Source organism: Macrotis lagotis, chromosome X (assembly GCF_037893015.1).
Source record: "Macrotis lagotis isolate mMagLag1 chromosome X, bilby.v1.9.chrom.fasta, whole genome shotgun sequence".
NCBI lineage: Eukaryota > Metazoa > Chordata > Mammalia > Peramelemorphia > Peramelidae > Macrotis > Macrotis lagotis.
The window spans coordinates 676,071,711-676,143,799 of NC_133666.1; the positions used below are offsets into that span (position 1 = coordinate 676,071,711).

At 41.9% G+C, this 72,089-nt stretch overlaps 1 long non-coding RNA gene across 1 annotated transcript; it reads left to right on the forward strand.

The window, feature by feature from the left end:
* Positions 1-8,363: 8,363 nt before the first annotated feature.
* On the forward strand, positions 8,364-57,850 carry LOC141497935 (uncharacterized). Its single transcript, XR_012471491.1, has 3 exons — positions 8,364-9,348; positions 11,485-11,587; positions 57,651-57,850. It is a non-coding gene; the product is annotated as an uncharacterized LOC141497935 (long non-coding RNA).
* Positions 57,851-72,089: the final 14,239 nt, after the last annotated feature.

Sequence of the window (72,089 nt, forward strand, 5' to 3'; positions counted from 1 at the left end):
TATCCATGTGGTCAAATAAGGGTCCCAAATCTTTGACACCTTCTGGTTGGTCTCTGGTTGTATCCAGAGTACTTGCCCTTCAGGTGGTCATAGGGATATAAATGGATAGGAAGGACCAAAGTGTCTTGGTAAGGTGGACAGCAAAAATTATTTGGGATGGTGAAATCATTTGAAATAACAGTTTGGTAATGATCTTGCCTTATAGATAGATCGTAGGTTCATGCATTTAATTCTTTAGAAGTCCCCTAGCCCAGGCCTCAAGGCAGGTTGGTGACATGTGGCTGAACCTGAAGCTTTGAAGACTCATTTTCCTGAGTTCAAACCTGACCTCAGACACTTTCTAGCTGTATGACCCTATATAAGTCACTCAACTATATTTGACTCAGTGCAAAATGAGTTGAAGAAGGAAATGGCAAATTATTCCAATATCTTTGCCAAGAAAACCCCAAATAGGATCATGAAGAAATCATGCTTCAGATTCCTCATCTGTAAAATGAGCTGAGAAGGAAATGGCAAATGATCCAATGTCTTTGCCAAGATAACTCTAAATGAGTTCATGAAGAAATCACTTTGCCCTGTGTGCCTCAGTTTCCTTATCTGTAAAATGATCTGAAGAAGGAAAACACAAACCACTCCAGTATCTCTGCCAAGAGAATTTCTAAAGAGGTCAAGGAGGAGTCAGACACGACTGAAAAAAATGACTCAACGAGTTTAATCCTTTCAATTTGAAGATGAGGAAATAGGTTCAGAGAGTTTAAGTGACTTGGCTAGGATCATACTATGTGTCTTGAGCAGATTTCCAACCCAGGTCTTCGGTGACTCCAGCTACTGCGTGCAGTCTCTGATAAAAATCCTATCTGATTTCTCTCTCATCACACTCAATTTGGATCAAGGTACTACATGGGAACAAAATAAAGACTGACAGATTGCTTTCCGTGGGGGTGGGGTGGGGGGAGGGAAGTAAGATTAGGGGGAAATTGTAAAAGTCAAATAATATCTTTAATAAAAAAAGAGTAATATAAAAGTTCTATCTTAGTGGTGGATGGAGTGGGAGGCAGAAGTTGCATAAATACACATTTTTAAATCTCCTTTTCAGGAGGCGGTGGCAGGAGTCTCAATATTCAACTTTATAAGGTAGAGTTCAGTAGGGAAAGTGACGACTTTGAATGTAAGCAACCTGTGTTAGAAACTTTGGCTGCAACACTTAAAGGCTACTAGAGAGATCACCTTTTTGGTCTTGGTTCTCTTATCTCTAAAAGGAGAGGTTTAGCTTAGACTACCACCCGGGTCCCTTCGCGTCTGGATCTATATTCTTACCTGTGCAGAACGATCATAGGATCTTTCTGGGGGGGGATGGGGCCTGTATGCCAGATTCTATCTGTCCCTCCCCCCTCCCAGCTTCTGTTCAGAAGCACTTCCACTGGGAATAAACCATGGCTCTTAATTAGATTGCTCTTTCCCCTCTCTTACCGCTGGATGGCGCTCGAGAGAGACTTCACCCCGAGGCTCTGAGCCGGGATCCGTCTTACCTGCGTCGCTTTGGGCACCGGCCGAAGGAGCCCGGGCTGCCCCGGCGGGCGCAGCTCTTCAGATTGAACAGGGATCGGGCGAGGCTGAGGCAGAGGCAGCGGGGAGATCGGGGAGGGAAGGCCCATCGGCAAGAAGGGGAAGAGGAGGAAAGGAAACAGCCAAGTTCCTCAGGCTGAGAGGGTTCGGGCTGTGGGTCGGGGAACCACAGGGGGTTAGGAGGAATGTTGGAAAAGCAGAACGAAGCAGAGAACCGGAACCCCAACTCTGGGTCAAGCTCGCCCGTAAGAGGAGCGTCTGGGTTGATCTAAAATGCCTCTGCCCAAGCAGAGCGGATAAAGCCCAGGCTGAATACTTCCATTCCCCTCTCTCCTGTTCCCCCTGGCCCCCAATACATAAAGGTTGGTGGGTCCAGGCTTAGCTGAACAATTCCGGGGGGGGGGGGGACCTGAAGCCTTGGCTTATGGGGAGGGGAGGTTTCCAAGAACTTTGGAGGGAAGACGCAAGGTTTGGGGAGAGGTCTCAGATTCTAGATGGGCCGGGGTCTCTGGGGACTGGGGGGGCCTTCCCTTTTCCCTCACCCAAGGGGTTGGCCAGGGGGACGGATTGAGCCTGAGACGTCCCTAAGGATGCTTTCTCTAGGAGGAGATCCTGACCAATCGCCACTTTGTCAAATGCTAAATAAACACAGGGAGTGGAACCTTGCCCTTTCCCTCTCTCACCCCCACCCCAAATACCCAAAGATGCTGTGCTATACAATAAAGGAAGAAAGGGGGGGGGTGTTGGAGCTTTTCCTGTGCCCTCAAGCTAAGGGGAGAAGAAAAGTAAAAACAACTGAGGGAATTGTCCCCCAAGGATCCTCTGCGCCCAAACCCGGTGCCAGATACCAGCGGTCAAAGGACACGGTTGGGATCTGGGCCAGAATTCAGTGTGCTTAGGATGCTCATCCTTCAGTCCAGACCCTGGCAGATCCTGGACCCTGGGGAAAGCCAACGCTTGGCAATCCCCCCCCCCCCAATAGGATCTCCAACTGCAACTCTCTGCAAGGAGAGACTCAAAGGGTGCCGGTTGAGGCGACCACTGAGAGCGCGGGACAGTGTCCTCAAGTCCTGGCGCAACTCTCGCAGAATCTCCTGCGAGGAGACCCGGGGCAGCGACTCTATTCCTGGAGCTGGGGTACGGATGAGTGGGGACAGAGGGAGAGCCCGTAAACTTCATTTTCCCAAATTTAGATTTGATGCCCTTGGATAAATCTGTTCCCTCGTCTTTTGGAAGCTTGACCTTTTCCTTGGGAAAACAAACAAACAAACAAAAAGAAACTCAGGGAAAGGCAGGGGAGAAGGAGGGTGTATGGTCTCCTCAGACAAGAGGGGAAATCGCTGTGGGTTTGTTAAATTATATTTAGCCCCATTGATTGGCTGCTTCTGATAGACCGTCCACCAGGAAGCTCAGATGATGGGTAACATGTCCAAGACTTCCTGAGCCCCTGCCCCCCGCCCCCCATCGCCCAGATTCCTGGTTTGGCTCTGATTCCTTGTTCTCGAGGAGGAGACTTTGGAAAATAATTTCCCCCAGCCCCATTCAGAACTCTGGCTTTTCTTTCCAGCAAGGCCACAACGGAACATCTTTGGAAAGGAATCTTGATTTCCCTCCTTTCTGCTCCTATTGCCTTTTCCCTTCTCTACACTTTATTTGATCGATGAAAGAGACAGTCTGGCCCATAATTAGGTCAATGAAATCGATGTTTATTCCTTGGATGGTTTGGGAACTAATAAATCTCCCTTTTATGTATGTGAGGCAGGGTTCAATCCGACTTGCTTTAGACTGCGATTCTCCACCTCCTTCTTCTTCAATGAATTTAGGGGAAAAAACACACAGCAGCAACCACAGCAAAAAACCCAGAGACTGGAGATGAAGTCCTCCTCCCTTCTCCCTGGAGAACAGCCTCTCCCTGGATCCCTCACCTCACACTCCCCCTTAGTTTCTTTTCCCTTTCCTCCTAGCTCTGGGCAGCCAATTTCTTACCATTTTTTTTCAGTCTACCAAATCATTTCCTTAATGAGACTATTCTCGCCCCACCCCTCCCCACCCCACTCCCCACACGCAGGCACATTCTCCTGAAGGACAACGGTCCTTGTAAATCCTATATTAGAGAGTTTCAGATCTGGAAGAGACCTCGAAATGCAGGCGAGCAGTGCTGCGAGATGGTCGGTTGTGAGATCGTAGGTTGGCAGAGTTTGGACCATGGAATGCCCGCGCTAATAGGAACCCTGCGAATAGAACGTAGAAACACCTTCAAGAAGGTTGCGGATTGGGAAAGGCCCCTTAGAACAGAGAGCGATGGGGGTGAGCAGGAGACAGAAAACTCCTCGAGGGCAGAGGATCTGCCTTTGTCTTGATATCTCAGCACCCAGGTTTTCCGTACAGCATCTAGAAGGAGCTTAAGAAAAACTCGTAGGATTGTATTGGACAGGAAGGAGGTAGTCCAACTCTTGGGGAAACTGAGGACCTAGAGAGGGGAAACGAATCACCCAAGATCACACAGTTTGTAACAGAAAAAATGGAACTTTTATTATGGACACCCCCAAAAAAAGTGGTGTGAGAGGAAGGAACGGTAAATACATTTGGGAAATTTTCTTTCAATTCTACAAATGTTAAACTCTACAATCCCATCTCTCTCTCTCTCTCTCTCTCTGTCTCTCTCTCTCTCTCTCTCTCTCTCTCTCTCTCTCTCCTCTGTGTGTGTCTCTCTGTCTCTCCCTGTTTTTCTCTTTTTCTGTTTATGTCTGTTTCTGTCTCTGTGTTTCTGATTGTTTCTCTGTTTTCCTCTTTTTCTGTTTCTTTATCTCCGTTTCTCTGTGTCTCTGATTCTGTCTGTTTTTCTCTTTTTGTTTCTTTATCTCTTTGTCTCTGATTCTGTCTTTCTTTTTTTCTCTTTTTTCTGTTTATTTCTGTGTCTCTGCTTCTGTCTCTGTTTTTCTCTGTTTCTGTGTGTGCGCGCGCGTGTGTGTGCTGGATGGGGGCAGGGAGATCCAAGGAGCCAAGTCCTAATAAGATCAATAGAAAGAAGACGGCGAATGAGGTCCACAAAGGTCCTGAGCCCCCTTTGACGTAAACAGGCCAAGTAATTGGACCGAGGGAAAAGCCGAGAGGTGGATTCCAGTTAATTAGTCCGAAACGAAGGGCACTAAGCCGTGCTCCGAATGGTCCCCGCGTCGCTGTTTGTTATCGGGGATTTGGCCATCAGCTTTTGTGCAGCCCAAATTGGATGTGAGCTGCGCAGGGGCCGCGCCGGGCCGGCGAGGTGAGCTCAGCGGCCCCTCGGCCGAGCCAGGCGGCCGAGGCGGGAGGCGAGGAGCCGGGCTGGGCCAGCCCGGCCTCATTAGCTCCTCCTGCGCTCCCATCACCCCTGCCTGGGACCTAATAGGCCATGGCACCCGGCGACCTCGGGGCGCCTGGCCTCTCCCAACTTGGGGGGGGATCCCCCCACCCAGGGGCGCCTCTTTCCTCGCCTCCCCAGGCGCTGGCTCCCTGGCGCCGCTGGCCCGTTTTGCGCGGCGCTGGGTTGGCTAGCCCAGCTGGGAGGAAGAGGAGTTGGGTAACAGCGCCCTGCACCCGCTTTCGAGGAGTCGAGAGCGGGGTCCCTGAGCTAGGCTTCTTCTTCCGACCCCTTCCCCAATCCCCGTCTCCCGAGGTGCAAAGCCATAGGGAAAGTAGCCAACCAGACTAGCGGTGGTGGTGGGACACTGAGGCACGAGGCCAAGGACCCGGTCTGCATCCCTCCCCCCCCCCCCAACCCCCGCTCTCCTAAGCCATTCCTAGACCTTCCTTCTCCACCTGCCAAGGTGGCTCCGGCTCCGGGGGCAGAGGCCTGCCTGGGTCCCACCGCTAATAAGATTCTACCGGGAGGGGAGAGAGCGCGGCAGAAGAAACCTCAGAGGCCGGCGAGTTCGACCTGTATCTGTACAGCCATCTCGGCTACACACGCTACAGCAGCCTGACACCGGGTCACCCAGCCTGGGCCGTTTCCCGGATCCCAGGCATTGTCTCGGATTCAGGTTCGGGGAAAAGTCGGAGTGAAAGTCAGCATCTTCCAGAAATCGCTCTCTCCCTCCCTCCACACCCACACCCACACCCACACCCACACACACACCCACACACACACACACACAAACACACATCCTTCTATCTATATACATACATACATCTTTCTCCATATTTATATATTATTTCTCCATATATATGCACACTCATCTCTCTCTCCATATATAATGCATATATCTTTCTCCATATATAATATCTATTTCTCCATATATATATATATAATACATCCATATCTCTAACTCCTGATATACACATCTCTCCATATAGACACACATCTCTCTCGATACACCTCTCTCCAAATATATACAGCTCCCCAGATATACACCTCTTTCTCCATATATACACACTCATCTCTCTTTCCATATATATGTATTCACACACACACAGCTCTCTCCCTTTTCATCTGCATGGAGAGAGAGAGAGAGAGAGAGAGAGAGAGAGAGAGAGAGAGAGAGAGAGAGAGAGAGATCTTCTAATTGGGGGCACAGTTTTGGAGGAAGCTTGAGGGGACCGTGAAAGTGACGGCAGCCCAAAGCCCTCCTTTCATAGATAAGGACACAGGGGCCTATTTCTGGGCTGGGGCCTGGACTCCAGCCCGGCAGATCTCGGGGCTGGCCCTGCTGTGCACCACCTCCTCGTTCTCGGCGTCTCTGGGGTTCGGCAGGGGTCTCGGTCTCTTCGGCTGTCCTCCTCTTTCTCCAGCATTTTCTTCATTTCTCTGATTCAAGCCCTCGACCAAGTCCACGAGCTCGCAAAGCCGGAGTCACTAGAATGCCAAGCCTTGAACCCCGAGAGGGCTCGTCCAGGGCCTTTGGTGGCGGGCCCAGGGCCCGGGCGCCGGGCGCGGTCTGGCGCTCGGGATCAGCACGTCGGAGAGAGCCCAGGCTGCGCTTGTGAGCTCCTTGGGTGATCCGTGCCCACATGGTTCGAGTTGACCCAGTCGAATAGAAAGCTGCCTTCCTTCCCCCACCCCGCCGACGACCCCGGCTCGGCCTCGGTTTCTCGGGCAGGGGCAGAGGCCCCCCCTTGGCCCCGTGGGCCACGCTCTGGTGCCCCCGTGCTGGGTGTGCCAGGCCTCCCAGCCCTCCGGCCTGGCGACGCTGGCCCGGAAGCGGCCAATTGGTCTGCGGTCGGCCGCGAGGCCTCAGCTCCAGAGGCCAGCGGGCACGAGAGCCGGTTGGTGGGCAGGGGGACTTGTGGGCAGCCCGAGCCACTGCAAGCAGCCTTCCTCCTGCCCTTTGCCACTGTCCCGCCCGGCCACTGGCAGCGCTTCTGCCCCATCCTTCAGCTTCCTCCCTGCACCCTCATCTCTTGCACTTTTGAGCTGGGGTGGGTCGACCTCCCCTGTTCTGGGTCTCCCTCAGATCTCAGGATCAGAGAGTATCCCAGACTCAGAGTTGGACCGGATCTTAGCGGGCAGCTAGTTCTCTTGCCCTCTTTTCACAGAGGAGGAAACTGAGGCCGACAGAGAGGGAAAAGAACACCCAAAGATTGGGCATCTTCTACGTGGCAACATCTTTCCAGTGTGTTACCAAAGCTGCTTGACATTTCTGAACGGCCTCTGTACGCCCTACCCGTTTGGCTTTTCTGGTCATCTTTGCTTCCGCTGGATACCTGTGTCTCTGGCTAAGTGTCTCACCCTCTGCACCTTTTAGTCCTTCATCTGTAAAATGAGATCAGCCCAGTTCTAGTACAGAAATGCTAAATGATTAAGCTGTTGGACTACAGGACTGACTTCTTTCCGCATTCTTAACCTAGAAAGTTACTCGAGAGATCGTTGGTGAAAGCATAGGACCCAGGATTTCTTGTTAGCTAGAAGTGTGAGTGAGGAAATTACAGGTATGAGAGTGTTTTCCACTGCTCATAAACATTTTTTAGTCGACCCATTGAGCTCTCCGAGATCATTCTAGGGCAGGGAATCTGAGTTGGGGAAGTCAAGGACGAATCCCTTCCGGTTTTTCTGATACTTAACCCTTGTTTCCAAACAATCATTCAGCAAAAGGAGATGGACTGCGGATGGGGAGCAGGAATAGTTGTTAAGACGAATCCATTAGGGGCGGCTAGGTGGCACAGTGGATAGAGCACAGGCCCTGGAGTCAGGAGGACCTGAGTTCAAATGGGCCTCAGACACTTAATAATGACCTAGCTGTGTGGCCTTGGGCAAGCCACTGAACCCCATTTGCCTTGCAAAACCAAAACTGAAAGAGAAAGGAAATGTTGGTAAAGTCTTTGTGATCCTGCTGGGTGGTTATATCATACTCCCTCTCTACACTTTATACATTAGCCATTGCTGATGGGCAGGGTGGGGAAAGAAGTCCTATCATTCAGCCCAGGCTTTTTTTTTTATTATAGGTGTAATATAACACCCTTCTCAACTCGCACAGTCTGACTGGGAAGACTGAGCACCCTCAAATCAATCCTTCCCAGATCTCTGAATCATGATGCTTAGGCAGAGTTCCCAGCAGAGAGGCAATGTGCCCTGGGGTATGGAGTTTATGTAAGGTCCCTTGTAGTCTATTAGCCTATGTATTGAGTGCTAAACTTGTTTGTGACTATGTGCTCAACAGTGTGAAGATACTGGCATTGTTAACCTTAAAAATAGATAGACAACAGATATTGTGGGAAAGGGGCCAAACTTGGAATTACCTTTGACCTCCCAGACAAATAACCTTAGCCAAGTCATTTAACTCTTTGGGCCTCAGTTTCCCCATGTCCAAAAGGATATAGTTGGATTAGATGATGTTTATAATTCCTTTTATCCATAGATTCTGGAATCTTCTGGAATATCAGATGTCATCCTCTGTGTAAGATTTGCATCATTATTATAAATCAATAATCCATTTGAATAGCGTGGTCAACTCCCTACCTGACCCCCAAGTTCTGTGACGTATAGTTGAGGAATTTGAAGATATACAATAGCTACAGCATTGGGCCTAGATTTAGGAAGACCTGAGTTCAGATTCCACTCTAAGTATTTATTAGTTATCTACTCTCTGTGCCTCAGTTTCTTCATCTATAAAAAGAAGAGATTAAAGGTCAGCTAGGTGGCATAGTGGATAAAGCACCAGCCCTGGAGTCAGGAGTACCTGGGTTCAAATCCGGTCTCAGACAGTTAACAATTACCTAGCTGTATGACAAGCCACTTAACCCCGTTTGCCTTGCAAAAACCTAAAAAAGAAAGGGAGATTAGAATTGATAACTCCTGTTATATTTTTCCATCTCCCACAAATGGGTAAAATAGAGATGAAGAAATATGATGGAAAAAGAAATAGGAAGGAATGGAAAAAGATATTTTCTCCTTTCTCCAACCTTAGAGCAAAACAGGGAATGATAAGCCCTGTTGGACCCATTTGGCTAGATTTTTTCCCAGCCTTCCAACTCCTCTCATCATTTCCAAAACTCACTTTGAAAGAAGATAGGAATTTCATTATAAAAGGTCTTTTCTTTCTGGACCTTTTCTGGAGTCAAGTCTCAGTTCTTTACCTATTCCTTGGGGAATTTGGCAGTTGATGGAGTCAGAGCTTGAAATAAGAACAAAATGGTGGAAGGTTTGGGGTGTGTGTGTGTGTGTGGATGACATGCCTTCTAGGACTCTCCTGAATCTCCCTGTTATTACTCTTTCTAGTCTGATGACATCCATCATTGTCCTGCCTTTGGGAAAGTCAGATCACCACAGAAACCAGACGTGAGTCAAAGCTAGACAAGGCTAGAAAGGAGGTAAGACATCGGGTGTCTCTCCAGTTTTTTTTTTTTTTAGAGTGAATTCCAGATCAAGCAAACATACATAACAGCAAGAAATAGGCTGACACACTTTGGCAAAGTTGAAACTTGACTTCAAGGAGCCAGAGTTGATCAAAAGGTCTGCCTCTGACTCTGTTGGACTGGAGCTTTGAACTGGGAAAGTCTCTTCTTCCCTAAGGAAAAATCAAGTTATAAAGGACTGAAAGAATTCATTGATGAGCAAAAATACAATATGGAACTTGTAGTCTCTCTAGGATACTAGGAATCTATAGTTAAGCAAGTGAATTTTATGTAATCCCTTCAAGTCTCCTCTTAAAACCCAATGTCTTACCCTTGGGTCCCTCTCCCCCCACAGTTCATTCCAAAGGAAAAAAACAAATTCTAGTGTGTTCTCAGTCTTTTCTAGGCTGCTTACTCTACTACTTTGGATCTCATCCCCCCATTGTCTGTGGTTCAGTGCCAATAATACAAAGTATCATCAAGTTCTCTAAGCTTAATTTATGGAGCAGGAAAATTGAGGGAAAGAAAGAAACAAGAGGAGAAAGAGAGGAAGGAAAAGAGAGAAGAAAAAGAAAAAAGTGAGAAGAGGAAAATAAAAATAAGACAAGAAAAACAAGAAAAAAAGAAAAGGAAAGAGTTAAAAGGGGAGGGGGGAAATAAATAAGAAAGAAGGTCGACATGGGGACTGATAGTAAGTAGACAGCTGCTCAGTCACCTCTGGGTAAGTATCTCCCAAGTCTCATTACTTAACATGCCTCCAAAGTTATCTATCTATCTCCCTATTAATGTATCCATTAAATCATGCTCTAGTCTTTCCAAGTAACCAATTCCCAAAGTGCACTCCAATCTCCCCCCCCACCCCCAGGAATATGGTTTCACAATGATAGCAATTGTCTAATACCAACAACTTATGAGATAAGTTATCATTCATTAGGGCTTTCCAACAGGCATCTGTCTCCTTCCCCTCCCCTCATCCCTTATAGAACATTAGCCCAAGATGAAGTCTAGCGAAGAAAGACCTACCAATCTCCTTTGTAAAGGATTTCCACCCCTCCAGCCTCCAAGCAGCTCCCCTCCCCTTCCCCTTCTCTAACAATCATCCTCTTCTCATCACCATCCCTCTAATAATAATGGAGCCAATCAGTAGTCAGGGGAAGGAGCCAGAAAGAAAAGATTTTCTCCTGAGGGTCTTGTTCCCTTCCTTTCTGGTCAGTTGGACATATGTCTGGCAATTTCCTAGATCCTCTTGGAGGTGGGGGAATAGAGAGGGACTTAAGATCAAGATGGAAGGAATTTTCCTGAGGGAAAGATCTATGTTTCTGATTTGTTTTCATCTTAGGAGACATATCCAAAATGAGGAAGGAGTTAGAGAAATGAGAAGGTAACTTGTAAGGAGTAAGAATTAGTTAAGATCCAGTCACTTAACCCATTAATTACTCTTAGTAAAACCAGGACTTCTCACCTGTTATCTCCTAAGAAGGATATTTTGAAAAGGAAGAGTTTTAATGATAGTGAGTAGATGATCTCTCACCCTGCTGCAAACTGGATTGACTCCTGTTTTTTTTTCTTTAATAAACAGCTGATGGAGCTTGTCTTAAGATACACACACACACACACCAAACAAACAAACAAGAACCCAATCCAAACTTCAAGAAAAGCACCATGGGGTCCAGACTGTGTTAAATCTGTATTTGCCCGGGGACTGTGTGTTTAAGTCTCTTAGACGCTTGAGTTGTTTGCAGGGCTGTGTAATATAAATGGGCCCAGCTTCAGGTGAGGAGAGCAGGGAAGGTGGGGACAGGAATGTTGGGACAGATTTACACCTGTCCATACAGCTTCCATCAGCAATCCTTACAGCCTACAGAAATGACCCCTGGTGCCGACCTGTCTGGGAAGCATCAGGTTCAGTTTTGCATCTCAAGCCCCAAGAGGGGGAGAGATTGATCGTTTTCCCCCTCCTCTTTCTCCCCCACCTCTCTCCTCCATCCCCACCCCCCCATCATTGCTGACCAGCCAGAAGTCTGGGCTTTGGCTCCCTCCCTCATTCTCTCTGTCAGACAAATATCATAATTGACCTTTTGCTTCCCTTTGGTCCTTGTGTCTGCCCTCCAGCTAATGAGGCCTTGTGCAAAGGAGCAAAGTTCATGACTGATGAGTATGGCAGGGTCCATCTCTCGAAATCGGTTCCTAGGCTTCAGACCTCGGCCCAAAGACAGTAAGTATTTAGAATTCTCTAAGGGGAGAGATCTTCCTTCCCCCCTTCCCCCACCCTAGTCCCCTAGACAGTTGAGTGACTGATATTATCCAGATGCCTTAGGAATCTGACTTCCAATCTTCCCTTTCCCAGCTGCCTGAATGTCTCTGCAGAAGGGTGGGAGGGGAGCGGGTGGGTTCCTTCTCTTCACAGAGGCCTGTTGCCACCTCTCAGGGCTTGCTGAAAGCCCCTCTCAGCCAGCTCTTCAGGATGGGGTGCTCTGGAGCCAGAAACACTCAAAAGGGGATGTTTAACACTCTCAACACCCAACTCTTTCTGTTACAAGTCATTTACTACAGGCAAGTTAGATGTGGTCCCAATTAGTGCTAAGTGTGGGTTGACTCAGGGGCAGGGTGGTCTGGATTTTTGTTAGGGTGGGCAAGAGACTGACTTGTCCAAATTTTTGTTGGAATTCTTCATCTTCAATTTCCTTGCTGTGTGACCTTAATGTAACTCCATATACTTCTGCATCTCAGTTTTCCCTATCTATAAAATGAGAGGGTTGGTACCACCAGATGAGCTCTGAGCTCCTTCCAGTTTGAGCTATGAGTCTAGGAAATTTCCATAACCATGATTTTTGTTATAGATTCCAAAGTTTAAACCTGGGCTCTGCCACTGACTCCCACTTTGACTTTGAACAAGTTCATTATCTTGGAAGAATTTCCCGAAAGACTTCATTCAGGAGGGAGCTGAGTAAACTCAGAGTCATCTTTGGTTATCGTGAGGGGTGAGGATGGATGGAGGGGTAGAGGGGTTGGAAATGGCCTAAAGAGTAGTAGTAGAGATTGAAATTCATCTTGGAGAATGCTTATCATGTACAATTCAATTTAATTTCCATTTATTAAGCTCCTACAGTGTACCAGTGGTACTAAAGTTGTGGGAATGGAAAGAAAAAAAAAAGATAGCTTTTGAGGTTTAGTTAAAGGATAGCTGGGAAGGACCTCCTTTTTTTTTCCTTCAATTCATTAAACATTTAAAAACATTTATTTCATTTTTAATTTATGGGAAAACATTTGCATAAAAAATACTACAAAAAAGATGATTGCACATAAAACTGCCAATCTGTTATGTACAACTTGCTATTCCTTTTGAACATGTAATAAGGTATCATGTAAATTTATTTTCTCATTTTCCTTTTTCTCCCCTTTTCTCCTCACTCTAGAGTGGCTCTATATATATTTACAAACTTTATTTCTCAGTGCTATTTTTGGATGCAATAAGCATTTATTGTCTACTATATGTCAGTCATGTCAGTTCTGGGTGTATAGAAAAAGTCAAAAAATAGTCCTTGACTTCAGGGAACTTACAGTCTAATATGGGAGGAAATACACAAAATACATAAAATGTAAACTATATACAGCTGTATAGGAAATAATTATCGGAGGTAGTCAGTGGGTTTAAGAGGGGTTGGGGAAGACTGCCTTCTTTACAAAGATGGTATACTATGAATATTAAACACTTTGATATTGGACTTGGTTGATTTTTTTGGTGTATTTTGCTAAAATTTACTTATTTACTTCTTTCTTGTAAGAGATATCCCTTGGGATAAACAGAATTATTGGGAAATATAAGTGACATAAAGCAAAGTTATCAAAAAAATAATGAAAAAATTAATGGAGATACAGGAATGAACTATATGGCCAGTTACTGGGTAGAGAAGAGATTAGAGTCAAGTACAGTGCCCAAAAGGGGAAGAGAACTCCTAATATACTGAATATTTAACATGGAAGATAGGAGAGGGAGACAAGAGGCTTGTATTTCTGGGAGAAGGGGACATGTATGTAAAGTTTTCTTTTTATATTATCTTTAATGTTTTCTAAGTCCATTTATAGAAATGATACCACTTGAATCTCACACCAACTCTCTGGAGTTGAGAGATTAGGAATCTCATTTTACATAGGAAAAAAAGGAGACTCCATTTATTTTTTTGGAAAGAGTTGGGGTTAAATGACAGAGCCATGTAGCTTGTAAGAGTTCTAGGTCAGATGTGAATCAAGGTTCTTTTGGCTTCAGACCTTACACTCTATTACACCACTTAGCTGTCCAGAGACCCCACTTTAACCCAACCAATCTACCATGAACCTTTATGATAATGACAATAACTAACAATTAAATAGTGTTTTAATATTTTCAAAGTGTTTTACAAATGTTATTACATCCAATCTTCATAATAACTCTGTATAAGGTAGGTGAAATTATTATCCCCCTTTTACAGATAAAAAAATTGTGAATAAGAAAGCTTAGAAGACTTGCTCAGCAACCAATAGCTAAAAAATTGGGTGATCAGTGCTGAGCAAAACTCCTGGTACCTAATTGGAGTGGAATAAATGCTTGTTGAATTAAATGGAACCAAATTATTTAGCAGGTAAGATGAAAAAACAGAAGTTCAACAGGGTAAGTGATTTGACCAAGTTTATACTGTTTTTAAGCAACCAATAAGAAAAATTCAAAAGGATTTGTTAAGTGTCTACTGAGTGTCAGAACTTAGACCAAATGTTAAGGAAGTAAGAAGAATAACTCTGTCCTCTTGGAAGTCCCATTTCACTAATAGTCTACCTGGAGCCAGATACCTGATACACAAATATAGCACAGTCCCTACTTTCAAGGAACTCATCATTCCATTTGTCTTCTCTGTATACCACTAGATGGACTTATTATATTTACATGTTCTTTCTTTCATTTGAATGTGAGGTCTCAAGGCCAGGAACTTTAATGTCTTTGTATCTTTAGCATTTAGCACAGTGCCTCAACTCAGAGTAATTGGTTGATTACTAAAGTAAATGAAGCAAGGTGCCAATTATACTGCAGAGACTTCATCTTTTTCTATATATTAAAGTTTTCAAATATTATTTTTAAAAACTTTTAAAGTTAATATTTAAACTCCTCCTTCCTAATTATGCATATAACTATAAATTACAGATTATTTAGAATTTGGTTTATTAAAAAAGAATGAAAATAGCTCCCTAAATATCTTTTTGGATCTTGGGCCTCCTTCTGACCTCTGTTTTCTGTTGGATATTTTTTCTGGATTGTTTGCTGTTGTGTTAAGATTTATGTAACTAGGGAGCTGTAGCCTTAACCTCTCTATCCATTGTTACTCTGAGTCTGCTTCCTTCGGTGGCCAAGAGACCTGAAGTTGCTTTCAGGGCTAGGGGTGGAGGGTTTGGGGGAGAAGTGTAGGAGTTGGAGGAGATCTCGTTCAGTGGAATGGCAAAGGCAAAATAAAGTCTAGGGAGATTAGAAAGATCTCCTTCTGGAGGGGGGTGTGTCTTTCTCCCTGTACAAAGATATTAATTATTAATTTTCTTCTGGAGAAAAAAAAATCTGGGCTGATTTCCTTTGGGTGAAGCCAGGAGACAGGGGCTGCAGGGCCCCGTTAGTTCACTTATTGCCTTTCTATTAGCATTTTCAAGAACTGTCTGTCTGTTAGGGAGAGAGCTAGGTAACACGGACATGGTATCTTAATGTCCCGAAGTGGAAGCCAAGAGAGGCAGGGAGCAAGGGGAAGGCAGGTGAGTGGGGCAAGGCTCGATGGGGTTAAAGTCAGCAAATGTGGGCGGGGCTGGTGAAAAGTTTGCTAGCCTCCAGAAGGTACATGCCTCTCTGCAAGTCTCAGCTAATCTTGGAGATGAAGAAGGCTGCCTCTAGCCAGTCTTGGTGGTAGGAAAAGAGTTCCCTACTGGCACTTGGAAACCCAGTTTAGTCAGGGTCTTAGCTGCACAACCTGGAGGAAACACTGCAAAGTGGCCAGAATAATGGTTGCCCTGACTGCCTCAGAGATAGACTCCTCCAGTGTGGATTATGATTTGGTTTTTTCTTCTATCTCCAGGGTCTAGGGCAGTGCTAGCCATAGTAAGTCCTTGTTGTTTGATTAAAAAAGAAAATGTAAGTATTAGCTAGTATAGTGAGAAGAACATCCAACCATGTATCCATCCATAGCCATATATATATATATATATGTATATATATATGTATGTATGTATATGGAGAGAGAGACAGACAGACAGAAAAAGAGAGAGAGAGAGAGAGAGAGAGAGAGAGAAGAGAAGAGAAGAGAAGAGAAGAGAAGAGAAGAGAAGAGAAGAGAAGAGAAGAGAAGAGGAGAGGAGAAAGAGATTGAGAAGAGAAAAAAGAGACCCAGAGAGGAAAAAAGAAGAGAAAGAAAGAGACAGAGAAAGACTGGGAGAGTCAGAGAACCTGAGTTTTAATCTACCGTGGGCGTGTGTGTGTGTGTGTGTGTGTGTGTGTGTGTGTGTGTGTGTGTGAAATATATAGTCTGTACCTGCTTGTTTGCATCTCTCTCCCATTAGAGACCAGAGATTTTTTATCTTTTTAAAATTCTTATCTATCCATCCACACATGCACATATGCAATATAACATGTAGGTAGACATATACAATGTACCAACACACCCATAACACATTTGCACACATGCATACACATGGTTATGTCTACTGACACTGGCACACATGTATGTGCATATTTACATATATCAATATTTCCGCACATATATATCTTATTTTGTTATCTCTATACATTAATCCAGGAATACAAAGAATGAAATCATCCCTCCTTGGGAAGATTCCAGATTCTTCCTGGGGAAAACAGCATGGACCCATATAAGTGGATACAAAATTTGTGCAGAGTGAATAAGGGATGTAAAAGGTGATCAGGTACCCCAAGTCCTCATTATTATAACTCACAAGGTACCTTGATACCTTCATGAAGGAAGATGCCTCTTGGGGACAAAGAATCAACTAATCAAAGGTATAAAAGAAGTATGAGCAATGCCTAGGTTCCTCAATTAAGCCATTCCTTTCTCAAAGATTTAAACTACATTGATAGACATTAGGTGCTGTTGACAGGTTAGAAAACCATTCCAGGGTCCCCTGTTAGGAGAATTAGGCAGCCTTTGAGACTGGATATTGGGAAGTGGCATGTAGAAAGGTTGTCTGGTACAGAGATTACTGGGGATGGGAGGAGAGGTGCTAGCAGCTGAGAGGGATTAGAAAAGGCTCTTCTAAAGGAGATGACGAGCTAAAATTTGAAGGTTAGGTGCTCTAAGCACAGGGGTGAGGAGGGAGTACATTCTAGGCATAGGCATAGGAAACGTATGATGGGAGGGAGGAAGAAAAATAAACATTAGTTTCCAGATACCCCACCAATCCCTTTGCAAATATCTCATTTGATCCTCTCAGCACCCCCTAGAAGTTTGTGTGATTATTCTCCTCCTTTCACTTCTAGCGGAGGTTAAGTGACTTGACCAGGGTCACCCAGCCTATAAGTATCTGAGGCTAGATTTGAACTCAGCCTGCCCTGACTCCAGGACTTTCAATCTCTCCACTATGCCACTTTAACTGCTCTGTGCTCTTTACCTAGCATGTTCATTCCTGTATTTCAGGAATATCACTTTGGCAACTATGTTGAGGATAGATTAGAGAGGGGAGAGTCTGGAGGCAGGAAAACCAATTAGGACATTGTGGCAATAATCCAAAAGAGAGGTGTTGACAGCCTGAACTAGGGTGGTGCTATGTGATTGGAGAAAAGGGAATGAAAGCAAGAAAATTGGTTGAATGTAGATCATTATCCATCCATTCCTTCTCACCCTGTGTGACACTAATCTATCCTCTCATCCATTTTCCAAAGGAAACCCACCCTACATTCTAGGGGCCTTCTTCTTTGTCTGCTAACATTGCTCAAATTCACATTGGACCATAGACCACATGGCCAATGGTTATCCTCTTCTCTAGCCACAGGTAAATGAGTCATTTGCTATCCTGCCCATATATTTCATTTATGGCTTCCTCTACTCAGATTCTCTTGTGCAGTTCTTGGTAACACGTTTGAGCTTGTTTCTGCTCACCATATTCCTATCCATTGTCCTCTGGGTGACCCTCAGTTTCAAGCCTTTGAAGACAGTAGACTTCCATGACTCATAGCTATATACCATTTACCGTATGAAAATTGTCAAAAAGAAAGATGTTTCAGAGAGAAGCGTTGGATCATTAAAAGAACTATGCAATTTTTCAAAGTCAGTCTAACCATCTCTTTTCTTGTTCCCCTCTGGATACAGCATATGTTCTATATGCAGTATTTGTTCTAGATATATGGTTTGATAGATGTGTTAAGGGTAATTGGTGGGTATATCAATCTGAACATAAAAAATTATTCATCCATCTGGTTTTTCATGTGTGGATAGTCAATAGCAAGTCAGTAAAGAAGTATTGACTGCTATGTGCCCAGCTACTATGGTAAATACAGAAAATTAGTAGAAAGAAAGACAATCCCTGATCTCAGAGATTACATTTTAATGGGGGAAGATACAGCATAAAAAGAAGTTGAAATGGGGTTGGGGAGGAGGAAATAGTAGAGGAAGTCTAAGTGCAGCTGGGGGAGTAACGAAACATGGCTGATCTGAGTATCCTCCTTTGATGGAGGAGAGTCAGAAAGGCCTAGGAGACATGGATCTCATTCAAGAGGCTCTGTGATATTCTGGGGCTTATGAAAACCAGTCATTTATTAAGCTCTTACATTTTGCTAGGAGTTGTTGCTTTGTCCTTCATTCTTAAAGACCACCATGACCTCAGGGGAGGCGACACCAACAACAACCACATGGATTGGATTTGAGTGAGGGGATTGGTTGCTGTGTTAAGGGACTGTGCTAAACACTGGGATACAGAGAAAGGCAAAGCTTCAGTAGCAAGATGGTGTGGTGGATGGATTGTTGGAATTGGAACCAGGATAACCTTTTTTTTTTGGTTTTTACAAGGAAATGGGGGTTAAGTGACTTGCCTAAGGTCACAGAGCTAGGTAAATATTTTATGTCAGAGGCTGGATTTAAATTCAGATCCTCCTGACTCCAGGGCAGTACTCTATCCATAGCCCCTATGACCCACAATAATCTAGAGTATAACTTCAACCCTGAGTTGAAGCTAGGCAGTAGCCTAGCTTTGTGAATCAGAACAAATTACTTAACTTCATTCAGCCTGTTTTCTCATTTGTAAAATGGGATCAATGGTAGACTCTGACTCACAGGATTGCTGTACTCATCAAAGGAGATAGTACACATATACCATTTTGAAAACCTAAACTTCTATACAAATATTAGTTACCGATATTAATAAAAAGCAATCCCTACCACTCAGGAAGCTCACATTCTAGAGGGAAATCAGTCTAAATGGATTGCCAGCAGGTGTGTTGTTAAGCTCAAATGAGAAAATTTTGTAAAGCATATTACAAACTTTAAAGGGTGAAATAAATGCCATTTGTTTATCATATATTAACACCATTGTTGCTATTGTGATTATTACTACCATACTGTTGTTTGTCCTTTATTGTCAAAGATGACTACCAGGGCGGTGATGCCTTGCCATGCACGTGAATTGGATTTGAGTGAGGTGGTGCTGTGCTAAGTCACCAACCTCACTTTCTCCTCTGGATCCAGTGGCCAGATGTGGATCAGGATGATTGTATATGACCCAGGTTTCCAGAGAAATATGATTAAGTAACTTGCCCAAAGTCACAGAGCTAGTGTCAAGTGTCCCAAGTCACATTTGAATTCAGGTCCTTCTGGCTCCAGGGCTGGTACCCTATCTACTGCACACTTGGAAAGAAGGAAAGAAAAAGGAAGGAAGAAAGAAAGAAAGAAAGAAAGAAAGAAAGAAAGAAAGAAAGAAAGAAGGAAGGAAGGAAGGAAGGAAGGAAGGAAGGAAGGAAGGAAGGAAGGAAGGAAGGAAGGAAGAAGAGAAAGAAAGAATGAGAAGGGTGTCTAGGTGCCGCAGTGGATAGAGCACCAGCCCTGGAGTCAGGAGTACCTGAGTTCAAATCTGACTGCAGACACTTAATAATTACCTAGCCGTGTGGCCTTGGGCAAGCCATTTAACCCCATTGCCTTGCAAAAACTAAAAATAATAATAATAAAAGAATGAGAAAACAAGAAAGAGAAATAAGAGAGAAAGAGGATGAGAGATAAAAAAAATTAAGAAAAAAGAAATAAGAAAGAGAGAAACCAAAAAAGAAGAGAACAAAGGCAGAAAGAAGGAAAGAAAGGAGAGAAACAAAGAAAGGAGGAGAAAAAAGGAAAGGAAGGAAGAAATCCATTCAATAAGTGAACAGATAGATAAGAAACATATTTTAAAGTTTAACCTGCATTATTAACACTTTCTTAAGCTTAGTGAGTTAACTGAAAAATAAAGCAAGTTCTGATTTCAGGTGATTACCGATTTCTGAAGTATTACACTGAAATTTTAATAAGTGGGCATCCTAGTCACTCAGAGCTGGCTCTAGCACACACTAATTGCTGCCCACAAATAGTAGTATACTGAGGACTTTATGCATTGCTTCTTTTTCATTTGGATTTGTCACTGTCTATCTTTCATCATTGTGGCAAGCCCCTTTGTTGAAAGGCAGTGTGGAACATTGGACATTGTAATGGATTTGGAGTCAAAGGGCCTGCTGATTATTGCCTGGGCAGCCTTGGTATAGCCTTTCTGCAGCTGTAAAATGAGCTGGAGAAGGAAATAGCAAAGTACTCCAATATCTTTGCCAAGAAAACCCCAAATGGGGTCACAAAGAGATAGACAGAATAGCTTTGGGAGAATTCCTTTCCCTCTCTGGGCCTCAGTTTCCCCATCTGCAAGATGAAGCATTTGGACCAAGAGACCCCTAAAGTCCCTTCAGATTCTAAATCTCTGATCATGATATAGCTCATTCTTCCATGCCTTACTTGATGTAAAAACCAAGAGACTGTCAAACAAAGTTGGCTCTGTGTTTACATCTTTCAAGGCATGCTGTATGATCTTGACAGAAACTAAGATAACACCTTGTTAGAGGAGAGGAGCATTCATTCAACTGAATCAAATCCTTTTTTTTTAAATAGTTGAGGAATAATAAGCCCTTGTATTCTTCATCCCTTTGGCTCATTTGTGGTACTTTAAAAATGTGGTCATTAGTACTATTCTCTCAGTCACCTTTTTTCAATGACAACGAAGCCAATTTTTTCTCCTGAAGACTTTGTTGTCCTGAATTTTTTTCCCCACATGATCTCTGAACATCTTTAATATTGTAACATGTCCGTTGTTTCAGGATACTTGGCCTTATGTTCTCTTTCTGTATTTTTTTTAAATAAATTTTAAATATTTAAATTTGACATAAGTTAATGAATTTTAGATAAATGCAATAAATTTAAATAAATTGGTTTCGCTTGTTCTTTTTCGTTATCTAGATCCTTCCTTGCAGAATCCATATTTTCTTTGGTGCTTTTGTAGTGTCTTCTATTTCTTTATGAAGCACATTGGTAACTCTGGTTAGATTCCAAATTCTATCCACTGCTATTATTGGAGAAAATTGTTCATATTAGAAATCTTGACATATCTTTTCTATTTTTCATCTGTATGTTGTTCTTATTTCATTTTTTTAATATTAGTAGGATAATTTTATGTAGTCTCTTGACAAGATCCTATAAACTTGTTTTCTATTCTTTTTTTCTTGTTGTTTTATGAGGCAACTCATAGCAAAGTAGATGGAGGAATAGGCCTGGAAGCACCCCAGTCTCACAAATTTAATAGCTGTCTGACTTTAGACAAGTCACTTAACCTCTTGTCTGCCTCATTTTCCTAAAATGTAAAATAGAAATGACAGTAACATCTACCTTTCCAAGGTTGTTGGAAGCATTAAATGAGAAAATACTTGTAGTGTTTTTATGTAGAAGTGATTATTAAATGCTTCAAAAAATAAAGGAAAGAAGGAAATAAACACTAATATAGTGCCTAGTGAAAGTCAGGCACTTTGCTGTGCTCTTTACAAATATCTCACTTGAACTTATTAACATCCTTGATTATAAGATTATAATGATTATAAGATTATAATGTTCCTTTATAAAACTTTTTTTTTTGGTTTTTGATTTTTGGAAGGTAATGGGGTTAAGTGACTTGTCCAAAGTCTGAGCCTGGATTGGCACTCAGGTCCTCCCGATTCCAGGACTGGTGCTGTATCTGCTGTGCCACTTAGCTACCCCAATCTATAAAATCTTTAAAAGTAATTTATTATTAATGCTTTTTTGTCACAGTAATTCATACCCTACTCCTTCAGATTGAACAATTAAGCAAAGACATCTGATAGAAACAGCTGATGGACAATATTTACAATATTCTCTTTTGCTAAGCCCTTATACTTCATTTTCTCATTACTGAAATGTCTTTTGGTTTTCCCATTTTCAAGAGTTCAACTTTTTTTTTTTAGGTTTTTGCAAGGCAACTGGGGTTAAGTGGCTTGCCCAAGGCCACACAGTTAGGTAATTATTAAGTGTCTGAGACCAGATTTGAACCCAGGTACTCCTGACTCCAGGGCTGGTGCTTTATCCACTATGCCACCTAGCTGCCCCAAGAGTTCAACTTTTTAAAAATAATCTTTAAAAAATATTTTTGTATTCATTGTGGATGATGTTCTCTTGGTTCTGCTTCTTTTAGATTGTGGCAATTCATAGAAATTTTCTCATGTTTTTTGTTCATATTTTAGGGACTGAGTTTGACCCAACCCTGCTTCCTTGTTGCTTCCTCATGGCAGTGGAAAGACAATTAGAATAGGAAAGAAATATTCATTCAGGATAAATAATTTATTAAATTAGTACTTCTTTAATGTAAATCAGTAATTCATCAAATTATCACTTTCCAAGACAGTTCTTGCTGTTGATATTGGTTATAAGTTAAAAAGAATTAATCTATCCTTTCATTGTCTGGCTGTCTTGTACCCATGTAATCAGGAAACTACATCAATGGACCTAGACTTAGTTACTTGAGCCAATTAATTATAAAGAAATATTCCAACACTTTCAAAAAAATTAGTCCAACTTCCATGGGAGTTTGGGACTCAAGATATTGCTTCTATTACACCATATAATTTTAAATTCTTTTTTTTTTGCAAAGCAAATGGGGTTAAGTGGCTCGCCCAAGGCCACACAGCTAGGTAATTATTAAGTGTCTGAGGCCAGATTTGAACTCGGGTACTCCTGATTCTAGGGCCGGTGCTTTATCCACTGTGCCACCTAACCACCTCTTACACCATATGATTTTAGAGATGAGTTTATGTCTTCAACCAGTATGCTGTTTTCTGAGTTTTTCTGTTTAGTAAGAAATTCAATAACTGGATAAAACAGTTTCTGAGATCTTTTGGTCTCCACATTTTGGTGATTGATTCATATTTTGTAGTTACTTAGGCATTGATTATTGTCTTGTTGGTGTTTGTTTCTGCATTTGTTACCCATTTTCCCAATATTACCAGATTGTCTAAATAAGTCAAATTAGAGTTACTTCTATGTTTTCATACCATTTTTTTCTTCTCCTTTCTCTTTTTCTGCCAGAGTTTGATCAAAAAAAGTATTTTCAACTTGGTGGGACCAACCAAGTTGTTCCCTCTCTGTTAAGGAAAATAATAGAAATAAATTTAAATAAAATTTTTGGATGAAAAAAGTCAACTTCATGCAAACTGAGGGAGACATAGCTAGATAGTAGATCACCTGGGAAAAACTGGAGCTTTTAGTGAATGGTTAATGAGGATGAATGATGTGACATGGTAACTAAAAATGCTAATGCAATTTGAGGTTGCAATAAGAAAGGACCCATATCCAGGTCTAAGGAGATCGTTGTCTCATTGTACTTCATTGTAGTCATGGGTCACTTTGAAGCACCACATTTTAGATAGGATTTTTTATAAATCGAGTCAATAACTATTTTGCAAGCATATGGGCTAGGCACAGAAGAAACAAAGAAATACCAAAAGTAATCCCTGATATCAAGGAGAACACAATCTAAGGAAAGACAATATGCAAGTAACAATATACAAGCAAAATATGTTCAGGTTCAAGGGGAAAAAATTCCAGACATTGAGATCAAGAAATTTAGAAAAGTGTTCCTATAGTAGATTTACTGAATTATGTAGGTGTCCAGGAAGGCCAAGAGACCAAGATGAGCAGGGAGAGAGTTGCAGGAATGGAGGACAACCTATAATAATGTCCAGAGTGGAAATATGGAGTGTTTTGCTTGAAGAGCAGCAAGGAGGACATTGTCATTAGATCGAAGAATACATAGTTGGAAGCGAGTGGGAGCAAGGTATAAATAAGAAGACTATAAGGAAGGAAGGGGTCAAGTTATAAAGGACCTTAAAAACCAAAGAGAGGATTGTATATTAGGTCCTGGAGGAAATAAGAAGCCATTAAGTTTGATATATACTTTTGGAGGATCAATTTGATGGTTAAGTGGAAGATGGATTGGCATGAGGAGAAACTTGAGACAAAGAGACCAAATAACTGGCAATTGCAAGTCTAGGCATGAGATCAGGAGGGACCATACAAGGGTGGTGGTAGTGTCAGAAGAGAGAGGGTGACAGGAGATGTTGAGAAGGTAGGGCTTAACTAATTGAGCATGGGAAGGATGAGAGACAATGAGACATCAAAGATAATACAGGTTGCAATCCTGGATGACCAGCATGATGGTGGTACCCCGGACAGTAAAAGAGAGGTGGGTTTGGGGACAGTATTCATGCTAGGACAGCAAGCATAAAAAAGAACTTTGTGTCTATGTCATTTGTGGATGTTTAGCCTAGAGAAGACTTGGGGCTGGGGGGATGATAATTATCTTCAAATACTTGAATAACTATTATATTGGTTTTAAAGTTGTGTTCAATATGAATTAAATTTGTTTGACTTCACTAAAGAGGGTAGAAGTTGGAGTAATAAATAGATGAAAGGCACAAGGAAGAAAATTTAGACTTGATATGACTTTTCAGTACTCAGAGGTGTCCAAAAGTGAGGAGATAAAGTCCCTTACTGGAGGTCTTTAAGCAAAGAAGCCTGAATAAGAGCTTACTAGACAGATTGCAGAGAGAATTTTCATTTTATGGTTTGTACTCGATGACCTCTCTGGTTGGCCCCATTCAACCCAGAATCTAAAATTCATAATTTATTCTCTTCTCACACCATCCTTTTAGATGATCCTGGTGATAAGATTTCTGAAGCCCCTTTGAGCACAAAACTCTTTAATTGTCATCCTTTAATCAAACACCCCCCAAACCAAAAGATCCCTATTGTATTTTCCCTGTCATTCAATTGAATGCATCTATAGTATGACTTAATTATGTCTACATCAGAGATGGTTCAATTGAGGGTACCTTTAATAGTGTTGGGTCTCAAAGGTGTTATGTGTCCCAGGTGTTGCTTTATGACTCTGTCCTAGGGGCAAAAATCATTGCCACTTATATGGATGCATTGGGTCCCCATGGACAGAGCATCTTAGGTCTCAATCAGACTGGACGTGACTAAATTACAGGAGATGAGTATATTACGTATTAATAACCTCCACTAGTGGCTAACTTTTCTTTAAGGTCATGAGAATAGTCAGTCAGGATCTGGTGACCGTGTTCCCTGGAGGGAAAGGCTACTTTCCAGGATCTGCCCTTTGCCAATACCTGAATATTGAAGGGGGAAAAAATGTCACATATCCAGATATTCAATCAACATGAAACCCACAATCTGCAGAAAAATAAAAGAATTCTGTGATGTGTCTGATGATCATTGGGCACAAGGTAGACCCACTTTATGTCCTGAAATGTTATCTTATCAATAGGATGTTCTTTTATTTCTAAATCAAGAAATGACTTTCCCTCCCTGAAGCTGGCTTTTGCCGATGTCAGTGCTGTTGGAGAGGGCAGCTAAAGAGTTTTAGATATTGAGCATAGTGCCTCTGGGAGCACTTTTATGTCATAGTTTTCAAAGATAGTGAGTGACTCTCAAGTATTAATGGGTCAGGAGGTATTTATGACCTGCTGAGTTGTAGAAGCTTTCTTGAATGTGTGGATGAAGTTATTAGGACCACATTCCCTCACATTTTGATAGCACTCCATAGTTTTAAAAATATTATCATTATTTCATTGACTTAAAAAGTAAGTATATTGATGCTTTTAATAACTCTTGGATCTTTCAAAACTCAGTTCAAAGCAATTTTGGGCTATCTGCAATGGAGAATGCCATCTGTATCCAGAGAAAGAATTGTGGACTTTGAACAAAGACCAAAGACTATTACCTTCAATTAAGGGGGAAAAAAATCTGTTATCTTATTATGCAATTGTGCTATCTCTTATACTTTATTTTTCTTCCTTAAGGATATGGTTTCTCTCTCATCACATTCAACTGAGATCAATGTATACCATGGAAACAATGTAAAGACTAATAGAATGCCTTCTGCGGGGGGGGGGAAGCAAGATTGGGGAAAATATTGTCAAACTCAAAATAAATAAAATCTTTCTTTAAAAAAATCAGTTCAAAGGCAGGATGTGAATAGAACACTGATGCTGAAGTTAGGAGATTCTGAGTTCAAATCTGACCTTCAACACTTGCTAACAGTGTGACCCTGAGTAAGTCACTTAAGTCTGATTGTCTCCAAAAAAAAAGACAACATAAATCCCATCTTCTGCAAGCCTTTCCCTCTCAAAATAACTTCCATATATACTATATATTTGTAAATTATTTATTTAGAATATAAACTTCTTGAGGGCAGGTACATTTTTTTCTTGTCTCGTGTGTGTGTATATGTGTGTGTGTGTGTGTGTGTGTGTCTATCTGTCTGTCCCCAGTGTTTAGCACAAGGTTTGGGAAATGGCAAGACATTAATAAATGCATATTCATCCATTCATTCATTCCTAAGAAAACTGAGACCGCAGAAAAGTTGTAACTTGCTTAAGGTCACAAATTGTGAGAAATCACTTCGTCTTCATTTACACAAAGTTATTTCAAATCATTATTGCTTCTAAGAATTTCTCACTAAAAACATTGAATATTTATTGTTCTAAGGTTAGCAAAATGTTCCTTGAACTTCATCAGGTTCAGCACAAATGGGATGATGATGTAAAGCAGTCTACTGATATCATAAAGCTATGGTTGGATATTATCATCCTCCAACAAATAGCCTCTTAGTTTCTTTCCAACCATAGCTTTATGATCTGAGATTTAAAGAATGTCTTCTTTGAGCTTCATCTTTTTAATCTGTAAATTGAGGATTCTGTATGAGAGAAATTTATTAGTTCAGGGAGGTTTTGGGGATGTCACAGAATTATCTGAAGTGCAGTTTAGCTTGAATTCATGGATAAGACCTGAAGAAATCAGAGGGAAAGACAAGGCAATAAATATTTAATAACTCTTTATTATGTGCAAAATGTTGAGAATATAAATATAAATAAACAAAAAAGCAGTGCCTTCTCTCAGGAAGCTTATATTCTAAAGACCACACAAAAAAGGGAGCTGGAAATGGAAGGGGAAGGGATTAAGGAGAAATTGTCAGGGCATAATGTTTAATTAAGTCTTAATGAAAAAGGCAGAGCCAAGAGGGGAATGAGAGTTGGCCAATTTTGAACCTTCCCCCAAATGGAGGATTTATAAGGAATTCATAATTGGATGCCCTAGAAGAAACTCACCCAAAAAAGAGCCTCCATGGTTTAGGTATGTTCCAAGGGGAGGAAGTTCCAGGGGAAGATGATTTCTCCAAGGAGAGAAGGACTCCAGGTAAAGGAGGTCAATCTTAAGATGGCAGCTCAGTCATACCCAATGTGGAATTCAGTATGGGATTATCAGCTAGCTAACTGTGGAAAGAAGAGGCCTCAGCAAGAGGTCTCAGAAACCATGTAGTCCAACACCATTTTACAAAGGGGGAAACTGAAGTTTGGAGTGACATTTGAATCCATTTGTTGAACTACAGATCCACTGTAGCATGATATATGTCCCAGTCATAGAAGGAAGATGAAGCCAAATAGGTTTGGGGACTGGAAGAAAGGATAAATAGTTTCTTGCCTTGGTCTCCATTGTTCAGGATAATGGAAAAATACCTATCCTGAGGTTATGGAATATGAGAGGGAGGAGGGTTGATGGCAAAGATAAAGTATCAAGAAAGAAAGTTAATGGAATAACAAGAGAACCATTAAAAGTCTATAAATCAGACAGGCTCAAAAGGTATTTACCTAGGAATTCCAAGGAGGAATCATTGAACCTAACCTATGTTGCTGAAAAAAACCCCACCACCTAAAGACTGTGGGGAGAGGCAAAAGGGGCCACCCAGAATTTCCAGAAGAGGAGCTCTGGTTCATACTGGGAAGGACAAGTGGGGAAGGGAGGGGATCCATTTCAAGACTCAGGGAAAGGATCTAGGAGGGAGAGCACTAAGGTTAAGGTGTGTATGAAAATCATTTCATCCCAGATTTTGGGCTGGAGATGTACTTCAAGGCCATCCAAACCAACCATTTCATTTCACAGAGAGGGAAATGACTTGCCCAACCTCCTACAGTTAGTGAGCAAAGGGAGTGAGATTCAAATCTAGGTATTCTCACTCCAAATTCTACATGCTTGAGGCAGGTGGGTGCCACAATAGATAGAGCACTATCCCTACAGTTAGGAAAGCCTGAGTTCAGATCTGATCTCAGATACTTATTAGCTATGTGACCTTGGGCAAATCACTTCACCTTTTTTGTCTCAATTTTCCCATCTGTAAAATGAGTTGGAGAAAGAAATGGCAAAAATCCCCAAAACAGACAAGAAAAAAATCTCCTACATGCTTTGCATTACAACATGCTATTCCTATCTCTGATTTTGGAAGGGCACACTGAGGGTCTCCAACTTGGAGGAAATGCCTAAAAAAGAGCTAAAGGGGAAAAGAGGACCATAGAATATAATTTACTTGACTTCTTGGCTGACCGCTAGAGGAAGCCGTACCCAGAAAATCCTTGATGATAACAGCTGTATAATTATACCTTATGTAAGGGTTTAAAGGCATTTCACACATGTTAATTCATTAACGTTCATAACACATCTTGAGTAAAAAAAAAAAGGTTTCCTCATTGGGCAGATAGAGAAATTAAGGCATGTCAGAGTGATCTGTTTGTAGCCCAAATGCTAAGAGTCTCTTACTGAAGCCCTCCTTTGAGGCCTTGTTGAGATGCGATAAACAGATAACTAGTGTTAGTTTATTATAGTTATTAACACTACATTCAGAAACATATGAAGAAATGTAGGTTCACTGATGTGATGTGCCCTGTGAGGCCTCACAGCTATTTGGTGTCAGATTGGAATTTGAACCCAGGTTTTGAGGATTCCAAGTCCGACATTCTGGTCACCAGTCTCGTTCTGGACATATAAACAAAAAATAAAAAGTAAAAACCTATCCAAAAAACTTACCTTGTCCAGCAAGAAACTTAGCCGGTTTGAAGAGGTCTATTGGCACAAGGCTATATACCAGGGAGTTTTTCAGCTATAGCCACTCATAAAAAAAAACAAAAAAAAACAAAAAAAAACCCTTATACTACAGTGTTGGACAGATTGCAAGGCCAATAAACAGAGGAGATAAATTCATCATCTGAAACTTTATAGCAATTTGAAACAAAGTTAAGATATTGGATGCTTGGCCTTTTTATGCCTCAGTTTCCTCTGTGGAAAATTAGATAGACTCAATGACCTTTAAGGTCCTTTCCAGCTCTAAATTTTTATTATTGTTATTGTTGATGAGCACTGGCCCTGGAATCAGGAGAATCTGAGTTCAAACCTGGCCTTAGACACTTAGCTATGAGACCTTGGGCAAGTCTTTTAACTCAGGTTGCTTACATCCAGGGCTATCTCCAGTTGTCCTGATTCATATCTAGTCACTGGACCCAGATAGTAAGTGACTTAGAATAGTATCTTCTCACTCAAAACCAATTCACTTTCTTGTCATGGAATCACCTCCCTTATATTATGGTCTTCTTTGAGAGCAAAGGACAAACACCATCAATCATCATCACCAATATCATTGAGTGGTGTCCAATTGTTCATGACCAGTCTCTTGGCAAAGGTATGGCAATGGCTTGCTATTTCCTTCTCCAAATGATTTTAGACAAATAAACGGAGGCAAATAAGTTAAGTAACTTGCCCAGATCCATACACCTAAAGTGTCAGAGGTCAGATCTGAGCTCATGAAAATGTCTTCCTCATTCTAGACTTGTGGTTCTAGCCACAGCACCACAAAACTGTCTTCTAAATCTATAAGGCAATTTAAAATGAAAAAGCAGCTGGGGGTGCAGGGGATAGAGTGTTGGGTATGAAGTCAAGGAGACTTGAGTTCAAATCAGACTTTGGTTACTGTGTGACCTTGGATAAGTCACTTAACCTTTTTGTCTGTTTCCTCAACTGTAAACGGGCATCTTTAAGACACCTCCCAGGGTTGTTGTGAGAATCAATTAAGATATTATTTGTAAAATACTTAGAATAATGGTTGGCACACAGTAGGTGTACTATCATCATCAGGAGTATACACATCATGGTTCACAATCAATGGATTGAGAACTGAGAAGTTCTGAGTTCTGGTACCCAATTTTTCCACTCTATGTCCTTTGTGGCTTTAGTTTCCTTATTTGTAGTATCAGAGAATAAGAGGAATATCAGAATTGAAAGGAATTTGAGTGACCATCTGCTTCATCTTATACTGAATGAGAATCATGCCCTTGATTTATTCAGTTCACAATCCTTCCTCTTAGACTTGGATTGCTCCAGTAGGGGTGGGGGAGTGGGGTGGGGAGCCAATACTTCCGGAGGCCGACCATTCCACTGTTGGACAACTCGCATTTTGAAGAATATTTTCTCCAACTTTAAACTGAAATTTTACCTTTCTGTAACATCCACCCATTTTTTCCCCCCCTTGTTCTGCCCTCCGGGGCCAAACAGAAACCAACCTAATCCCTCTTCCAGGTGACAGCCTTTCAAATACCTGAAGGCAGTTATCACATCCCACATGATTTTCTACAGAACAAACATCCTTAGTTCCTTTAACTGATACTCCCAGGCCATGCACTTGTAAACTCTATACTACTTCTGCTGCTTTTCTCTGGATACTCTTAGACTCATCAAAGGCCTTCCTAAAATGTTGCGGCTAAAAGGGGGCCCAATATTTCAGATGTGGATATCCTTGTTTCCTATCATTCAGTCTAAGGATATATTGACATTTTTCTTGGCTTGTTTTTTTTTCTTTTTCTTTTTTTGCAAGCCAATGGGGTTAAGTGGCTTGCCCAAGCCCACACAGCTAGGTAATTATTAAGTGTCTGAGACTGGATTTGAACCCAGGTACTCCTGACTCCAGAGCTGGTGCTTTATCCACTATGCCACCTAGCCACCCAAAATCGTAATGGAGCCAGCCAGGATTTAGTTTGTTTTTAATCATACTCTTGACTTCCATTTAGGTATTTGTTGTTTGGTCATTTTTCAGTCATGTCTGATTTTTCATGACCCTATATGGGGTTTTCTTGGCAAAGCTATTGGATCAGTTTGTCACCTCCTTCTCCAGTTCATTTTACAGATGAGGAAACTGAGACCAACAGGAAAAAGTGATTTGCCCTACACAGCTAATAAAGTGTCTGAGGTCAGATTTGAACTCCTGATTCTAGGTGTCACCCAGTGACTTTCTAAATCTATGAGGCAGCCAAGCTGGGTGCTACAACAGCTTGAACTTGGACCTGGAGTCAGGAAGACTGATGTTTTGAGTTCAAATCTAAACTTCAGACACTTACTAGCTGTGTGACCCTGGACTGCTGACCTCAGTTTCCTCATTTGTTAAAAGGAGTTGGAGAAGGAAATAATAAATCACTCCAGTACCTTTGCCAAAAAAATTCAAATGGCATCGTGAAGTGTCAGACACAAATGAAATTTCTCAACAAAGATAAAAATCTAAATATAAGATGAGGGCATGATGAAAGCAGGCCAAGAAAATCAATGTATTCTTTGACTGAATTATGAGAAACAGAGTTTTCATCATGAGAGAAGAGATTGTCCTGTTCTACAGAGTGAGTCTACATCTGGAATATTGTGTTCCCTTTTGGTCCTGGCAATTTAAGAAGGACATTGATAAGGCAAAGAGTGTTCAAAGAAAAGCAACAAAATTAATAAAGGCTTTTAAACTAAATGCTCTTTATATCTTTTATATATTTATATCTTTATATCTTTAATTCTTTTATTTCATTGTGCTGTACTATATCATATCATATGATATTATATTATATTTTTCTTTTTCCTTTGATCTCTTTGGGGAATAAGCCTAGGAATGATGTTTCTAGGACAAAGGACATGCACCATTAAATAATTTTTAGTAGTCTAATTTCAAATTGCTGAATCCAAATTCCAAATAGCCCTGAATGGCTGGTCCGATGTGGCAGGTCCTCTATCTTCAACAATTCTATTTGCAGTAGAAACTAAGGAGAGGGGGAAGAGTGGCTATCAATTGGGGAATGATTGAATAAATTATGATGTGTTTGCATAATGAAATATTGTTGTGCTTTAATCAATTAAGAAGTAAATGGTTTCAGAGAGACCTGAGAAGACTTGTTTGAACTGGGGCAGAATGGAGTAAACAGAACCAAGAAAATAAGTTGTACTATAAAGTCAATTTTATAAAATTAAATTATTCTGAAAGACTTAAAAAACCTCCTATCATTGAAGTAATCAACCATGTTTCCATAGAATTGGTGAAAAAGAACACTGCCCATGTCCTGACAGGGAGGGGATAGACTATTCTATGAGAAATGCATTGTTGAACATTGCTTATAGGATTTAGAAAAAAAGATTTTTTTTTAATTTCTCTTTTTTCCTCCAGCACAAAGGGGAGGAGTGGGAGAAAAAAAATTAAACATTAAAAAAATAAAATAAATTGTATTACTTTATATTGAAATACAGCTCTATATTTTTATTTCATGAATCCCAGAGAACAGCCATCTTGGAAGATTTAAAATTATAAGGAATCCAAAGCCAATGGAAAGATGCATGACTATATCAAAAGACATCAACATGTTACCAATGGTGATTTGCTCATGAGAAGGGTAATGAAATACATTCCTGAAGACAAGAGTGCCTGTAGAACTGGGTCAACTGTTCCTGTCATAAGAATGAAACAGATTGAATGACAAACTGGTACCTCCTAAGACACTGAAATAATCAAAAAGAACTTGATCCCAGTGGTTAGATCCTTTATGGAAGAATAATGGAAAGACATGGATAAAAATCACACTTATGATTAGTTACTAATAAAAACATATTTTTAAACTGCTTTTGTCCCACTGATCCTAGGAGACAAATAGTGTTATTCTCATTTAGTAGATGAAGATACAAATAATCTTCAGTTACTGGGGATGAGTGACTTGCCTAGGATCCCACAGCTAATTCAAGAATTTAGGTTAAAATCTTTGTCCAAATCCAGAACTCTATCATTTGCACAAAGAAGATACCGACAAGCAAGGAATGAAATGAAACCTTTTTACGAGTAACATCTTACCTTTGTGTACTTTTCAAAATATTTTTCAGATTTTCAAAATTTCAAATTTTCAAAATATTTTCAGGTTTTATCATTTTAACAAAAACAAAACAAATTCAAATATAGATTGAGTGTCTGTGTGTGTGTGTGTGTGTGTGTGTGTGTGAGAGAGAGAGAGAGAGAGAGAGAGTTTGCCTGCCCACTTCCTGTTTCAGTGTTCCCTCTGGGCTTAGTGTCAGGTTCTAAGGAACAGGACAGGAAAGACAGGAGGTTTCCATGGGCTCATTTCTCTGTTAGAAGCAAAGCAGAAGGACTTGAGAACACATTGAATATTTGACCACTTACTTGTAATTTCTCCTCATCATAAAATTAGTCTGTGGACAGAAAACTGGGACCTGGAGCTCACGCCTTCCCAAGTTGGCTTTGTCTCAGACAAATTGGGTGACCTGGAGCCCTCTATCCATGACCTCCTCAAGTCTCTACTTTAGGACAAGACTAATGACCTTGAGCCTCTTGTCTCAAAGAAAGGGGACATGCCAGTGAGCTCTTTGAGGTGCATTTAGAATTTCCTGGAATCTCAGGGTGCTGGCCTGGCCCCAGCCAGTGGCAGTCCCTGAAGCTGTCAGCAGTCTGATAGCCTAAGTGAGCTACCCTCACACTGGGAGAATTTCAAGCATGCATCTTCTATCCAATTTCTCCTCCTCCTCTTCTTCCTCCTCCTCCTCCTCTCATTTTTTATAAAGTCAAAGAAATTCAGATCTGGAAGAGCACTCATTAGTCAACCCATACAAATCATACCCAAGGAAGCTAGGTGGTACAGTGGATAAAGTACCAGCCCTGGACTCAAAAGGACCTGAGTTCAAATCTGACCTCATACACTTGAAATTTACTAGCTGTATGACCCTGGGCAAATCACTTAATCCTAATTGCTTCCCATCCAGGACCATCTCCAGTCATCCTGATTCTTATCTGGCCACCAGACCCAGAAGATTCTGGAGGAGAAAGTGAGAATGAGGGCTTAGTACAGTCCCCTCCTCACTCAAATTCAATTCACATGCTTGATATGGCATCACCTTCTGCTGTCATGGTCTTTGTGAATGAAGGACAAACATCATCATCACTTGCAGAAGAATCATCAGATATCTTCCAATGGTGATGGGGAAGTCACTCTCTCCAGAGGCAATCCATTCCATTTTGGGGATAGGAAGGGAACTCAGAAGGGGAATAGAATGCAATAGTGACTGGAGAACTGGGGAGGGGGGAAGGAGGTGCTGCATAAGCCTTTATGTAGGGCCTACTAGGTGCAACTAGGTAGTATGATGGATAAATATTGGGTCTGAAGTCAGGAAGACTCTTCTTCCACACATACTAGCTAGTATGGTCTTAGGTTTGTCATTTCACCCTGTTTGCCTCGTTTCCTTATTTGTAACATAAACTGGAGGAGGAGAAGGCAGAGCACTCCAGGATTTTTGCCAAGAAAACCACAAGATGAGGTCATGAAAAGTAGAGTACCATTGAAAAAATGACTGAACAACAGCTCAATTCTCCGCCTAGCATTCTATCTATTGCTCCAGTTAATGCTGCTTATGAAAACTCAAATGATAGCTTTTGAACAGCTCTCATGGTTAAGAAGTTGTTCATGATGTGGAGTCCCCAAAATTACAAGCTGGATCCCATTTTCAGATAACAGGTCTCCTAATACTCGAAGACATTTTTCATGTTCTACCCACCCCGCTACACCCCCTAAAATCTTTCCCTCTTCCAGACTAAACACCCTTAGTTCCTTCAAACAGATCTCCCTGTGATATATGATTCCAAGACTCCTCTTCATCCTGATGGCTCTTCACTGAACACTCTCCAATTTATTGCTGTGCTCCCAGTAAATAGACACTCAGAACTGAGCATATTTCAGATGTGGCCTAGTAGATCCTGCTGGAACGGTTAATCTCCTTTGTTCATGAAACCCAAGTTAGCTTTCTTGGCCAATAAATGTCACTGTTTATTAATTTAATGATTAATATTAATGAGATGGTGGCTAGCTTAGAAGAAGGCTGGGGACTAGCACAAAATTCCACCCCCACCCCCCATCCCAGACATTTCCTAAAATGGGCCAATGGTGAAGTAGCTCTAGGGAGATGAGGACATATTCATGTTTCTTTGTGAATATTCACAAAAGTGGGTTGAGACTAATATTTTCTAATGCAAGGAATACAAAGAAAAATAAAACAGGATTTCCAAGACTTCAAAAAGCTAATTTTCGAGGCAGATCATATGCCTACAAAGTTAACATATAGAATCAAAGAATTTGAGTGCTAGAAAGGACTTGAAATAAACACTGATAATGGAAATTTGGAAGAGTCCTTAGAACCTAGAATGTGGGGAACACTAAAGATAGAATTTGGAAGAATTCTTGGAACCTAGAATGTGGGGATTACTTAAGACATAGAAATGGTTGGAAGAATCCTGAGATTATAAAATTTGGAGACTGGCAAGAATCTTAGAACCCAGATGATGGAACTGGGAAGGAACTTGGAATATAATGCCAGAGTTGGATAGAACTTTGGGACATAGGTCTCAGAAACACAAAGAATTTCAGAGTGTTAGAGTTGGGAGGAGGCTTAGACTGTAGGAAGTCAGATCTGAGTTAGGTCTTAGGACATACAATGTCAACGCTGGAAGGAATCTAAGAGGAGAAAAATGTCAGAGCTCTATTTTATCTTGCTTGATGCTATCATCAGCTTGCATAGGGTTCACTTATCATCTCCACACATATGATTCCCAGATCTTTAAATCTAGTCTGCACTATTAGAGTCACATGTCTCCAAGTGCCTCTTGGAAATCTTAACCTGGGTAACTTGCAGAAACTTCAGATTCAGTGGGGCAAAAACCTGAACACCTCTCCCTCCTGCCCCATTTTGAACTTCCTTAGTATTAAGTCAGTTATTGTCTAATCTACACCTTGAAAGTGAGACTGGTCCAATTACACAGCCCTCCTTCACTTAAATACAATTCTCTTGCACCTCCTGAAGAACAAACAACCTTCTCCCTAGTCACTTGAAATCTAGGCTGCATTCTAGATTCCTGACTCTCATTCATTCCACATAGACAATTCTTGACCAAACTGTGTCATTTCTATCTCCACAGAAATCTCTTGAAGAGATCCTGGTGTCTCCACTCACTCTGCCTCTGGCCTGGATTATTTGCGTTACTCTTCCGAAATAATCTCCTTGCCTCAAGGCTGTCCTCACACCAATTCATTCAAGTCACCAAACAATTCTTTTGTTTTTCTAAAATATAAGTATGATCACATCAACTCCACCTTTCCCCCCAACTAATCCTCTGCCAATGGGCTCTTGTGACACCCTTTTAGTTCCAAGATTAAGAATAAAATCTTAGTTGTCATTTAAAGCTCTTCACAACTTGGCCCCAGCCACCTTTAGTCTTCTCACACTTTAGTTCAACCTCCCAGAATTCCTTACATCTCTCCCTGCTGTTCTCTTTTGCTTACAGTCTCCATGACTCAGAAGGGTCTGCCTTTACCTCCAATGGTCTCTCTTTTAGCATTCTTGGTTTTCTCCAAGACTCTTGATAAAAAAATGGCTACATTATTTAAGTCTTCATAGCACTACGCAAAAAGGCAGAACAGTGGAGAGATTGTTCGACCCTGCCTGATAAATTAAAGAGAGGGAGTGAAACACCCAAAGTCATACAACCAATGAATGGTAGAGAGGAGTCACTAACCCTGACTGCCTGGCATCCAGGTCTGTCTCCAGTAGTTCTGATCCACATCTAGTGACTGGACCTAGATGACTCTGGAGAAGAAAGGGAGGCTGGTAATTAAACACAGCACCCCACTCCCTCAAATCCAATTCATATATAAGTCATGGCATCACCTCCTTGATGTAATGTTCTTCTTTGGGAATAAAGGACAAACATTATCCTGATCAGAGATGAGACCACAACTTCTGATACTCTGGTCATAGGAGCTAGCAATTTAAGGTTTGAAAAGTACTTCACATAAATTATCTCATTTGATCCAGACAACAACTTTGTGAAGTGAGTGCTATTATCATTTTACAAATGAGGAAACTGAGGCAGAGAGAGGTTATGTGACTTGCCTATTAAGTATCTGATTCGAATTTCTACTAACTCCATGTCCAGTGCTCTAGTCATTGAGTTATGGTATGCAGGGTGATCTTTTCTAGTCCTGGGTTCCATAATGACTCAAATCTTCCCGTTGACCTGGTGTCATAGAAATGACTACATCTGACTTAGGATAGTTGTCTCCCACTTCCAGTTTCTTTTTCCTTCCAACTCTTCTCTAAGAGTGAAAACTCATGGGCCTGGCTGGAATCTGGAATTTTGGATCCTTACCCATCTTGAGTTAGACAAGGGGAAATAACCTGGGTTTGGTAACTCAGGTTAACTGATCTTGGAACAGTGTCACACAGTCAGGAAATGGCCATGCAGCCTTTGATTCCTGAAGAGTCCAAAGTTCTTTCTACTATGCCATGGGAAGATCTGCACAAAGATGGCAGCAGCAGGAAATAGAAAAGAAAAAAGGAGTTATCTGGAAAGGACATCACAGAGGACGATAATTTCCAGACTTGGTGACTAGATGTAGATAATTAAATTATGGAAATGTCTGAGGTATTTTGGAGCCTGGGGGTAATGGTATTCTCTATTCACAAAAACTAGAGAAGGGAGGAGGAGCTTGCATGATTGAGATGAGATGTAGAGAAGGTGAACCAAGGTCGTGCTTTGGGATCTTTCCTATTAGTTATGCATCTGTGGCAGCCACGTGAGCAAGCTCAGACAGTGAACCTGGAGGAAAAGTCTGACTTTAGATGCTCATTTGCCATATGACCCTGGACAAACTGCTTGATCTTTCTGTGCCTCAGTTTCCTCATCTGGAAAATATGCTCTAAATCTAGGTCTCTATGACTTAGGATCACCACATTTTCTATTGCCTGAGTCACTGTTCTTCCTTGACAGATGGCAGTCTTGATTCAACGTCAGGAAGACTTGCATATTGAGGAATTTTTTTCTAGCAGCATGAATTTTTTTTTTCATTGAACCATTCACACTCCTGACTACAGGCAGACATTTTCAAGGTAAAGACATTAATAATAACAACAATAACCATTTGTATAATAAATTGATGGAGAAAAACATAAAGCTATCTTTACTAAACTCTATCAAAGCAGGCCTGATGTACCAGCTATCTCATCATTCCCAATTAAAGAGAGACTGACAGTTCCTCTCCTCTTCAACTTTACTCCCCCTCCACCTTTCTCATGATTTTTGTACAATGAGAACTCAAAATAAAACAAAGTTTACAACCCACTTAAAAAAATTCTTTTAAGCTTTGCAAATTATTTTACAAATACTAACTCAATTTGATCCTCATAATAACCCTGGGACAATAGGCATCATTTTTATTATTATTATTATCATCCCTATTTTACAGATGGGGAAATTGAGGTAAATAATGTCTTGAGGTAGGATTTGAACTCAGATGTTTCTGACTCTAGTTCCAGAGTTCTATCCATTGTTGCAGTTGATTGCCTTAGGTGAATTTGGGAGTTCAGAGATAAACACTCTGGAATTAGTCAAGATGATGAATTGAATGGGAAGAGGACTTAAGCATGCCTTGCTCCTTAGCAGAGAGGTGGAAGGTGGTTCCCATTTTTTTGTTTGTTTTAATACTCACAATACTTTCTCTAAACAACTCTGTAAAAGCATTACAGGTATTCCCCAAACTACAGAGATAGGAAGAAGGAATCTTAGAATCTTTGGAACATATGTTAGAACAGAGAGATGCTTTTTTTTGTTGGCAAGGTAATGGGATTAAGTGACTTGCCCAAAGTCACACAGCTAAGTAAATATTTAATGTCTGAGGCCAGATTTGAATTTAGATCTTCCTGACTCCAGGGCCAGTGAACTATCCACTGTTTCACCTAGCTGCCCCCTTGCAGGGAGATTCTTAAACATAAAATGTCAGATAGAGAGGGACCTTAGAGCATAAATGTCACAATTTTTCTACCTTCATGCAACATTTTCCCTTGAGTTAAATCATCAACATCAAACTTATTCCAGATCAACCACCTGTATACCAAGAGCCAAGGGTCCATTTTTTTTTCTGTCTTGCCCCAATCACAGGAAGCCCTGATCCTTTGTTTTCTCTCTATCTCTCCATATCTTCTATCTCCCATCTCTCCTAAGGATTTATTCTATTTAGGGCATCAACTGAAGCTGCTTGACTCTTCTCATTTATATTGCCTGGAGTCAGAAAGGAACAATAGAAGAGGGTGAATTTTATTAATCATCTCCCTTTGGATACAGCTTGTCTTCAAGCCAGGTATGACTTATTCTATTTGAATAAGTCTATTTGACAATCCTGCTTTCTAGAAATTACTTCCGATTGGACATGGAACCTAGTAGTGGAAGTACCCTTTTGACATTAGGACAGGATTATATCTTGTTTGTACAGTTTTTTTTTTTTTTGCAAATTTGTCTCCCCTATTAGACAGTAAACTCCTTGAGGGCAGGGCTCTTCTGTTGCCTTTCTTTTTATGCCAAGCTCTTAGCAGAGTGTCTGCCACATAGTAGGTGCTTCATAAATGCTCATTGATTGGTTAATGATTGATTGATCTTGGTAGTGAGAATTTATCCAAAGCAAGTGAAACTCTGGATTAGGAGTCAAAAGATCTGAATGTTAATTCTAAGTAACTTCTGGCTATGGAATAGACCATATTTGGGCCAGAGTTTCTTCATTTACATAATGAAGAGTGGACATTAGGACTTTAAGGTTCCCCTAGCTTCTCACTCTCCTTTTCCTCACCATTGTAGATTGGGAGAAAGAAACACCTTGGACACCCTTCTAAGGGTTTGAATCCAGATTCCCCAACTCCAATTGAGAATTTTTTTTCCTCTCCTCACAGGGTATCTTCAACTCTGACATTCTATGTTCTAAGGTCCCTTCCATATTCTAAGGCTTCTCTCACCCCTCACATTTCTTTTTCTTTATTGTGTTTTGAATTTTACAATTTTCCCCCCAATCTCACTTCCCTCCCCCACAGAAGGCAGTCTGATAGTCTTTACATTGTTTTCATGCTATAAATTAATCAAAATTGAATGTGTTGAGAGAGAAATCATAACCTTAAGGAAAAAATAAAACATTCTTATGTTTTAGCAAAATTACATAATAAGATACTTTTTTTAAAATTAAAGGTAATAGTCTTTGGTCTTTGTTCAAACTCTAATACCCTCTTTGGATATAGATGGTATTCCCCATCACCTCTCACATTTCTTAAAGAATGTAAGCTCCCTTCTAGCTCTGACATTCTTTGTTCTAAGGCCTCTGAAATCCTTTCATTTTATTGCTCTATGATAAGCAGGCGGCTAGAGAAATCAGAGATGGATTGGAGCCAGTCATTACTTTCATTGCCAGAGGAGTTGATTCTTTGGGGAAAAAAAGGGAGTTGAAGAGTAGCCTCTTAATGGGAAGAGTCTGGATCAGAAAAATCAATAAAAGCACCAGTTCCTGAAAGGAAAGAGCTTGACTGAACATGCTAGAGGATGGATGACTGAGGTTTTTCTGCTTCCCACATCCCCCCAGGAGACATGATGAGTAAGAGGAGATAAAGGGGGAAGGCCTGAAATTCCTTAGTAGATTGCAAACTCCTTGAGGGTAGGGACTTGGATCTTTGAACAGTCTCTAGTACAATCAAACATTTATTAAGAATTTATTACATTCCAGGCTCTGTTAGATGACAGAGATACAAAATCAAAAGTGCCTATCTTAAATTGAAATGTAGAGATCACATGTTGATTTCTAGTAACATCCTTATATAGGGATTTACTTGGGCTATAATAAAACAGATATCTTCTGTATATAGGTATGTATCTTGGAAGGGAAAGTGAAGTAGCTGGGGGTAGGGGTGGGAGAGATCAGGAAAGAGCTCCTTCTGAAGGAGGCTTTGAGTCTAGAGAACAAACCAGGAATTTAAGAGTGGCAATGGGATGTTTAAATGTTCAAAGATCAGAAATGGAATGTATGACAAATTGATGTTTTTCAATTAATGAAGTTATAGGCAAATCTGAATAAATAAATTCCCACTAAAAAATAAAATACCCATAATTCTCTTAAAATCATGGGCAGTTCGTGCATGTGGACCAGGCAAGAAGCAAAATGCCTTGGCAGATACGATAGGTTGTTCAGATGTATTGCTAGATGAATGAAGAAGAGGGATTTTAGTCAGCCCTAGAAGATTGCTTTACATATGGAAAAAAATCATTTTCCAGATGGAGAATGGGAGACAGAGGGCCAGTCCCCAAGGCAAAGACCAATAGGAGGCTGCCTCAGCATTCTAGTCCCTGTTTGACTGGATTCTAGGTCTAGGTGGAGGGTTCAGAGGAGGCAAGATTGATTCCCTGGAGCCTGAGAGAGTTAGTGTAAAATTCTTTCCTTCTGGCTGTTTCTGAGCTGACTAGCTTGGAGTTGTGAGGAGGTGTGTTTGTATGTTTGTGTGTGAGTGTGCTGGGGAAGGGGGAAAGATGGGGAAGACCTTAACACAATTCACATGCATTTGCTCATGAAATAATACTAGTATTACTTAGCAACCTTCGTCTTCAAGGGGGATGAGCTGGCCCTGTCTCAGTGTGTATTTATGTGGCCTTGTGTTACGTGTGTGAATGAGTGCATGATGCGTGTGTCAAAGTGGGTGTGTGTCTCTTCCTTTATATCAGTATGTGGGTGCTTCATTGTCTGCCGGTGGGTTTGTTCAGGGAAAAATGAAGACATTAGCATTCACTGAGACTTAAGACAACCCCCACCCCAGATACACTCAGACAGATTCACAAACACCTATGCTTGGTAGCTAAAATAAAGAGTTGAAAAAATACCCACAAACTCTCCCATCCATACATATGCACATTCCACATACATACATGTAGCCTTGGGAATGCTTGCTGGGGGAAAGAGAGAGATGCCCGGGCATCCAGACTGTCCTCCCCCTGACAGCAAGCCTTGAGCGGCATATTTGCTAGAGGACAAGAGAAAGGAGGAAAAGCACCATCCACGCTTCCTGCCAGTGCCCTCCCTTATTATCCGGACACCCCACTCTGACACATAGCCACACATACCCTAGGGGAAGATGGGAGTGGAAAGGGAAAGGGGAGGGGGTCAAGCAAAGGCCTCCCTGTGGGCTGACAGAATGGCAGGGCGTCTCTGCCCGGGTTTCCACTCTCCCGAAAACCCGGGCACACGCATGTAGTCAAGGTGCCATTAAAGTTAATTGTTTTTACGGCTGCTTTAACAGGGTCTTGTAAACCATTTTATGGCGCAGCCCAAGAGCAGCGACCTGCCGGCTGCCGCAATAGCGCGAGGCGCAGGCCAGTCGCACTTTCCTCGAACTGGACATACAAGGGACGGGAGCGGTCGGGAGATACAGCCCCTCTCCCCATCCGGTGGGGAGGGGGCGGCGGAGAAGCTCCATCTCACAGCTCAGGAAGCGGCCCAAGAGAAAGCACTTCGCTCCAGAGGCTCGTGCGGGCCTAACTCAGGGGAGTGGGTCAGGACGCCAGGGGTCAGGGCACGGATTCCGCGGGAACCTGCGTTCGAATCCCCACCGTGACGCTTCCCAGCCGTGAGCCTCGCTTTGCGAGATCACTAGGAATCTTAAGGTGAATCTTGCTTGAATTGATTGATTGATGAAATCAGCAAGATTCCTGATTTTGAAAATGGGACTGCTAAAATTTCCAGCCCCATCTCCGGGGTAGAGGAAAGAGACCCCATTAGATACTATTTTTGAAACCCTTTGGGCCACTTATCAAGATGTTATGGAAATGGCTTCTTCATCACCATCCTCCTGGGAGCCTGCAGTATTCTATCCATTTGGGGGTACCCCTATAGAATCCCCAGTCATCACCGAAGATGGGCCAGCTAGGAATGTACAAAACTCATCCTGCTTCCTTATTTTATTTGAGCCCCCACATTCGGCAAGGGGGGGATTTTCAACCTCTTCTCCCCACCCCACTCCCCATGCCATTTTACAAAAGAAGGAACGGACTATGGGGGCGATTAGAGGGGTATGGGGGAACTCTCTTGACGAGTACAAACCTCCGCGCTTCTAAAGCCTTACATTTCTCTTGAATACTGGGGGGTCTCGTGACCTACCCAAAGTCATACAACTAGCAAGGCGTCAGATGCAAAGCTTCTGGCTCTGAGATCACATCAGAAAACACTCAGAAAAACTGCCCCTGCTTAGTAGTTGAACCACAGTAAGAACTTCCGACTCCCCATTACCCAGAATAGCTGCAATCGATTGCAGGGCTCTGGTTGACAGCCTGATAGAAAACAAAGGGCAACGTTTAAGTAACAGAATCAGACTGCACGGATCTCCTGAGGTCAGTTTAGGGGGCCTGGTAACTGAGAGCAAACCATTTTGCCTTGCTGAACCTCAATTTTCCTATCTGTGAAATGGGACGAATGACTCTCCTTATGAAAATATTATGCTTTTGTATGCCCGGGCACAGAAGAGGCGCCTCTAAATGCTTGCGGATTGGTAGATATTGTCTCCGACTGTATGCGACCCCAGGCAAGGAGTTTAACCTGTAAACAAGGTTTAAAAATAAGAATAGTAATAAATGGGGAACAAGAGTTACTGGATGGCATCGCCGCGAGCCAGATTCTTTGCAAACCTAGGGGCCTAGAATCATAGGTCTGGAGTGAGCCTTGGGGACCCCTCTTTGCAGGTGAGGAAACTGAGGCTCAGAGTTGAAATGACTTGCCCAGGGTCGTCCAGTGAGTAGCGGATGGAGACTCTGTGACTCAGTTGCCTTATCCCCGCCGCCCCTCCCAGGTCCTGGCTGCTGGGGGCTAGGCGGGAGGTGGGGGCGGGGCTCGGGGATGATGGATGCCCGGCGAGCGTGCGTGTGTGTACCCCAGTGCGCAGGCCTGTTTATATTTATTTCTGCCGGCGCTTTGATCTCTTCTTCTCCCCCCCCCCCCAGCACCAAAGCCTAATCCTCCGGCGGTGACCCGAGCCGAGGAGCAGATGGAGCTGGGGGGGTTGGAGCGGGCCCGGGTTAATGGCCCGGCCTAGTTTAAAAGCGTCGGGGGGATTAGCCACTGATTAAAAGGACCGTATTTAACATCGCCGCCCGCGGGGAGGGGCTGCGGGGGGGGTACCCCCGGGAAGGAAATGGGAGGGGTGGCCCTCTGATCTCCCCCCGCCGGGGTCTGGAAAAGGGAGGGGGGCGAAGATGCCTTGGCCTCCAGCCTCAAGAGAGGCTGGGGGAGCCGGGGACCGATGGTGCAGCCTGGGCTGGGGGAGCCCTGGGAAGGATGCAGGGAAACCCATTCGGGACCTTTAGGCAGTCGTTTCCCTAAGAGCTCCCTGCTCCGATCACAGGCCAGAAACCGAATTCGCTCTCCTTTCTGGGCAGCAGGGAGCCATGGGGGAGGCTGGTGTAGCGGGGACGAGGCAGGGCTAGACGTCCCCTAGCAGGCCCTGGCTTCCAATCTCTGATCGGATGTTCATTCGAGATTTTCTGCCAAGTGAAAGGCTTGGGCTGTATCACTCCCGGGCTCCTCTGGGGCTCCCAAAGGAGACTAGGGGAGGCCAGGGACCGGCCTGTATTTGTCTTGGTACGCCCGGCCCATCATCATGGACGCTTTGGGATTGGGTGAAAGACAATGAGAACAGCTGGGGTGAGAATCTGGACCTTTGATCTCACTTTCCGGGGTTTGTGAGGCTCAAAGCTCAGAACTCACCAGGTTTTGACACATATACATAGACATGTGTGTGTATGATAGAGATATGTCTTTCAAGGATATATGTCTGTGTGTATATATACTGGCTTCAAGTGTCAGTATAGAGACTGACTTCAAGTATACGTCTATGTATGTTCATATATATCTATTATATATATATATTGACTTCAAGTATGTCTGTGTGTTCATATATTATATATATATATATAAGCTGACTTCAAGTATCAGTATAGAGACTGACTTCAAGTATATGTCCATGTGTTCCTATATATTTCACATGTATATATGGACTTCAAGTATAAGTATGCATATACTGACTTCAGTTATAAGTATATACATACTGACTTCATTTATAAGTATACATATACTGACTTCAGTTATAAGTATGTATATACTGATTTCAAGTACATGTCTATATGTGTTTATGTATATATACTGGATTTCCTTTGTAACCCTAGAGTTGGATTCAGGTGTGTGAATATATGTTGTGTGTGTGTGTGTGTGTGTTTGTGTGTGTGTGTGTAATACACACACACACACATACATATAGCTATTTCCAAATAATTGTTTTTCTTCATAATCCTAGTGTGTTGGATTTGAAGTCACAAAGAATCATGTTTGTGAGGCAAAACTGGCCTCAGGCACTATATGACCCTGGGCAAGTCACTTCACTCCTAAAGTTTCCTCATCTGTCAAACTCCTTGAAGAAGGAAATGGCAAACTACTCTAATACCTTTATCACGAATACCCCAAATGGGGACATGACTGAACAACAAAGGGGAAAATATATATATTTTACTTCATACATTTAAAAACATGATTCCTATGAGGGGTTTAGGGCTTCAGCAGATGATGATAGAAAAGGGTGAAGAACCTTTGTTTCAGTCTGTTTCAGTCTGATTCTGTCCATTTAAGAGAAGAAACTGAAGGCCAGAGGGGCTACTTTGATAATCTGTCCGGTTCTTTTGTCTCCCCAGCTAGATTAGAAGCTCCTCCAAGGCAGGGACTGTTTCCACTTTTGTCTTGGGTTTCCCAGTGCCTAGCACACTTAATGTTTGATAGGATCCAGTCATTCTACCAATATCATGTTGCCTTTTAATGGTTCTATGGGACTTGTTTTGCTGTGGTTTTTGGCAAAATTTTGCTATTCAAACTCCTATTCATCATCATCATCATCATCATTATGATGATGATGATGATGATGATGATGATGATGATTACAGATCCTGGGATCAAGTGTAGCCTACTTCTCTGAATGTGTGAGCCACTTTTAAACCTGGATCCTGCCTTGGTGGATATAGAGCCAGGCTCTAACTCCACCCCCCCACTCCACCCCCATCCTATTGATTCTGAGTGCTCTGGGGTATGCACAACTCGAAGGCAAACAAAACCAAATTTAACTTTGGCCAAAGTTCCTCCTTTGAAATTTGCCGGACAGCTGTGGAGAGCCATCTGGGCCCCGGGCTTTGCCAAGGCATTGCCAGGCGGTTGCTGGCAAGAACTCTAGGAAGCTCGAGCTGGAAAGAGTCTAGGATGCTAGAGATGAGAGGCCCTTAGAACAGATATAGCAGTTCTGCAGGTTGCTTAGAACAAGAAGCGTCAGAGGTGGGAGGGACCCTTAGGACATGAAATGTTAAAGCTGAGAGAAGTTTTAGACTAGAGAATATCACAGCTGGGAGGGGCCTCAGAAGAAAGAATGCACCGACCTTGGAGTCTTGAGGATCTGTGTTCAAATCCGACCTCAGAAATTGAATAATTACCTAGTTGTGTGACCTTGGGCAAGTCACCTAACTCTCTATTGCCTTGCTTAAAAAAAATGAGACAAATGCATGGAGATGGGGGGTAGGGGTGGTAGTGTGTGTGTGTGGGGGGGGTTTGAAACTCAGAACATAGAAAACCAGACTTGGGAGGACTTCAGAATTCAGATAATCAGGATTTTAGTAGACAGAATGACACATCTCTTTTTAGCATCTCATTTTGAAAATGGGGGGTAGGGGGGCAGAAATGAGACCAGACAAGAGTTCTCATCAAGAAAGAAGGAATAGGGGGCAGCTAGGTGGTTCAGTGGATAGAGCACTGCTCCTGGAGTCAGGAGGACCTGAGTTCAAATCCAACCTCAGACACTTAATAATCACCTAGCTGTGTGGCCTTGGGCAAGCCACTTAACCCCGTTTGCCTTGCAAAAACCTAAAAAAAAATAAAATAAATAAAATATATAAAATAACCCCATTGCCTTGCAAAAAAAAAAAGAAAGAAAAAAGAAAAGAAAAAGAAAGAAGGGATAGATTTGAGGTCAAGGTTTGGATTTGAGGCCCAGCTCTGCCCCAGAATAACCTAGGGCAGATTCACATCTCCTGGGACCTCAGTTTCCTTATTTGTAAAATGATCTCTGAGCTCCCCTGGAGGGTTCCTGGTAGAATGATGCTCTCCCACTTGAGCTTTGTACTTAGAAGCCAGGCCAATTGCCTCTTAAATCATCTCTTCTAGAACATCCCATTTGCCCATCCTTGGCTTGGAGCCCAAATCTAACAGGAAGTCCTCCACTTCTCAGGTTTAACCTGCCTTCTCCAAACCAGGGACAAGGGCTGGCTTGTTAGGGGAGAAGTGGAAAGTGAAGATTCTTCCCCCCCACCCCCCACCCCCAGTGGGAGAAAAGCATTAACGAAATTCCTTCTGGAGCCTGAAACCTCCCATTGAAAGATGTTTGAAGAATTTTCTAGCCGGGGGAGAGCAATAGGAGCAACTGGGAACAGAGGCACGCCCTTTTTTGAGGTTACTCCTTGCTCCCACAGTTCTCAACAGCCACTTTCTTTCACCTAAGCCTCACCTTTGGCATCTCCCTCTGCCTTCCTCTCTCAGGGGAATTTTCCTCAGCAACCTTTTCCACTGGTTCTTGTCCCTCCCTCCCCTCCCCCCTTCAAGGAAGGAAGGACACCTGGAGAATTAAAATCCACTTACCCAGTTAATTCAAGGTCAACATTCACCCAAACTATCCAAGGAATTGAGGACAAAACAAGTTTTTATTTTTTATTTTAAATGGCAGGAGCAAAAATGAAGAATTCAAATTATGACCTTCATCTCCTGCCTGCCATAGGTCCTTGCCCGAGTTCAATATGGCTGGAGGGGCTGGGGCCCTGAAAAAATTCCCCTGTAATCAGAGTAGATGAACTTCTGGGCCTGGCCCTGACCAAAGCTAGGAAAGAAGGCAGATGGATCAAGTCAGTCCTTAAGAGAATTATGTTAGAGGAAATCCAAGGGCTTCATCTTAGGTTGGTTAGACCAGAGGGTCTTACCCTCTAACCCTCAGAGGGGACAGCAAATATAGGGAGAAGGGAATGGAAAGAGCTGTAGTTTTGAAGATTTGAAGACCTGGGTTCAAATTCTGACTTCTATTGCTTGGGTAAATCTTTCACTTTCCCCATGCCTCAGTTTCCTCAACTGTAATATGATGGGATTAATCTAGTTCCTCTTTAAAAATTTTTAATTGCGTTTTCTTCTTTTTTTAAATTCCTTCCCTCTTCCTAATTTAATCCTCCCCACTTTGGTCTTCTCTTCAGAAAGTTTAGGGACTCACATGCTACCTATGGGTCCAAACTCAGGAGTCCCTAGTTGGTTACTGAAATTCTTGATATCACTTATAAGATTTCACTGGGAGGTTGAGCTTGGGGCTCCATGGTCAGCTGTCTTGGAGGCTGTTAAAACAGGGCAGAGCTCTGTTGTCTATACCTGACTCAACTATACTGGGGAGTTTTATTAACCATGTTGTTTAAGTCACTCATTTACTACAAAAGAAACTTAGACTCAGTCAGAGAGGGTAAGGGACTTGCCCAGGGTCACACAATGAGTGGCAGGTCCCAGACATGATTCCAAGTCTTCTGTTTTGTTTGTTTGTTGGTGTTGGTGTTTTTTTTTCCTTCTTGAGAAGACAGTTGGAATGGCCCAGCATTCTCTGGATCTGTTGGCTAGGGGAGCTGCTTACCATTTAGTTCTTTGGTGTTTCTATCTGCCTTCCCCAAACCAGGGACAAGGACTGGTTTTTTAGGGAAGGAGTGGAGAAAGAAGCTCCTCAGGAAGACAGAAGATTTTACAAAATTCCTTTGAATCCTAAAATGCCATTTCTAATGAGGGGTTTGAGCTCAACTACCCAAAACAGGGGTAGGGGAATGCAGGATAGACTCACAGGGTAGAGATCACTTACTAACCATTCTTTAGAGCAGGGGTTGGGGGATGACTTTACATACTTGTTTCTATAGCAAACAGTCCCACTGGGAAGCATTTAAATTCAGATTTTCAGCAAACAATCACAAATGGTTATTTTTTTCCTTAAGACACTTTGAGTCCGATGGAAATGCCCTTGGGAACCATGGGACTCTCTCTTTGATGGGTGGCTAAAGGCCCTCAGGCAGGCAGATTTGGGAAGGGTATGGATTAGAGGAAACAAGCAAAAAAAAATCAGGGTAGTGGGAGGGAGGGGATAGAGAGAAATCTAAGAGAGAGGAGGAAAAAGGGAGGAAATTGGGGGGGTTAGACTGGGAGAGAGAAGAGGAAGATAGGTACAGAGAAAATATGGAAATTCAAGGCAAGGAGAAAGGGAATGTTGTCTGAATAGGGGAGAGATGGGAACTGGGAAGTGAGGATGAGCAAGCTGAGAAAGAGGGGAGAAGCAGAGATAAGAAAGAGACAGATGGGCAGAGGAAGATAGGGATGGGTAGAGTATAGGAAGACCAGAGAAAGCAGGAGACAAAAGGGGGACAAAGAGAGAAGGGAGATCAGGGAAAAGAATGGGAGACAGAAAAGGGTAAGGCAGGGAGCTAGAAAAGGAAGATAGGTGAAAAGAGAAAATGGGAAGATCCAAGGCAAGGAGATAGAGGAGAAATAAGAGGGAAGTGAGGATGGGGGGGAATAGAGAGAGGAAAGAGACAAATTGGAAAGGGGGGAGGGAGGGATAGAGTATAGGGAGATCAGAGAAAGTAGGAGACAAATAGGAAGCAAAGAGAGAAGGGAGATCAGGGAATAGACTGAGAGTCAGAGAGGGGAAAGTCAGGGAAATAGATCCTCAGGGAAAAAAGAGGCAGACAGAGATATGGAGGAGACAGGGAGGGAGGAAGGAGAAGGGTGGGGGGGGGAAGGCCTGGAGAGAAGGGAAGGGAAAAAGAGAGATGGGGAAGAGGCCTGGAAAAGGGGGGAGGAGGCCAGTCTGTCCCTATGAAGTGTTGGGAAGGCAAAACCAGGATCCATAACTTAGAAATTATAAAAGGAAGTAAATCCATCAAAGTGAATTCATTTGGGAACACAATTAGGAGAGGGGCTGAGCGAACAAAAGGAGCCCACATTGGACCCGGCTTTGCCGCTGAGTGACGATGTGCAGGCTAGGAAGGGAAGGAGGGAGGAGGGATGGGGAGAGAAGGGGGGAATTAAAAAAAAAAGTCGAACAAGGGCAGGGGAAAAAAAGACTCAGCCATTGGGATTTGTAGGAGATTCTGGACAGGAAACCAAATCGATGTACATTCATTTTGGCTCCCGGGAATCTGGAAGGCTTTTCATTTTCTATTCAGCAGTAGTTTTTGTCATTAAACTTAGGAGCCTTAGGAGCAAATATTTGTGGTCCTTTGCCTAAGAGGGTGTGTGTTCATGGGTAGATATTTGTGTGAGTCTCTGTATATATTTTAGGAGGAGAGATAAGAACTGAAACTTTAGAGGTTTTTCACAGAGAAGGAAACTGAGATCCTGAGGCCTTCAGATCCTCTCCTAATTGTATTTCCACATGGATTCACTTTGATGAATTTACTTCCTCTTAAAATTTCTAAGTTATGGATCTTGCTTTGACCTTCCTTTCATGGAAACAGATGCATCTGCTCTCCTCATCCTGCCCCCCCCACCCCACCCCCATCCTGCTTTCAGTAGATAGAAATGGAAGTAACTTTAGGTGTCATCTGGTCCATCACCTTCATTTTATAGAAAAGGAAATTGAGGTTCCCAGAGGGTAAGTGACTTCTCCAAGGGCACACAACCAAGAGGCTGTGTGCAAGTGTAGAATCTATGTCCTCTGGTCCCCTGATCCAGGGTTCTCAAGAAAAAAAAAATGTCTTCCTCCTTCCTTCCCCCCACATTCATTTGAATTCAATTTAGCAAAGGGAAATTGAGTCCTACAGATTACAACTTTCTAAACTTTCTAAACAAAAGCATCCCTGCCCTCAAGGAGGATGTAGTCTATAAAGATTACATATATGAATATGCATTTGAGATGACCTGTGATTTCCTTGATTTAGGAGAGGAGGGAGGAAGAATGGGGGAAAAGGGGGGGGAGATATGAAAAAGAAGTTGGTGGAGGCAGAAAACAAAAATAAAAAACCCACAGCAAATAGAATTTGAGGAGATTCTGGTGAAGAAACCAAATTGATTTACATTCATTTTGGCTTCTGAGAATTTGGAAGGTTTTTCATTTTATATTAAGCAATAGAGTTTTTGTCATTAAACATGGGAGTTTTGGGAGCAAATATTTGTGCCCCTGTGTCTATGAGGGTATGTTTCCAATGAGCTAATTCCCTCTATCTATTGGCTCTCCAATTTCTACTTGTAGAGCATTATCCAGGGACGCTCAGAGATGAAGTGACTTTGCCAAGGACATACCGCCAGTGTGTATCCAAGACAGGACTTGGAATTCAGGCTATCTTGAGTCTCAAGTCACCTTGATATTCACCGTGCCTCTATCATCTAACTTTATCTTGCTCCAACTGTTAGCATAGTGTTTTACTGATTGACTATCTTATTTATGTATAGATAAGTATGTCTGAAAGATGTGCCAATTGATTTGGAAGAGGGAATACTCCCTAACACCAACTGGGGAGGGGTAAGAGGAGTGGGAGAGACCTCCGTGAGGGAGGCTTTCTAACTGGAAGTAATCTCATTCTTTCAAAGAAAAAGGAAGTGTTGGTGAATTCCCTTCACTAGTTCTGCAGTGAGGATCCAAGCCCCTCAGCATATATCCCAAAGAGCCATTGCTCTTGTGGGAAGCTGAGGTCCAAGAAGCCAGGATCTCATTTGTTGTATGAAATTCCCAGACTTTGACCTTGGTCGAGTCATTTAAGCCCTGATGATCCTTTTAAGCCTCCAAATAGCAGAGCAAGTGGCTATCAATTGATTATCTTGATGGTGTTTCCTCCAAGACTGATCCCTACCCCTATGCATTCAGGTCCAGATAAAAAACAAAGAAAAAAAGATAGACTGGGGCTGTAGGGGACTGTAAGCAACTTGAGGGCAGGATCAAATTCATTCTTGCCTTTGGACTTATCAAGCTTCTGCACATATTAGGCCCTTAATAAATGTTTGCTGTTTGAGTTGATCTGGATACCATGCACAACCCTGGATGCAAAGGAACACATATGGAAGCATAGTGTGACCACACAAACATGGAGTCATATATACATGTTCACCCTCTGGTCAGGCTTTCCCCAAATTCACTCTTGGAGCACTAGCTGCACTGACCCTCCTCGTGTAAGTCTGTTATGGGCCAACCCTAAAGGCAGATTGATTGATTCTGTACTTTTAGATTTTAATTGGGGCTGAGATGGTAACCTGAGTGCTAACCTCACCCCAGCTTTAAATTCCTCAGCCCCCCCCCCCAGAAGAAAAGTTTTCCTGCTTCTATCTATGATCACTCCCAATCCCCAAGATATAGCCAAGAGCTCTTTTGGGGGGCGGTAAATGGAGCAATGGTCCAATGAGAATGTCAGTCCAGTCAGTAAAGATCCTTCTTGCAACTTTGATAGTGGATGGTTGGCCCATCAAAATCCAAGCTTCAGTTCCTGCTGAACAAGAAGCATTAGGTTGGGAAGGAAATGGGGTTCTCCCCAATTATCCAGGTCTCCCAGAGACCAGAGAGAAATGGTAGTTGACCCCTAGGCTTCTCCCCAGAGCAGTTTCACTTAGTAAACATCAGTTCCAACACCAGCACCCCCATCAGGACCTCCCTCAGCATTAACATCAACACCACCTTCACAAGGAGAGACTGATTGATTGACAAGAGTCAGACAGGCAGAGACATACAGAGTGATAGAAAAAAATGTGCTATCTGTGAACTTGTTTCTTTGAAAATATTTTGATGACTATCGATACTTTTTATTTCCTTGGTAATCCTATGCATGTTATTTTATGCATTTAAAAACAATCTGAGTAGGGATCCCTAGATTTTCCCAATCTGCCCAAGGAGTTCAGGTCACAAAATTCTCTGAGAAAGAAAAAAAGTGATAAGAAGGAAAATGAAGAGCAGAAGATGGAAGAGTAAAACAAAGAGAGGCAGACTGAGACACAAAAAAGAGAAAGAGTACCATACAGAAAAAGAGACAGAGACAAACAGAGATAAAGACAGAGCCACAGAGATGGAGACAGAAAAAGTTAAAAGGGAAGGGAATTAAGAGCCTTTGTTGTTGTTTGGTTGTTTTCAGTTGTGTCCAACATTTTGCAACCCCATTTGGGTTTTTCTTGGCATAGATACTAGAATGGTTTGTCATTTCTCTTTTCAACTCATTTTGCAGATGGGGAAACAGAGGCAAATAGGGTTAAGTGACTTGCCCAGGGTCACATAGCTAGCATGTGACTGAAGCAAGTTTTCAACTTTGGAAGATGAGGCTTTCTCCATTCTTTCCTTTTCACCTTATTGTTCCTATTGCCTACTTTGGCCAAATACAGTGACAAGCACTATACAAATACTGATCTTCACAATAGCCTAATGGTGATTATCATCCTGATTTTGCAATAGGAACTGGAGTAAAGCAGAGGTAAAATGATTTAATCAGCATCACACTATTAATCGTCTGAGATCCTTTATGAAGTTCCAATCTGTCTGAATCCAAGTCCTGCCTTGCATGTAATGGACCATCTAGCTGCCTTAAAGGGATAGTCAGAGACAGAGAGACTTGTAGGAAGGGGGAAGCCAGCCAGGACCAAAACTGGAGATAGAAACCTGAAAGAAAAGACAAGGTAGCAATCTCCTGAAGCCCAAGGTCTCCTCAAGGATTGCAAAATGAGCAGAACTTCTTAGATTCTGAGGGGATGGAAGAAAAGGGGCAGATGGGAAGCCCTGCAAAATGAAGCCTTTGCTAAGATGTGGTATTTAGGGTTTCAGGTACCTTCCTTTTCCCAAAGTTTTGCACAGCAGCCAGACCAATCTGGAATCTGCTGTGTATAATACAACAGTATAGCTTATATTAAATTGAGGAGTAGAAATAAAACTACTGAGGGTAACATTAGAACCAGTTGTGGAGTGAAGCCAGAGAGGAGATGATGGGGACAGATGGTTTCCCCAACCATACCCTGAGCTGGAAGGCAGCAAGGAATTCTGGGCTTGGGGCAGACCCTACTTCAAGGGGGGACTTGACTTACCTTAGCAACAATTCTGGGCAACATGGAAATATTATTCCTTGAGAAGGAGTGATGCAAGAGGAACAGACATAGACATAGTGTTTATATGAGTGAAGTTAGGTGTTGAAATGAATAGAGCACCAGACCCGGAGTCGGGAGTATTCATCTTCAGGGGTTCAAAACTGGCCTCAGGACTTTACTAGCTGTATCACCCTGGGCAAATCACTTCACCCTGTTTGCCTCAGTTTCCTCATTTGTAAAATGAGAAGAAAATGGTAAACCATACCAGTATCTTTGCCAAGACAACTCCAAATGGGATCACAAAATGTTGGATACAACTAAAAATGACTTTTAAAAAAAGGTGAAGGGCACTTTCCCTTTTCCAAGGTCATCAGACTCCAGCTAAGAGAGTTGAGGCACATAGGGATTAGGGAGGAGGGGACAGGAAGAAGAATGGGAGGAGGAGGGGGAGAGAAGAAATGGGGTGGAAGGTAGGGAAAGGGGAGGGAGAAGATGGGAAAGAGAAAGTAAAATAAAATGAAGCACTAGAAATTAAAATAGTTAAGGCAACTGATAAATTTTAATAATAATCACATTTATAAATGTGACAAAGCAGTACGTACGTCTTATTTTTTTCATTTTATGGATCAGGAAACAGGCCCAGAGAAGTAAGTGATTTGCATATGGTTACACAGCTATTGTTAGAACCACATTTTAAACTCAACATTGCTGTCTCCAAGTCCAGCAATATTTCTAGTACATTAGTCAGACACCATTCCACTTTGCCTCTACTTCTCTCTCCACATTTTCACATCCTATCTTTAGTATTATTTTCCTTTTCTCATCTGTAAAACGGGTACATAAGCACCTACCTCAAAGGGTTGTTGTGAGGACCAAATGAGATAATAGTTGCAAAACATACTTGGCACACAGTAGGTATTATATAAATACTAATTCCTTTCTTTCTACGCCCTTCCCCCCCTTTTCTAAGTAGTAAAAAAAAAAGGCGTGTAGGAATGTGTGTAGGAGGAACAGAAGGAAATGGTATCTAGGTGACCCCATTTCTAATGTTAGGTCTTTTCTGAGGAACCTTGGGGAAACTGGATCCAAGCTCCCTGAACACTGAAAATGGGCTTCGTCCTCTCCATCCCCGTTCTCAAACTGAGCAACCATTGAACAGAGAGGGCAAGAGGAAGAAACCGACATGGAGAGTCAGAGCCAGAGCCAGAGGAGAGGATAATCTGAGCTTCTACAATTCTTTTCCTTCCTTCCTTCCTTCCTTCCTTCCTTCCTTCCTTCCTTCCTTCCTTCCTTCCTTCCTTCCTTCCTTCCTTCCTTCCTTCCTCCCTCCCTCCCTCCCTCCCTCCCTCCCTCCCTCCCTCTCTCTCTCTCTCTCTCTCTCTCTCTCTCTCTCTCCCTCTTTGAGTCCTCAGTTTTCTTCCGCCTGTTCCTGCCAAGTTCCCGGACAGCTATGGCTGGCTGCAACTTGAAGAACTCTGAGATGGCCTGGGAGATTATTTTTACACCAAAAAAAAAAAAAAGCCCCACCAAAAAGCACCCCTGTGGGCTGGGAACGTGCTCAGGCCCCAGCTAGTGTGCTTTGGGGCCTGGGCCAGCTCTGACCAGGCCCCTCCTGGGGAGCATTCCTGCCCTCCCCCGCCCCCCATTCCCCAGTGAGCAGGCCGCAGGCTTGGTGGCCCAAAGAGCAGCTCAAGGTGGGGCCCCGCCCTCCCAGCTGGCCCCTCCAACTCTGGCCCCTTCGGCTGGGTCCCCTCTGAAAGTGATCTGGGGATCAGAGTTTGGATGTAATTCGGGTCTCTGTCCAACTTGCTTCTTCAGCCCAGGCTTGGAAATCTGGTGGTCACAGTTGACATCAATCATGTCTCTGTCTGGGGGGGCTGGGAGGGGAGGCTGAGGATAGGATATCAGAGAGGTGACCAAGCATACGCCACATGATTCAAATCATCTCAGCATTGATTAATTGGGTTCATTCTGAGTTTCTGAATCATCACAACTGTTGTTCCCCTCCACCTAACATCAACAGGCCTTTAAAGGGAAAGTATCCATTTACCCCCATGCATGTGATACATTAGAGACCATCAAGTCCGATTAGATGTTAAATGTTGGATGAGTTTTAGGCAAACTCGATTTATTCAAGATCCTTTTCAAAGGTTCAGCAATGATTAGACAATTCCCCCCACCCCCTTCCCCCTCCACTTCTTCCCCTATCCCCCGGCAGCTTTTACTCAAACGTGTTTTGGCTCCAGCCTCTGACATATGGGAAGAAGGAGTGTGCCCTAATAGAGGGGGTGCCTCAAGTGGAGAAGGGGCCCTATGGGCTACTTAAAAGAGAGACAGTTTCAAAAAAAAAAAAAAGAACAAGGCAGAAAACAACCCCAGATGCCAAACTTACCTTCTAGAAGGGAAATAGCAGGGGCATCTTCTGTCCTCATAGGAGAAAATATTTCTATCTTCTGCTCTAGAACAAATAAGCATATCCTTTCCTCCCTCTGTCCTCCTAAAAAATTTTTTTAAAATCCACCAAAACCCCAAAACCACTATTCATGTTCTTACCAGAGATTCCTATGTTTAATCAAAAAATATACTTTCACAATTCTTGCCATGGATAGATTGCTTAGGTTTTAATGTTCGGGACAAAGGAATGGAAGTATGGGGTCGGGACTGAGGAGAAGAGAAGGGGTAAAGAATTGTTTCCCTATTCTTGGATTCCTGGCTAATAGAGAACAATGACCTTCTTTGAATATATTTAACTCTAATTTCCCATATTTCCTATATAACAGTATTAAGGAGATAGGATGATGATTTGGGTTGTTCAACTGCTCCTATTATAGCTTTCACTCTTTGACTGACTTGTTACTCAGACATATTTTTTTCCAATATAAATACTCTTCCTCCACTTTGGGAAATTCTTTTCCTTTGTTTTGTTTTGTTTTTTTGTTTTCAAGGCTATGGGGTTAAGTGACTTGCCCAAGATCACACAGCTAAGTAATTATTAAGTGTCTGAGATGGGAGGAAAATTATTTTCAAGGACCTGTGAAGAGTCTCTGTATCTTTTGGGAAACTTCAAGCCCCCAGTCAGAGATTGGTGTTCTGGAGAAACATCTCAGGGTTATATCTATCTCTTCTTCTCTCTTGATCCCTTAGTTGCTTCCTCCCAATAATATTTCTGGGAGGTATAACTCTTGTCTAGCAATTACAAATGGGTGCTACTGTTCATAAAGACAAAATAAACTTTTATAACAAAGAAAGGTAAACACCTTCTCCCTACCCCCATGCAGAGAAAAAAAGACTTAAGGTTCTTGGTATGTTTGTGTGTGTGTGTGTGTGTGTGTGTGTGTATGTATGTGTGAATTTCAACAACCTAGCTTCTATGCCACCATATGATTTGATTGACCCAAGTAGCCTCAGTCCCAGAACCTGGACTCCTTTCTTTATGGTCATCACCTCTGCCCATACTTTCAATATCCTGACTCCATTTGACTTTTTTACATCTTCCCTGTTTTCCAACTCCATGTGGCCTCTACTCTTTGTCAGCAGCTGGCACTTCTTCTGACTTCTATTCTAGATCCAGTTAACCAGTAAAAGATGTTTCACCCAAAAGAGAACAGAGAAGAACTCTCTCCAGACCAACCCAGGGATGATAATTTTGATGGAGGAAACAGCTTCAAGGAATGGGACCCCTAGCAACAAAGAAGAGAGTTGGTTAAGAAACACAGCAGACTCTGGGAACCCAACTGAGGAACCTAACTCATCAGAGATGCTTCATCCAAAGTGAGTAGTGAGGGGACCTTGGAAAGAGAAAGGAATTCCATTTCTTGCTATAACTGGCATTGTGAGTTGTTTTTTAGGGTTTTTTTTTTTTGGCAAGGCAAATAGGGTTAAATGACTTACCCAAGGTCACACAGCTAGGTAATTATTAAGTGTCTGAGGCCACATTTGAACTCAGGTCCTCCTGATCCCAGGGCCCATGCTCTATCTACTGCTCTACCTAGCTGCCTCGTGAGATGTTTTTTAACCATATCAACATCCTACATCAGTGTCTCACTATCAGTCTTCTCAGAGTAGGGGCAGCTAGGTGGTACAGTGGCTAGAGCACTTATCTTAAGTCAGGAGAAGAGTTCAAATCCAGTCCCAGACACTGGGACTTTATGTGACTTTGGATTGTCTCACATCCAGGGCTACCTCCAGTTGTTCTGATTCATATTCAGCTACTGAACACAGATTGCTCTGGAAGAGAAAGTGAGGCTGGTGATGTAGTACAGTGCCCCCTCACTCAAAACCAATTCACATGCTTGTCATGGTATCACCCCCCCCCCCATGTCATGGATCTTCTTCAATTACAAAGGACAAATATCATCCGTTTTCTCAGATTTATTGGAAGAATTTTGTTTCTTTTTGGTAGCAATTATTTTAATTATATGTTAAGTGGTTAAAAATGCAAAACATTTGCTGAGAACTAATGGAATCTATTGACCTATTATCAATGAAAAGGCACTTGTAGAGGTTCATAAGTTATAGTCTCATAGGGTTACCCCTAGAACCCAAGGTAGAGTCACCTTCTGGGGACCAAACCCTTAAGTATTAATGAGAGTTAGGTAAGAAACCTAGAGAAGGTATAAAGTAGGAGGAACATCTTAAATGTCTAGTGTTTAGTAGGCACTTTATAAATACTTGTTAGATTAAAAGAGAGGTAATTTGGATTTGGATCCAGTGACTTGAGGTCCCTTGCGGCTGCTGCTAAAGAGTTTGACAGAATTTCAAGAAAGGAGCACATAGAACCAACCAGTCATTTCATCAACTGGACAAGAGACAGATGGGCAACACTTACCCCCACCACCCTCCCCTCCACACACACACAGAAACACCTAGGGACAGACAGATTGGGAGAAAGCTAGGCCAAGGTGAATAGAAAACATAAGACCTTAGCAACAATTTCCTGAACAGGAAGGTGTCCAGTTCTCAGGATATTGGCATTCCTTTCCTCCTCCCCACCCAGATCCCCTCCATTGTCACGAGCCTCCAAGTCACCAGTCGGGGCCAGAGGCTGGGGCGCCTCAAAGACATTTCTGGGCTATCACAAATTAGGCATCATGACCGCTGTGTAGGATTAAATCAGAAAGGAGATGATGGACTGGGAAAGAGGATCAAAGGCAGCCAGGGCCCAGGATTAATTGGCAGAACTCCCAATGAAGCACACTCAGGCATGGATGCCTGGCAGCAGGAAAAAACAGTAAAGCATTCCGATCAGCAGATAGGAAAATATGGCCTACAAGCTGTCTCCTTCTATCTCCCATCTCTCTCCCCATTTTTTTCTCTTTCCTTTTTTGTTCACCAAAATACACTTATTTATTAATTTCTTCTCATTATTTATTCATTCAGTATTTAAAAATATTAGGGTGGAGTGAGAGTACAAACAAAAACAAAAATCAAAAGGATAACGAATCAACTGGTGATTTCGTTGGCATGGAAAACTCCTAGATGAGGGAACTTCCTCCTCCAATGAAAGTTAGGGCCCTCTTTGTAGTTTACCATCCCATAGAATCACCCTGAAACCTGAATGACTCTCCCAATGTTACACAGACCCTGAAAAAATTGAAAGGGAATCTAAACTTAGTTCTTTCTGGCTCAAAATAATAATGATAATGAAAATTGAGGTTTGCAAAAGTATTTCACATACTATTTAATTTTACTTTCTCACAAGACTCTGAGAAGTAATTTCTATTATTATTATTTCCATTTTCCAGATGAGGAAACAGAAGGAGAAAACTTAGATGACTTGTTCAGTTTGTTGCACAAGCACTCAGGGTCTGAGGAAGTTTCTAAACTCAGGTCTCTTGACTCCATGGATCTCCTCCATCCTTACCATCTCGTCTCTCAAAAAATAACAGGAGGGGGCCTGCTAGTTGGCACAGTGGATAGAGTACCGGCCCTGGGGTTAGGAAGAACTGAGTTTGTTTGATCTCAGACACTTGATCCTTCCTAGCTGTGTGACCTTGGGCAAATCATTCAACCTCATTGTCCCCTTTTACAGAAAATAACAGGATTCCACATTTATCAATCAATTAATATTTATTTTATTATAATATTTTCAGTCATTTTTTTCAGGCCTGTTTGACTCTTTATGAACCTCTTTGGTGTTTTCTTGGCAGAGATACTTGGAATGATTTGCCATTTGCTTCTCCAGATCATTTTACATTAATGAGGTAACTAAAATTTGCAGACAGGGTGAAATGACTTGCCCAGGGACAAATAGCTAGTAAGTGTCTGAGGCTAGAAGAGAAACCTTCCTGATTCCAAGGGAAAGTGCTCTGCTCTGCTCCTTAATCCTTCATATATTATTTTGATACACTATCATATAGCATATTTTATTACATTGTATTTTACTAAATTATATTAAATTACACTATTTTGATGTAATGAATTTTTACTGTATTATATTATAGCATATATAAAAGAATGTTATCTCACAATTACATTATTATACTTTGTTAATATTGTATTACTATGCTTCAGGCATTGTACTAAATATTAGAACAACAAAGCAAAAAATAATAAATGAGTTATTTCTTTACCTGCTGTATGAATTGAATTCCTCTTCTTCCCTGTCCCCCAAGATGGCAGGGATTGTTTTCTTTTTGCCTTTGTAAACCTTGTGTAACATAGCACTTCCCTCATGTTTAGGTGCTAAATTCATGGTGGATTCAACTGAACTTACCAAGCCCTTGATCCTCTTAACTACTTTTAACCCCTTTTGAAAAATCAGAAAAAGTAAAACTCAAGTCAAATTATTTCCCCAAGATTTCTTGGAGGTAGCAAGAGTAGATGTGAGACTCCAGTCCAAGGTCTTCTCACAACATGTGTGGCTTTCTTTGTATTCCACCATCTTATCTCTCAAAAAATAGCATCACTCCACATTTATCAATTAACCACTAAGTATTATATCATCGATTATCACATAATATCAATATACTTATAGTTTGTTATTATATTGGACTAATCCACATGTATCAATTAACTAGTATATATATTATCACATAATATCAATACACTTATATTTTGTTACTCTCTTTGATACCATATTGCTGAGTCTAAAATAATTGTTTTATATAGGGAAGTGAGTTATATATTTGAATTCAGAGAAAGGACTTGAGTTCACATCTTGACTGACCTGCTTTCTGTGTCTGTCTAGTTCTGTTTGCTCCTTTGCAAAATGAAGGAGTTGGACTAGTCTAACACTGAGGTCCCTGCCAACAATTCATCCAAGATCCTATAATAAGTCTCTGCCCTCAGGGTGCTTGCATTCTACATGAATGATTTAAAAGTTACTGGTTTGGGCTCTGCTCTTCACCACCTATGGGACTGTGAGCTTTTCATTTTTGCTCTCTGTAAAATTATTTAGTTCTCTGTCACCTCCAAAATGTGATTCCATGACTAGGTGACTCTTTAAGCTTTAGATTAAAGTAATTCAATGAACATTTAAAAAAAAACTCTCCCCTGCTTCTGTTTGGTGATTTTTAATGTTGTGACACCTCCAGGAAACATTATCATGCAAGTCAAAAAAAAAAAAGACTCAGTACCTGCCTTCAAAGAGTTTACTCTCTTCTTTGGGAGGGTTGTGGTACATGTTTACACAGTTCCGACTTGTTCTAAAATAAATACAAAGTTATATGTAAAGAATACAAAGTAATTTCAAGAGGGAAAGTCAATATCTAGTGGAAACCAGGAAAAGTTTTGTGTGGGAGCTGGCTCCAAGCTGGGCTTTGATGGAATCTAGGGTTTTGACTGAGCAGAAATGAGGGAAGAATGTATTCCCAAACATGGAGGATCTCGTATGCAAAGGCTTGGAGGTGGGAGATGGACTGTTTTGTGTAAGCAGAACTGTTGAGTTGCTTGGTTAAATTTCTTTTTCTCTGACTTCTTCTCCACCCATTTTCTTCCCTCCCCCCAACCCTAGTCCTTAGCTCAGCAGGAACTTGGGACTTTGGAGACAGTCCGCCCCAGTTCCAAACAGCAAGGGTCAAACAGCCTTCGTGGGCTCTGTTCTCTCCCAACATTCCTCCCTGTAATGACACCCATGGCTGGATGATCTGCTTAAATAGCATTTGATCCCCTGAGCTTACTCTGCCACCTCTGACTTTCCAGTTCTCTGTTGGACTAGCAAAGCAGCTGAAGGCCGGAAGGAATGTGCTGAATTAGTCTTGGACTTGAACGATTAGTCTCTCCACTTACTCACTTCTCCCTCTGAATTTGACTGAGCCAGTCGTCCTGGCCCAGGGGTCTACTCCTGTTTCCCCGCCCCCATCATCCTCACCCACTGCTTTCTTTCCCCATTTTATTTCTACAAACTGGCCTGTGAGGTGGGTGCTGGGTCCTCTCCTCTTCAGGGAGCTAACTATCCCAAGAATGTACAGAATCAGTTTGGAAATAGCTGAGGAGGCAGCTCTGGCTCCTGGGGGGGATGTGAAGAGTTCCTTTTCATTTTCTCCCTTCCCAAGACCCGATTTCCTTTGTCTCCTTCCAAATCCCTCTTCGTGATTTTGAAGGCTTCCTTGTTTAAAATAAAAAAATAGAAAAGATTGTAAAGGTATGTGCAGCCCCTTGGAATGAATCAGGTGTAATTAATAACAGAAAATATTGTTCCCCCCCTTCCTTCTCTTGACCTTTCACCCCCATATAAGTGTCTAGGGTTTTATGACAGTTAAAAATAAATAAAAATAAACGTGTATACATATATGGACATGCATGTGTGTAGACACATGTATTTGTAGATATACATTAGTGTCTGCTTGTGCGTATATGCATATGCATATGTTGTGTGTGTGTGTGTGTGTGTGTGTGTGTGTGTGTGTTTTCAGACAGTCCATCCATGCCCCATGCATCTGTCTGGTAAGTGCTCACCTACCCAGGACTGGAATTGGTTCAGGCTTTATTTATCTTCAGTTCTTTCTATGTAGGCTGGCCTCCAGATGAACTCAATCACTGCATGAAACTGATCTTACCCCTTGGAGTGAGGGGTCCCCCTCTTTGGGATCTAAATGCACCTAGATCTATTTACACACACACACACACACACACACACACACACACACACACACAACAAACAGGCAGGCCAGAAGCAAGACAGACGGCAAGGAGCAGCATTTCTGTCCGGCTCCCTAATGCATTTCAAAGGCCACTGGAGGCCTACACGTATCAATATTTATTTGTTTCCCTGGTGGTGAGCAGGAAACGAAGTGCATTTGAGCCCCCCGATAGCAGGCGCCCATGAGGTTACATTGCAGTAAATCCTTGGGCATACAAGGGTCTCATTATGGAAAATGCTCTCTTAAGCAATTGCAGACCTTTTCGCTCCCCACCAGTGTGGCATTATCATTCTCATTCATCTAAGACAGAATGAAAGAAATGCATTGGAGAGGGGGCTGGATTTCAGGGAAGGTGGAGGTGGGGGGGGCTCAGATTAGAAGCCTCATCAGAGTGCGTTGTCAGCAGCTTGAAATGAAGGGCCCTTAGCCAATACTGTTTATCTTAATGGTTCCACAAATATGTTCATTTTAAGTAATATTATCTTGCTGTAAAGGTCATTGGGTTGGACTGATGTATGGGACGTCACTCCTGATTCATTATGTTTGATCTACGGCCTTCTTGGAGTCAATAGCACCAACCTTTGGGTTAATAGAAGCCACACCAGCTCCTAATCCAGTAGCTTTGAATTTCTTCTGTTTGTGTTGGATAGGGAGGTTGGACCAGGGTGGACTTGTCTGTTCTCTTAGGGTCAGAGACTTTCCTTTTGATCACCGTCTGAGTGGGATGTGAACCTCAGGTCATGCATGTTCTCGCCTAAGCTCCAGGTCTATCAGACAAGTAGCAATAAGACCCAGAGCTCTTCCTCACACTTGAGGGGAAGACCTGCAAGGTTTGTTAGTCCCTTCTATCCCAGTCTAACTCCTGATACCCAAATACTTCAATGGCCACCCTTCCTTCCTATTTCATGGATGGGAGCATTCCTTTCAGTGATGCAGATTGTAACCCCCTTCCTGCCTACTCATTATGGGTACTCAAGAAATATTCCAAAGTACAATGGCCTGACCTATTCTATTCCAACTTTCCCTCTGGCTTTGGGAATTCCTTGGTGAATACCACATGTATAAAACCACTTGGAAATTAGATGGAAGAATTCTACCAGAATTCAAGCTCCTTGAGAATAGGGACTCTCATTTTTGCCTCATCACATCATCTCATTTTGTCTTGTCCTGGAACCAAAATACTTGTTGATGGATTGAAAAAAGTGGCAAACTAGAAGCTTCTTGAAGGTAGAGACTATGTCAAATTTTCTTTGTGGAAGAGTGTGTGTGTGTGTGTGTGTGTGTGTGTGTGTGTGTGTGTGTGTGTGTGAGAGAGAGAGAGAGAGAGAGAGAGAGAGAGACTCAAGGAAAACCTAACCCTCTCTTTTCTTCCTAGACCCTGCCTTTATTTTCTCATTTAGGAACTTTGATTCAGGAATGGGAGTGATGTTAGAAAACATCTATTGCAACACTCTCATTTTATAGATAAGGAAATTTGCTCAAGAGAAATGAAATGACTTACCTGGTCACATAGTAAATAAGTAATGGAGTCAACATTTGAATTCATGTCTTTGGACTTTGATCCCAGGGCTCTTTCCTTGTTACTGTGCTGCCCTCTCTCTTTCTTCTTTCTTGTCTTGGAAATCAATGGCTATGTCAAGGACAAGAAAATAGATTTTTAGAATAAAATTATGCATTTAGGACAGATGTCTAGGATGGCATGGGATACTTCCTTTGGGATCAGAAGATCTGGAATCTTCCCTTGTTTTAAGGTGCAAAAAAGAAGCCCTAGGTATTTGTAGATAGAGCACTGGCCCTGGAGGCAGGAGACCTGAGTTCAAATTGACCTCAGTTACTTAACAATGACCTAACTGTGTGACCTTGGGGAAGTCACTTAATCCTATTGCCTTGCAAAAACAAAACAAAGCAAAAGAATCTGGAAGGGACAGCTAGGTAGTGCAGTAGATAGAGTACTGGCCCTGGAGGCAGGAGACCTGAGTTCAAATTAGACCTCAGTTACTTAACAATGACCTAACTGTGTGACCTTGGGCAAGTCATTTAATCCTATTGCCTTGCAAAAACAAAACAAAACAAAAGAATCTGGAAGGGACAGCTAGGTAGTGCAGTAGATAGAGTGCTGGCTCTGGAGGCAGGAGACCTGAGTTCAAATGTGACCTCAGAGACTTAATACTTAGCTGTGTGAGCTTGGACAAGTCACTTAACCCTATTGACTTGAAAAAAAATCAGGGGGAAAAAGGATCATGAAAAGTTTCTTGTAAAGGGATGAAACTTTAGCTGAAACTTGAAAGAAAACAGGAGGAAGGACAATCTTCTAGTCATGTGGGATAGCCAGTGGGAATGCTCAGAGATGAGTGATGAAGGTCCCTGATCAAGACCAGTGTCACTGGATCACAAAGTTTGGGGACAGGAGGAAGATGTAAGAAAACTAGAAAGATAAGAAAGTGTGGGGTTATGGACTTAGAAAGACAAAAGATTTTTAGATTTGATCCTGAAGGTAATAGAGAGTCACCAGAGTTGATGAAGTAGGGGAGTAAAATGGTCAGACTGGAATTTTAGGGAGATCAGTTTGATAGCTGAGTCTCTAAAGTAGGGGTAGGGAACTTTTTTTTTCTTGCCAACAGCTATTTGGATATTCATAATTCAAGGACCATGCAAAATTATCAACTTAAAATTTTGTCCGCTGTATTTGATCAAACATTTAATTAATTCACTCCCCCCAAAAGCTCCACTATGTATTGAATTTTGAGTCCCACCTGAAGTTGCCTTGACAGTACCAGACCAAATGATTTTGATGGCCTTATATAGCTTATGTGCTAAACTTTCTCTGCCCCTGCTCTAAGGGATAGATCAGAATAGAGAGAAATTTGAAGCAGGAAGACTAACCAGAAAGTTATTTTCCTAGATAGAATTTTGAGTTAGGAAGAATTCCATTCAAATCTGACTTCAGACACCTACCAGCTGTGTGACCTTGGGCAACTGCTTGCCTCAGTTTCCTCATCTGTAAAATGAGGGTAATAATATCTGCCTCTTAGGGTTGTTGTGAGGATTAAATGAAATAATGTTTCTAAAGTGCTGTATCAACCATGATACACCTTTATAATTAGAGAACTCCTTATCCTGCTGGGAGCTAATGTGTAGACATTTCAGCTTTCTTTCCAGACAGATTTGCAATCTAAAACTGAAAAGGTTATTAAAGGTCTTTTAGTCCTACCCCCTCATTTTATAAAGAAGGAAGCTAAGGTCCAGGTAGATGAAGTATTTACTTTATCCAAATGGTCACAGGCAGGAATTGGCTACAGTCATTACCACAGATAGACAGGCTCTCCATAAATAGTTTGTTGATTGGTATTATCTGCTCTCTTCCCCATAGTTCTGGTAATGACGCCTACCTCCTCAGTAGAAATGACTTTTGAGATGCTGATATGATGTTCTCCTTTTGTTGCCCCTAAAGTCAACATTTCCTTCCAGCCTTTATCCTTATCCAGATTCTGAATGTCACATTGTAGGAAGGACATCAATAATCTAGAGACCTTTTAGAGGAGTGCCATGAGGATGGAGAAGGGCCTCAAGATCTGACTAAATAAAAGTTGGTTTGAAGGAACTGAAGGTTTTTATTTTGGAGAAGAGAAGATTCAGGGAGGAGCTGATCCTGTTCAAAAATAACAGGGGCTAAGTTTTTTTTTTTTTTTTTTTTTGCCATTCCCTGAAGGGCAGAACCAGAACCAGTGGGTGAAAGTCACAGATTCAGAATTTCATGGAAGGAAAAACGTGTTAACAATGAAAACAATCCACAAAGAAAATGGGTTACTTTTGGGGGGCAGCGGACTTCCTTATACTTCAGGCCTTCAAGTAAATGTTGGATGCCCACTTCCATTGAAGAAGGAATTCTGTACTTGAGTACACAACCTAAAATCAGGACACATTGAGAAAGAAAGAAGTGAAGTGGAAAGAAACCTTGGGGACAGGAGTATGAGTATGAGTCCTGCCTGGGACACTTACCAGCTTGATGACATTGGGCAAGCCATTGCCTCCTCTATATCTCAGTTTCTGCACCTGGGAACTTATACCACCTAGTTCTCTCATTTCCTTGAGGAAAGGTCCTTAGGACTTCAAGTATTCAAGAATTGAGCACTGTCATTATTAATCACACCACTCCACTCTGGCCCACACTTAGGGAGACTGAATGTGACAAGTCACTCTGATCCAGGTTATTATAGCAATATAAATAAATAGTATTGTGGAACCAACGCAGCCCTCAAAGACTCCTGTGGAAGTCAATAATAGAGCCTTCTTCAATGACAGATTCTCTTATAAGTACAGGCTTTCCCAGCTTGGAAGTGCCCTAGAGGAAAGTAGAGGGTTGAAGGAAAAAAGGGGGGGGGTATCTGCTTATTTAGTAGGATAATTGAATTACAAGAATATAGTGGGTGTTTATTGAGCATGGTACTCCCTGGGGCTTTCTCCTGTAAAAGAAAGGCACAAATTTGCTGCCATCCCCATACCTGTCAAAGCATGTATTCATTTATCAGTGCCTTCTGTTCTGTCAAACTATTTTGAACTTGCAGACCCTTGGCCAGTTCAGTACCTTGAACTGAGATCTTGGAACATACTCATCCACTGGAATCAAGGAGTCCTTGGACCCTGCCCAGGGTCTGGATGATATGGACCTGGAAAGCCAGGACTCAGATTCAGGGTAGAAATAGCCAACAGTTTGAAATGACTAGAGAAAGGTCATAAATTGTTCATAAGCGTTGATCCAATAATTCTACTATTGGGTACATGTAATGTGGTACAGTAAGGGTAAAAAATTTTTTTGTTCTAAATCCCATCTCTGAGATGAATTCCAGTGTGACTTTGAAGAATCATTTCATTTCCTTGTGCCTCAGTTTTCTCAAATGTAAGATGAGAGGGAGGGGTTGGAAGAGATGACCTCTGAAAGCCCTTCCAACTCTTTGATTCCAAAGTAGTGATGGAGGAAAGAGGTCATACATACACCCATTATGGACATATATATATATATATATATATATATATATGCATAAGATATATCTATATCTCTGTATCCCCCTTGATTGCTTAGAGCCCTCCCTGCATTCCTCCCCACCCTCACACTTCAAAGGAAATATAAAGAGGATATTTATGTCTTTTATGTGTTCTTTTTAAAAACATCATAGTCATCACAGCCCCAAAATAAATATTCTCTGCTTGAACTGGAAATCTCTGGTTATACTAAAGGAACAATCCCTGATCCAGAGGCCTTTCTTCTTGCTGGCCTCAAAGTGAGAGCTTTTCCCCCTAACTCCAGGGCCCTCCCCCCCACCAGGTCACAGGTCTTAAGCAAATGGCCTTCTAGACAAGTCTGTGTTTGGAATTAGGTCATCTCCTGTTTGTCTTCTTTCCTTTGGTATTGGGCCCTTGTGAGACCTCAGAAGTCACCAGAGTACCAGGATCTCAGTTACTAGAGCAGTTGTATGAGAAACAGTGGCAGAGACAGATCATTTGGGAGACAAAAAGGTTGTCTCTTCAGAAAGAAGCCATTGGAAGAAGATCCCTTGCTATTCATGAGGATGAGCTCAGAGGAGAAAAACTATAGAAGAGAAAATGAGCAGCCCTGTCGCAAATATCCATGAAGATTACATGCTAACCTCTCAGCTTATTGCAATCATTTTAGAATTCTTCCTTTGCCTTCCCTATGCTGGGTGAAACTAAAACTGCCTTTTCCATACGTGATTCATGTTTGTACTCTGAGTATCTTTTTACTTCTTCCACCCTGCTGGGGAGGACCCCTTAGACAAGAGCCAAAAATAGAATTGTTCCTCAGGAATCTGAGGTGGGGGTAGAATTGAACTGCTGGGAGACTAGTGCTACTATTAAAGAGACAGGCAACCTCAGGGCCATGACCACAGGGTAAACCACCATGACAGGTAACTAAATGGCAAGGATTTGGTAAAGGTTTTTGACCCCAGTTGCCCCAACCTGGTAGGGTTTGGCTAGCCATTTTTGTCCTCTGGAAAATAAAGTACTCATAGCAATGGTATTTGTGTTGGGGGGAAGGAGAAAACAACATTAAGTATTGGGGAAAAAGACCTCTTTTGGATCCAGTTAGAGGATATATATTTAAAAAAATTTTTTTTAGATTTTTTTCAAGGCAATGGGATTAAGTGGCTTGCCCAAGGCCACACAGGGCTAGGTAATTATTAAGTGTCTGAGGCTGGATTTGAACCCAGGTACTCCTGACTCCAAGGCCGGTGCTCTATCTACTGCACCACCTAGCTACCCCTGTTTTTTTAATTTAAAAATTTTCGTTTTTGGCAATGGGGTTAAGTGGCTTGTCCAAGGTCACATGGCTAGATAATCATTAAGTGTCTGAGGTCAAAGTTGATCTCAGGTCCTCCTGACTCCAGGGCCAGTGGTCTAACCACTGCACCAGATGTATCTACTGTATCTACTATCAGATGCTATTATTTTATTACTCGCTTTTGCTTTGCTACTTTTTTATTACAGAGAAGGGGGACATATATGGAAATGATGATACTACCTTTAATTTTAATTTTTTTTGGAGACTATTGGGCTTAAAGGTCACACAGATAGTAAATTTCTGAAGCTGGCTTTGAACTCAGGTCCTCTTGATTTCAGTGTTGATGCTTGATCCATTGTGTCATCTACCTAAATAAAAACAAAATACAATAAATAAGAGGCAAGATGATCAGTTCACACAATTAGTGTCTGAAGCCAGGTCTACCACCAGGACTGGTACCCTATCCACTGCACCACCCTTACAAAATAGATGCAGAGTAGATGGAAGGTAAATTTAAAAGGGAAGGCCCTAAATAAAAACAAATCAAAACAAAATACAAAAGGCATAAATTAAAACATACAAAATTGAATTTGAGATAAAAAAAGAAATGAAGAAAGAGAAAAGAAGAGCCAGAGAAAAAGAAAGAATTTAAGAAACGATGAATAGCAAGTTTATTGACTTTTCTAACCTCACTTATAAGCCACCCTCCAGTCTGCTTTTCTAATTGTTCCCATATTTAATTATATCATACTGAGCTCTAGAGTAGCCCAGAAGTCTATTTGTATATTCTTTCATTAATATAATCTCAACAGATCTCTCAATCAATCAGGCTCAGACCCTGTAATAGTTCATCAAGTATTATTTACTTAACAAATTGGATATACTTCCCTTGCTAATCATAAAAACACATCCATACATATCAACTACCTTCATCTCCTAGTATTAAAAAAATTAAAGTTATATTGAACATAACATTTATTAACAAGTTAATTCAATAAGAAAACAAAGATAATTGTAATATTTTAGCTGTGAAAATAATTACTTCATACTTTTACTGTACTGGAAGATGACATCTCTTAGCTTCTGTGAGGACCACAGTCCCACAGCATTTAACTCATTTAGAATCAGAAATAAAGTCTCTTCACAAGAATTATTTTTGTCTTCTCAAGGTAAGAATTTAAAAAGTTCAATTAAGAAGGAAAGTCCCTCCATCCTCGATGTTTTCCAACTTCTCTCCATCCAAAACAGAAAAAATAGAATTTTCAACTTCAATTAAGTTATCACTCTTAAGAATCTCTGATCTGAGAGTTAAAGCTGACCCTCAACAACACTCCATTTGAATCCTAAAAATACAGTAATAGTATCTTGAGTCTCTGGAGAGATTCTAGGGAAACAGGAGTTACATAAAATAAGAAAGAAAGAAAAAAAGTAGGGAAGATGAAAAGTAGGAAGGAGGGAAAGAAGAAAGAAACAGAAAGAAAAAAAATCAAGGACCCAAATGGTAGAGAGCAGATGAACTGGCAGCAATAAAAATTTTCCCCTCCATCAACAGGGGCTGTCTGCTCCTGCATAATCGGAACCCTGGATTGGAGCTATTTCAGGGAAAGTTACATTAGATTGGATCCAAGTCCTTAGGATACAAATTAGAAATGCTTTTCCACTTGCATAGGATATTCTCTTGGATCTGGTTCAGAGGATCCCTTTGCTGACAGCACACCAAGCAAAGTTGCTACAGGCCCATATCTCACTTGTTTCTTTCTCATCTTGAGAGAATGAAAACTCTTTGAGGGCAGGAACTGTTTGTTATATTATTTCTACCTCTTGCATATAGATGGTGACTGGAATAGATTAACTGCTTAGTCCCATTGATTTATTGGTTGTGTATATTGATGTGGGGCTTTCTTCATACCTTGGCCTTTTGTAAGAGACCTTCCCAGTTGCTCCAGCTGCTAATGCCTTTCCTTTTAAATTTTCCTTCCATATACTCTGTATCTATTTGTATGGACAGAGGAAGGTGGTGCAGTGGATAGAGCACCAGCCCTGGAGTCAGGTGGAACTGAGTTCAAATCTGGCTTCAGATTCTGTGTGCGACCTGATTGTCTCACATCCAGGGTCATCCTAGTCATCCTGATTCATCTCTGGCCACTGATCTCAGATGATTCTGGAGGAGAAAGTGAGGCTGGTGCTTACATATCACCCCCTCACTCAAAACCAATTCATGGCATCACTTCCCTGATGTCATGGTCTTCTTTGAGAACCAAGGACAGAGGACAAACATCATTATCATCTATATTGTAAATGCCTAATATATATATATATATATATAGGTATGCCCCCCTCTTAGAATATGAGCTCCTTGAAAACAGGGATGATTTTTCCTTTTTCTTTTTAATTTTCAATGCATAGGACTTTAATAAATGAAGTGTGATTGGTTGGTTGATTGATCCAAGGAGGAGGTTAGTTGAGTTGACAGAAACTCACCACCCAGACAGGTTGCAGAAGTTTTTTTCCACAGCAACCTTTCATTAATGATGAGGTGCCTTGGTATTTGGGTCATGTAGGGCAGTGGTGTCAAATTGAAATAGAAAGGGAAGCCATACAAAAGGATCCCTGAGGGTTACAT